Below are 72,089 nucleotides of genomic sequence, written 5' to 3' on the forward strand. Positions count from 1 at the left end.
ACTTTAAAAAGATGCCATTAGTATCAGGGTGGAGTGGGATATTGTTTATTTGACTGTGTGGGAGTGTGTAGGCATTTATTGATAGTTAAATGTCTCCATGTACAGTTGTTTTCAACCTTAATAACCCTAAGTTTGGTGGCTCACCAGGCTGGGAGAGAGGAGAGAAAATGGCTTTCAATTTCACGCACATTTTCTTTGCGACTAATGAGCACCTTAAATATGGCGCCTGACTTCAGGGTAGCTTGTGAAGGCTGACATTTTCACACACAGCAGCACCTTGTCACCACACATGATGTCCCCTCTACCTGGCTCCTGACGTCTTTGAGTATGTGCGTGCGCATGCTGAATGCTCTCTGACAGATCTGACGAGGAACATATTCGGTAGCTAAACAGAGTAAACCATTTTTGAGAAAGTGTCCCACCATTATGAGATATTTCTTATACATGCCCCTACTTCCACTGATCTGTTAAGAAAGGTTCTTTCACACACATACACAAACACCAAGCCAGGAATCAGCACATACAGTGTGTCATTTACATTTTCTTTCAGTGCAGAATTTTGTAGTCAAACTCTAAATGCGAATCTGTTGTCATCCTGGATGAGGCCCAAACAAAATTGTCCCTGCAAAATGGGAACCTGAGCTAATTACAACAGTGAAAATGGTGAAAAAGAGACAGTTAATGCCAAAGCAATTATCTGCTACATTCCTTTGTAGATAGGGAATGGCGCATCGCTCTTCACACTGCCTGATGCTTCCCTAGTTAAACCATATTAGGAGACGTTGTGAGCCGATGTGTCACCAGGCAGGGAATTAGATGAGAGGAGTGATGGGATAGATCTGCCAAAAATATATGACACCACTAAAGTCTGCCGCATCAGAGATAAACACTTAATGTTTGTGAGACCAACAGCAAAGGTCTATGCACGCACACACCCACACACCCGCACACACACACACACACACACACACACACACACACACCTGGCTGATTTTAATATGCTCATGCCTGTCAGAGGTCCGGTGGTCTACCCTTACCGCCACACAAACATATTTTCACACACTTGTCGACTGCTATTTAACTGACAGCAGTTCTCTTTAATCTGCTCATTTCTTATCCCCCGGCGCCCGACAGACTTGTGAGCCATGACACATCAAGTTATTGCAAAAAACCAAAACAATTTCAATTTAATGCTGCAGTAGAAAAAAGGTTATATGAAGTCATATAATGAGTGCTTCATTGTCAACAACAACAAAAAAAGAAACAGCACAGAATGCATAACAGTGCCTGTGCTGTTAACATGCCAATATTTTACACATAAGATTTCCATTCACTGGCAGCTGTCAGTTACTTCAGTAAATTAACTGCCAAAACGTAGCAGAACTGTCAATTGGAGGTAAGGTAACCATGGTTACCTTTCATATCCCCAAAAATGATGAAGCTGCAATGTGATTTTATGGAGGAATAATTAGACAGAACAACAAAATAAAAGATACAAATCAAAAAGGCATTCTACAATATGAAACAACAACCAAGAGTGTTTATAAATAAAAGGTTACATTGTGGAATTCCTCCTTACATTATAAAGTAGCATCTTTTTATACAACCATTTAAGTGAAATGATGGAACAAGTACTGTCTTGTACAAGAAGTTTAACCCTTTGAGCACGAGGTGGAAATAAAATGTGATTTTTTTCTTCTCATTTTCATATCTTCTGATTAAATAACATATTTATAAAACTATTGTGCAAAACAATTTCATTAATGTCTTCATATATTGTGCACCAGTAGATAGTCATACTCATCTTAAATTAAAAAATATAAAATGATGCATAATTTAGACAGAAATTAGTTTATGTATTTATGTACACATTTTTACACAGACCTGAATTCATAAAGGCCCCTGATTTGAGCAAACTAAAAAACTGCTATTTTGGATTCACATATTTATGCACTGCAACCTGTATAAGAGGTGATATATCAGATGACGTAACTTTTAATGGGTAGACAAAATACCCTCGAATTTTCCCACTCAAATACATATCAACTTGATTTCCAATCTCTAATTTATCTTTTCCCACTCAAATACATATCACCTTGATTTCCAATCTCTAATTTATCTCTTTATATATATATATATATATATATATATATATATATATATATATATATATATATATATATATATGTTTACTTTTGGAGGGGGATTGTAAATATAGAAGTATTTAGGCGTACTCAGAGGGTTAAATTTTTTCTGCTGACACCAGCATACTTAGGTCACGTAAAAAAAAAAAAAAAAAAAAAAAGCAGAAGAGAGAGAAAGAGAGAGAAAGAAAAGCCCAGATTTAGTTATCAAATATTGAACTAAACCATTTCATTAATGCATGCAACTTACTGCATCTCAAGGATGCCCAAAAAAAAAGAAAAAAAAAAAAAAAAAAAAAAGAAATAATCAATTTACACAACTTTCAAATACATACAACTTCATTTTAAGTCTTTTTTTATTTGCCTTCATATTTTACCAGTGACCTCTTCACTCAGCACTGCACAGTAAGAAAATTATCAATTGTCATAATTTTCTCTGTTTTCCATTGTGAACTAAAAATGCAGAAAATGTATGTCTCTAGGGCCAAATGAGTGTTCCCCAGAGGAAAACTCCAAATGATGTGCCAAAACTAAACAGCAGTTTTTTGGCATCTATGTGCAGTTAGTTCTTCGTTAATTACTTGTAGTTCTTTAATATTTTCCTTTTCCTTAAGAAATGTTAGTCAGAAGGCTTGAAAAAAAGGACAGGAGATAAAGAGATGAGAGACAGAGTTTTTGTCCTTGGCCATCGCTAAGGTTTCTCAAGTTCACTAACATACATAAGATGGTCCTCAGGGGATTTACCATGGGTCTTACTCAGATGGAGCTTGACAGCGTGCTTGCTGGCAAAAGTCCGGTTACACAGTTTACACTGATATGAGGTGCCATTTGCCTCCTCATCTGGGGAAGGGGAGGGGGAAAGCGAATGAGGACTGGGGTTGGGGATCGAATGGGCCAAAGAATGCACTTGGGCTGAAAGCAGTTTCTCAGAGAGCCCCTTGGTGTGGCGTGAGATCTGGCTAATAAGATGCTCTCCAGACAACTTAGCCAGGTCCCTGAGCCGGAAGCCCAGATGTGATTCAAGATGGCTGACATAGGTAGAGGGGGAACGGATTTGTGATGCACAGTCACTGCAGAAGAAGACAGGGTGGCCAGAGTCTAGATTTTTCAAGAACTTTGTGCCACCTGTCCGCCTCAGCTGGTATTTGACGTTGGCCAGCCAGTGACTGATGGTGGTCATCGAGAGGCCAGTAAAGCGAGAAATATGCATGCGCTCCTGTGGACTGAGGTCCGACATAATGTACTTGCCATCACCTGTTTGCCGCAAACTGGAGGCAAACTGTGCCTGAAGGATAAGTAGATGCTGAGGATTCCAGTTGGACTGCCGGCCCTTTCGTTTCTGAGCGGGAGAGATCTCCTCTGACTCCTCTGGAGTCGATCCATCTATATCCGAGCGCTCTGAAAGACTCGTTGGTGTTGAGGATTTAGACGCATGGCTCTCTGTTAGGTTGCGCAGCATATCAGAGATGTCGGAAAGGGCATTTTCTCGCAGAGGTGAGTTGGACATGAAGGAAACCACAGCAGATGAGGCTTTGGCCATGGTGATAGTTGATGATGGTGAAATTGAGGTGGGAGTGGAGGTGGAGGAGGACAGGGCAGCAGATCCCAAGGAGTTGCTCTTATCGTTCTTGCCTTTGGTCAGATCAATAGGCTGGTCATTGTTGATGTGGTAGAAATAGCGGTCTAGATGCTCATTGGTTTTTTTGGTCTGAGATGGAGTGGAGGCAGCTACAGCTGCCTTCTCTGCCAGGCTGTTGCTCATCTTAAAGAGCATGCTCATGGGATCAAGAGATGGCAGGGCAGGTTTGGCAGCTTTGCCTAGGTGAACATTCATGACAGACTGAAGCGCACTTAAAGGGTTGACAAATGGCTGCTCTGGAGGATGGTCGGTTATAATAGCAGTGCTGCTGCATAAGGTAGACACAGGGGTTTTGACAACATGGTCAGTGCCATTCTCCAAAGACTCTTTTGTGAGAGCATCACCATTTGAATCTTTGTGAGTATTTCCGCCCCCATTAGTCTCAGGGGTTTTGGCTCCTCTCCTTTCCTTGGGGGACTCCCCTCTGGCAGATTCCCCTGCATCGCTACTGCAAGGAGAAGGTGTGGTTCGTCTAAGTGGGGAGGACCTGGCTCCAGGATCCCTCATTTTCTCCTCTACTTTGGCCACTTTTTCTGTGACTTTTTTGACTAGCTCCTCCATGGCATGGAAGTTGTTTTTGGGCAAAGGGGATGTTTGGCAACTAGGTGGAGAAATAAGAGGTTGGCTTTTGGTAGGAGACAGAATCTCTTCTCCAGAAAACATATACTTCAGAGGCGAACTTTTCCCTGAGTTGCGCAGGGACAGTTTCATAATGTTTGGAAGCTGGTAGGCTGCGTGAATACTGGGGTAGCCTCCCCAGCTGGGTGTGCCATTCTGTGCTTTGTTGATGGCAGATGTTACTGTATTCTCAAGAGACTTCAATATGTCAAACCCCCCCTTAGGGCTTTCTTCAAGATCTTCCTCAGTCAAATATGGATATTTGGATGAAACTTCAAACTTCTCGTCGGTTTCGCTTTCTGTTGCCTTCTTATCTTTGCTATTATTTGTCTCCTTGGTACACTCCACTTCCTTCTCCTCTTTTTTAATCTCCATGGGTGTGATGGCAGGGGAGATACTAGGGGGAGGAGGTGCAGGTGGTGGTGGAGAAAATGCGGTGGCAGCCAGTGGCACTGACTGTACCTTTTCTTCATTGGTAGGTATGGTGTTAGGAGCCGTTATGGACATTGACTCCATGATAGGTTTGCCTTTCTTGATGGCAGAGTTAGTGACCTTGATGAAGTGTCCTGTGACCATCATATGGGCCGTCAGCTCCTGCAGTGTGTCATGCGAGCTTCCACACTCCATGCATTTCAGGATCTGGGATTTCCGTGACTCAAACTGCCACGCATAACTAGCACCGTTCTGGTGTCCATACCGATTGTTGGGTGTGATGTAGGGATTGGGGGTCTTTTGCAGAAGGTCATTGGTGTCAGATAAAGAAGGCTTGGGGGTGCCGCCATTGGAATCTGGTGAGCTGGGGAGTTCTAGCTCAATAGGGGCTCTTTTACGAGCTGAGGAGATAATCTTGGCTGCCACAGGAGTTACAGGTTCCTTAAGAGGCACTTTCTGGTAGTGTTTCGTCTTGATCATGTGAACACTAAGGTCCTGCAGTGACTCAAAGGAATGTCCACAGTACATGCACTTAAGAACTTTCTGGGCATCCTCTTTTCCTTCCATCTCCAGGAGGGAACGCTTGCGAGGCTTTGACCAGCGCTTGGTACCTTCACTGTCTGTCTCATGGTTGTCATCCCGGTAGTGGCCCGTCTCGTTCATGTGCACCGTGAGCTCGACCAGAGTATCATAGGCGGCACTGCAGTCTTTGCACCGGAACTTACTTGCACCAGTGAAGATGGAGCCATACAGTTTGGTGCTCTGCCGATAAAGCTGCACAGTACTGAAAAGGTTTGGCTCAGAGGCTGGGTGCATCAGTCTACTCTGGTTCTGTGAAACATTCTGCAAGGTCTTTGCAATGGCTGTCTGGTGCCAGTCGTAACCACCACTACCACAGCTACTGCTGCTGCTACTACTGCTGCTGCTACTACTGTGGCTACGTGGGGGCTTTTCTGCTGGTTGCTGAGACACATTCAAGTTCAGCGATGACCAGTAAGAGTTGGTCAGGAAACTAGTGTAGATAGCTTTCATCTGCTCCAGGCTGTCTGGCCCTAATTGTGCCACCTCCTCACTGATTGGTGTGGCCGTTGTCGTCATCATCATTGATGAAGTTGAAGAAAGAGAGGTGAGGGGCTCCTTGGCTGAGATATCTTCTTCGTTCTTCACTGAGGCACTCTCAAAGTCTGACATGCGGTCACTGGATTCACTCAGGTGTGACTCGCTGTCCATCTCATGGCTGGAGAAATCGGCTGGTGGAGAGTCATGAAAGCCTGGCCTGTCTTTAAGGAGTAAGTCTTTGTCCTGGCACACATACTTCATGGCAGGTTCCTCCTCCAAAGCCGAATCCTCTCCTTCAACATCCTCATCGAGTAAGGCACCCTCCTTTAGCTCCTCTGGCACATATGCTACAGGTAAAAAAAGAGATAAAAGAAACAAAAAGAAAAGATGTTATCACATTGTCCAAATGAAGATTTAACACACTGCATTCCTACAATGCCTTGTATGGTGGATAGACAGCTGATAAAATGGCAAGCATCAGTGTGTTTTCTCCAGTAGTGAAAAACAGTCGGTCAGAATTTTTTATATTATAAAGTGTTGCAGTAATTCTTTCTCTGCTTTCCAATTGCATTACATTGCCACATGAAATGAAGTTATGTTTCTCTTTTCCTTTCTGAAAAGAAAGTGCAGCAAAAATAAAGAGACGTTAAAAGAACGGAAAAAATTACTCTTCAAACCGAAGTTGCCACCTTATTCTTCTCAAGGGGCAACAGCTTGAAATTAAAACTAAATTTGAAATTAATGAAGCACATTCTGGAGGTGGCATTCGTTTCTAAAGTAATAAATTACTTGTATCAACCTCAGAGACAGCAGTTCCTGTCTGTCAATTAATATGTCTTACGCTTCTTCAGCAGCACATAATGCATTCCCAAACAGACACACTCACCATTTAAATTAAGAAAGCATTCTCACTCATTACACAGCAAAGGGTTGCCTGCTTGTAAATAAAAATGATTGTATGTACAATGTTTCCTACATAAAAATCCCTGCTTTTGAAGTTGAAAGTTATTATTTACAGTTTAGCCTGGAGAACGCAAATGCTCAAGAAAAACATGGTCATGTTTTGTGCAGTCTGAGAAATAAGAAACTAAAATATATTCATTTTAATTTCCAGTGCAAGTGATGCAGAATGAAAGGCAGAAAAAGAGAACGAGACACAGAGAGAAATGCAATGCATTGAAATAATTCCAAGAATTCCTAACTGTGTCAGTTTATCACGCTTTTGACCAGGTATGTAAACAATGGAGAGAGAGGACACTCCATTGGACACACTGGTTTTCTGTGAACACATTCAATCATGTCTAAATACCACAAAAGTCAAACTAGTCATGCTAAAACTTCAACACACAGCATTTAGATTTAATTCTAAATACAATATGTAAATTTGTATACAAGGAAAATTCAAGGGTTTCCTCAACAAAGACTGCATATAATTAGAATTTCATGAATCATCCCCTTAAAAACATAATCTTTTTAGGCTAGTAAAGAGATTTAATTTAAGCTTAACAAGAAAACACTGCTGCGATGCAGCTATGATGGTTGTGTAACAACAACAAAAAAGTAAAAAGAATGCCATAAACATGAGGACAGTCATTTTGTAGCCCTTGGCAGAATGATGTCAAGGGACTGGCAAAAAACCCTTTTTTAGTTTGTAGTTGTAATATGCGTACCTCATGGCTTCAGGCATTCTGTGCTGTTGCAATAACCCTTAACAGGACTAAATTGTTTTTTATAATGTAGTCATATTATTATTATTATTATTATTTTTTTTTTAGTATAATTATCATTTTTAATTAAAAGAAAACATCTAAACTGATAAATCCAAAAACTATGTAATAGGATTTAAACCATAGATTTCAAATGGTCAGCTATTTAATTTTCTGAATATTACTAATTTCTCTCTCTCTCTCTCTCTCTGTGTGTGTGTGTGTCTGTGTGTGTGTGTGAGAGAATGTTTGAATCTGACAATATTAAGAAACTAAACAAGTAGTTTCAACAAAACTTTATTCCAAGTAGGCAGAAGAACATTCAATAGTGATTTTTTACAGCATTATTATTAGGATCCATCTTCTCACACACATCACAGTCAGTCTGTGAAATCGAATCACCCCCTACACAAATCACAACCAACTGTGATCGTGCAGCACACACAAACTCACATGCACACGCTTACACACAGCCATCTGTTCTGAATCAGCCAAAACGACAGCTGTTTAAGAGAACAATGCCTTCGTTCAGGAAGCAGGAGAAGCTGAGCTTTACATCAAGGCCAAATAGCAAGGTAAAACCCCAATTCCTTCAAATACATACAATTTAAACCTCCTCTCAATGATTACAACACACATGCGCACACACACACACACACACACACACACACACGCACACACACACGCACACAAAGGTGGAGATTTTAGCATGAAAGCTATTTTAGCTCCCACTAAACCACTATATGTAAAATGTAAGGTCAACCTTGAACTTAATTACACAAAATGATTAGCTGGTAATTAAAGTTAAAAAGGAGGGTGAGTGTGCCAATGGGTAGAGAGAGAGAGAAAGAGAGAGAGAGAGAGAGAGAGAGAGAGAGAGAGAGTTTGCTCATCACTTCAAGTACAAGCAAACCTGTCTCACTGTAACCTTGACCTGAACTTGACTATATGTAGAGCACAGAGTGAGTATTGCCAGTGAGTAGGTGTACGCCCTACAGCAAATCTGAGAAGTGTGTCTGTTTGTAATGTGTTTTTTTTCAAAATTCATTATTCCGACACCAAACACAGAATTAGCACTGCTTGACATCACAACAATCAGCCGTAAGCCCCAAGGTAACATGAGCGGGATGGAGAAAGACGAGAAGAAAGCAGAGGCAGGGGCTAACGAGAGAGAGACCCAACAATCTGTGACACACATCCCGAGTGTTGGTGCATGTCCTGGCTGTATTCCAGGTTTCCAAGCCCCCAGTGTACCTACAAGTCTGTGTGATCTGGCTGGGAACAATATTGAGATTTCATCCCTGGACCTTCAGAAGCCAGTGCTCTGGTTCAGGCCTACTCACACCACACAGGTGCAGTTTTAATTAGAAAACAGGATGCTTGGATCCAAGAGTGGTAAGGTGGGGGTAAAATCAGAATGACCTCCCAATGATTTGGCATCAGATTGGAAAAAGAGCTTGATCTAATTTACACTCAGACATCCAGGGAGATGACCAGCAGAGAATGCTGTTTTCTAAGGCAGTGGAGAGCGTAACCTTGCACATTTAAAGGGCCGTCTGGGTCTGGACTATTAGAGCACATACTGTCTTTAAAAAAATCAGAGTAAGTGGAAAACCTTAATACATATAACAGTGATAAAGCTAATCCGCAAGCCCTTTTATCAAAGGAACAAGATTAAATGTTAACTATGCAAATATGACTCTTTTCCACAACCATGTGTGACTAAATTGTTTGATTACAAGAACTAAGGTGCACTTTTTTAATTAAAATAAAATGTCTACTGTCAACCAGAAGTAAAAGTCAAATGTATTGAATGTGACAAAAGCTCTTTACTCTGTCCACTAGGATCTAGGAACTAATGTGAGTTTTCCCATCTATATGGCCAGTATAATGTGAATATAAGACACCACTAATGTATGAGTTTTTAAATATTTTTTGAAATAAGTCAGTAAATCAGTAATCAGTAACAATGTAAAATATTTTACATTTTTTGTCCTATTTTAATATATTTTACATTAAATTTTGAGCAGCCATTACTCCAGTCTTCAGGGTCATATGATCCATCAGAAATCATTCTTATATGCTAAATTGCTGCTCAAGAAACATATTCTATTATTATCAATGTTGAAAACAGTTGTGCTGTTTAATATTTGTGGAAACTTTTTTACAAGTAAAAAAACAATGTAGCCTAAATGTAAATGGTTGATAGTCTTTACTGTCACTGCTGACTAATTTAATGCATCCTTGTTGAATGAAAGCATGAAAAAAAAAAAAAAAAAAAAACTTTTGCTTTTGGTGCGTTTCATCCTATATACATAATAATGTAGAACCATACATGCATGTGAACCAAGTTAACACCCCTCAAGCTGCTGCCATTTGTTCTTGTTTGGAATTGAACCTCATTTATACCAGACAGAAGTTGAAGTCGGCAGCCCGGTCCAATACTTCTGGGTGTGCGGATGAGCTGGAGAGAGTGAAAGAGTAAGTAGTTGGTAATTAAAGCTGCTATATATAGCCCCTAAAGCCCACATTTATAATGGGAGGTATCTCTCTCTAATATGCCACTATCTGCAATGTGATATCATTAGGAGGAAAATGGTTTGTAGCCTTAAGCAGACAGGCTGTCTGTGTGCGGCTGGAGAATATGAGATAGCACCAATCCACTTCTCTTCTCCTCTTTCCTCTCGTCCTCCACCCTCGCTCCTTTCCTCACCTCCCCTCCATCTCTCCTCGGCTATCCTGACCCGTGTTAATGAAGTTAATTGAATCTGAGATCAATAATGCTTAATTATTGCAATTTGACATGCACAGACAAATTGGTGGGGAGGCCAGACGTGTACGCATGCATGTGTACGCTAGAGGAGATGTAAGTGTGTGTGTCCAGCACCAGGGTGGGCGAGAGGGCACGGCTGGACAGCAGAGGAAGAGAGAGAAGGATGGACGAAGCAGACAGGCGTGCCATCGATTCCAGAGAGACGCCCCATCGACCAGTCCTACTGAGTGATGGAGGCCCTGCTCCAAGGCTAGCTGGAGAAAGAGAAAGCTCACTGAGACCACTTTCGCCAGCCTGGCCTGCCCTGCCCACAAACGGTACATTGAGATGGATTGGATGGACAGAGGAGCGTAACAGAGAGAAAACCAGAAAGAAAATGGCAGACACAGATAAGAGGGTTCTACCTATGGAATCACTGGTGTTTTGTTTATAGAACGCATGGCTGTTACTAAGTGATGGTTACCATGGCTATATCTGTAACAAGTTTTGTTTCCCTGCATTGTCTCTGCAACCAGATGAACCAGAGGTATTTTAATTTATGGAAACATTAAAGGAATATTCTGGATTATTTACAACTTAAATGTTTATGGACAACATCTGTGACTTTAATTGCAATGTTGATAGCTGCATATTTTAAATGTTTATTTGTGATGCTGCACACTTGCCTGCTAGGCTTATACTGCCAGTGCATTGCTGTAAACACATTTTGTGTTTATTGAAATTATTGACTGCAGTAACTGACAGCATGCCACAGATGCAGTAGCCTACATGGACATTAAACTATGAAGAATATTCCCAAAATATTCCTTAAAGCCAATTTTACAACCTCATTTCCAAGTGAAACAAAAAATAGAGTAGGATTTTAGCTATAAAAACTGATTGGATTGTAAAAAACATTCTATTACAAACTGTAATGCGGACAGACTGAATGATAGTTTGTTAAATATGAATGACAACAGAAAAAAGACGAGCTAAATTATTAAAGATTAACGTTAATTTTTTTTTTTTTTTAAATAACGTACCATGAATTATTCCCAATTAGATCAGGAACATGCATTAAGAAATTAAATTCAAGTTCATTTTGATTATTTCATGCTCAATTTAAGAACGAATCATAGCTACAGCGAAATCAAAAACCTTGAAAAAATGTTAACAATGAATCACAGGCACTTAAAACCTTTAAAAAAAAACCTTATCTTTTGTTATAATAATGTGGAAATATGAGGTGGTGGAAGAGTGTGAGAGAGAGCGAGAGAAAGAGGTGTGGATTAAAGAAAAGAAACAGGGCTGGAGGTGCATCGGCGCTGGCAGAACTGAGAGAGAGAGCTGGTAAACACAGACGCTAGCACGGCTAATCGCCCGCTCATGCCACTCAGCGGGAGAGCCCCTGACAGTGTGTGTATGTGTGTGTATGTTTACACACCCCCGCTCTCCCCCCCCTGCATGTGCACAGCAACCGGTAACCACGCTGGAGAACAGAACTTCCCCCTGCTGCCATAGCACCTCCACTGGAGTTAACACTCCTACACGGCATCAAGATTCGACAGCCTCGAACACACACGTGAGCGCTCAGTCATACAAATGATCCTGTGTGCAACACAATATCGTACAAACAAAAAGTTGATTTATATTCAGAAACGGGCTCGGTGCTGATGCAGGCATTTAGAAACCCCTGGCTAAGGAAACGTAGAGGGTATTAAAGAAATGTTAATAGTCTTTAACCTCTGATGAGTGTGTTTTAGCACTGATTATTACAATAACTGCTCAACTGAAATATGCTTTATTCATTGACTTCAGTGATGTATACGTTTGTGTTGACAAAATCGCTCTGGAGCTGCATCACCTCCAATAAAAACCTTTCATGTGCTTTTCTGGATATATCTCTTTAGAAATTTGAACTAAGAGGTTAAAACAGCACAGCATGGACATTCTCAGGAGTAAAAACACGCTCCACCTCTTCCAAAAAGATATTAGTTACTAATGAACACTAACGTCCGCCCTGAATGTCTCCTACGATTCTGGCTAATGCTTCTTCTGAAGGTTTGCCCACAGTTGCTCCTTTAAGAAAGCTCACATCATAAGACAATCATTTCCATGTCCTCTACTTAAAAGACAAATAACAAATTAGAAACAGGCAAATAATTTTCTAAGCAGTGACAGAATGATAAATAATAATTATATATATATATATATATATATATATATATATATATATATATATATATATATATATATATAGGGAAAGATGCTGAATTTATTGCTCACCTGTGCAGATAAGATTAGATAACAATGAGGATATAATCTCTTTTATTTTCATATGTGTGTATACACACATAAATATTCTTTACTGATTTTATTTATTTTTTTGGACTGGTTGAATATATTGTAAACATGGGCCCAGATATGAACTCTAGTTAGTTAATGTAACCTAATGTACAAATTTGTATTCAGTCATATTAAATAAATTAAAATATATATATTTTAGATGTTACTACATGAATCACATTTTTTAGGTTACCTGACATTTTTTATTTATTTTATTTTTTTATAGTTTTATAGTTTGGGTTCGATAATATTTTTTAATGTTTTTAAAAGTCTCTTATGCTCACCAAGACTCCATTTAAAAAAAATATTATTTTGAAATATTGGTAACACTTTACAATAAGGTTCATTAATTAACATTAGTTAACTACCTTAGTTAACATGAACTAAGAATGAACAATACTTTTATTAATTTTTATTAATTTAAACATTTATTAATCTTAGTTAATATGAATTTTTAACATTTACTAATACATAATTAAAATCAAAGGTTGTATTTGTTAACATTAGTTAATGCACTGAACTAACATGAACAATGAACAGCTGTATTTTTATTAACTAACATTAACAAAGATTAATAAATACTGTAACAAATGTATTGCTCATTGTTAATTCATGTAAGTTAATACATTAACTAATGAACATTATTGTAAAGTGTTACCGAAATATTATTTAAAATAACTTTTATTTTATTATATTTAAAATGTAATTTACTCCTGTGGTGCAAAGCTGATTTTTCAGCATCATTACTCCAGTCTTCAGTGTCACATGATCCTTTAGCATTCATCCTAATATGCTGATTTGGTGCTCAGGAAACATTTCCTATTATTATCAAAGTTGAAAACATTTGTGCTGCTTAATATTTTTGTGAATAACATGACGTGTAACACCGTGTTTACACCGGACGCGAGCGGCACGACACGACATAATCCATTATAATCAGTGATGTTGTCTACACTGGATGCGACATGACACGGCAAATCCCCTTTTATGTCACGTCCAGAGTAGACAACCTTTAGCTGTTGCGGAGCGACAACGGTTGCGTCCCGCGTAGACAATGTGTAACTAACTCCATCAGGTCTGTGATCTATATTTCAGGATGTCACACTGGAAATTAGTGGTTTCTAAGGCTGTTCTCTGAACGATGAGTAAACGTTCTTGAGGACAGACAGAAATCTGTGACTGCATCAGGTGTTTCCTGTACGGTAAAGATGCTGAATTTACTGCTCACCTGTGCAGATAAGATTAGATAACAATGAGGAAAAACGTGTACATTTGTCCATATCTCTTTTATTTTCATATGTGTGTATACACACATACATATTCTTTACTGATTTTTTTTTTTTTTTTTGGACTGGTTGAATATATTGTAAACATGGGCCCAGATATGAACTCTAGTTAGTTAATAATCAGTCAAATGTGTGTGTGGCTCTGTTGTCTGAAGCAGCCCTCAAACAGACACCACAAACAATTATAAAGCAGGAGGAAGATGATCTCCAGCAAATGATCCACCCGCCTGCCTTTGTTATTCAGATGAGCTCCACTTGGAGAAGTCACATTCCTAAAGCACGGGGCAACCGGAGGTCAGACACATCTACACAAACACTAGGAACTCCCAAGAGGCCGAAAGAGAGCCGGAGAGAGGGAGGGGCGATTGTCTTTGAATGAGTTTACATGTGTGTCTTACTGAGAATCTCTCGGTTTTTGTCGATGACTTGTGTTGTTCCTCTTCCTCTTTCAGTAATCCCTCCCATAATGTGTCTTTCCCTCCCTCTCTCTCTCTCGCTCTGTCCCACTCAGAATCACAGGAGTGTGTCAGTCTCCCATTAGAGAGGGTTGCTGGGTAATGGGAGAGAACAGATCTGCCTTGCTGTGATCCCCAGGGCCTCACTCGGCTTGACTACCACACACACACACTCACAAAACACATATTAACACCACAATATAAACATGGTTATGTGTCTGCAGGAAGAAAAAAAAAAAAAAAGAAGAAAAAAAAAAAAAAAAAAAAAAAAACATGCATAGAAAACAAAATGTGACAAAAAAGACGAATATGGAATTTTAAAAATCGACTAGGCTGTGGGTCTCTGAATGACTAGTTAGCTTATCGGTCTGAAAAGGATGGTTCATCCAAAAATGAAAATTCTTTACATTCAAAATTTACATTCTTTCTTCTGTGGAACACAACAGAAAATATTTAGATAAATGTCTCAATGTTTTTTTTTTTTTAGTCTATACAAAAGAAGTCAGTGGAAACCAAAACAGTTTGATATTCTTCAAAAGTCATGCAGGTTTGAGCGTGAGTAAATGATAACATCATTTTTGGATGAACTATCCCTTTAAGAAACATGTTGTTAGAGGGCATTTACATAATACAAGTTCTTGCATTTGTAATAGTTAGACTACTTTTAATTTAACATGCAATGACGGGACTCTCAACGCAAAACGGCCTAAAGACGTCCGTCTGAATGTGTAACTGTAGCGGTGCTGCTTTAATGTGTCATGTTCCTAGCATGCTAATTAAAGCACCGGTGGGTGCTAAAAACATCAAAATAAAAATATCCAAATACCTAAGAAAAAAAAACCTCGACCTCACTTACGGACAAGTCATCCAACAAGCGACAATCGTGACCCATCCCTCCCGCAAACACACAAAGACAGAAAATAGACAAGATCTCTGATTTGAAACGAAAAAAGTCACTGTGTCTCTCCAACGTACACAAGCCCTGAACTTGGCAGATGCGTTAGGCAGCAAAATAATAGGCATTTTCCAACCCATAATGCAGAGTGTTAGCCAGTGGCAGTCCACTGATTTAGGTACTACGTCGAGACGTCAATCTGAAGGCCTTGGAAGAGAGAGAGAGAGAGAGCGAGAAGGAGGGGGATGTAGATACACAGAGAGTGGGCCTGCAAAGCAAAGATGAGCGAGATAGAGAGAGCGAGATGCTCCTAATGGGAGACATGCAGTCATCTAGTCGCTGACTCTCTCCATTCAGCGTGTCACTGGGTATCCATTACCTGCCACTCTCCTCTGATCTCTTTGGACAGCTCTGATCAAAAGATGTCATTTGACCTACTCGCCCGCTCGTGCTGGCCCGCCGGGGTACGTGGCCCGCGAGTGCGGGGCTGCCTCGCCCGTAAATAAAACGACATCATCGCTTCAGCGTCCCGTCATGTTCTCGGGCCGATTATGATAATAGTGGATCTGTCAGCACGTAAACGGACAGGGCAGCCACGGCGCTAATGCGCAGGATATAGCCTCTCTGCCTCCGCCGCCTTAGTTCCTGCTTTGCTCTTTATTGGGTCGACTTTTCCCCCTCTCTCTCCTGCTCCTCTCATTGGATGGCACCCGAGAAGCAAGCCCTGCTCGTTGAGGATGTCAGGGTTAATCTGTTAGCATCAAGCTGGGGCCGCGGAGGCAAACAGAAAGAGATTTGCCTTATTCTGATTTGGAGGGAGACAGGGCAGAGGGTGTAGATGAGCTGGGGAGGGGACTGATTGTCTATGATATTGCTCGTGCCGCGTTTCGAGAGGTCCTGCTCGGGCTGCGGGCAAACATGGAAACAGACACATAATCTAAACAAAACCAGACGTAGAAACAACACGTCGGCGCACGAGCACATCATAGAAGATGAAGAAAATTACACACAATGCCGCAAGAGGAGACGCACACAAAACGCTTGGGCTCGGTGGAGGCAGGACGGTAAAAGGCAGGCGAACGTGCAGGGTTTTAGAGGCGAGAAAAACGGCGCACAATAAAGCGAGAAAACAACACTGCTCGGAGGCAATTTAGACTGCAAAACACAAACCATTAAGTTTGTGCATTATCTTTTAATTTAATCTGGAATGATTTATAATCCATCACGCAAGGCTTCAACCATATCCAATTATTCTCTGTGCCTTGATTGACAACAAAGGTGATTTATTAAGCTAATAAAAAGTGATGTGCACCCAGCCCCCCTCCTTCCCCCCTCGACACCCCCCACCCCCCTGTGAAAATAGCCAGTGAGAGAGACACACTCTGCTTACAGGGGTGTAGCGGTTCACTGCCGCCCTTGGCCAAGGGGCTGGGGTCACGTTTGTCGTTCTGGAGGTGTAGTTAGAAAGTAGATCTGAGATCAGAACATTGCAATAAACATGGTTTTTCTAATGACTTCATTTTATCTATATTCCAAGATATACACTAGTGTAGTACCCCTATCGATGCATGACAGGAAATTAACAGTAGCCTGATTCTTGTGAAGTGCTATTAACATACTATTTGTTTATCTCGAATGACCAGAAAATTACATAAATGCATATTCAGAGGGAGAGAAAGATGCTCTCTGGGTTTTGGCAGAGAAAAATGACATTATGTCTTGGATTCGTTCATTTTGGGTATGTATGTGTCATCTTGTCGCAGCTGCTAAGGGCTAATGTTCTGCTTTGGATATTATTTCTGATTATTAATGAAAAGCAGAGGACAAGAATGATGGTTTTCTTCAGGACGCTCGTAAATAATATTAAAACTGTGCCAACAACAGGGCCGGCCACCTAACGAGCCTTTAACCCTGTGAGTCGCATATGCCTTGTGTTAATTTTAGACCTATAGAGCTATGAGGTCACATTCACACAGCTGTGTGTGGAAGTAGAGCAAAGAACCCATACAACACACTTTACCTCTTTTTACTGAAAATAAAAGATGTGGCTTTAGGGTACGGAATAGTTTGTGTGCAGATTCCTTCAACTGTACAGTATATTGTCACGTGAACTGTCGATCGCACGTGCGTGTGTGTGTGTGTGCATGCACGTGTTCTGAATGGCTCATAAACCACAGGAGGACACATTAATGTCCACAATGTTCAGCCTGCCCTGGTAAACACACAACCCCCTCAACTAATGATGCAATAAGAAAACAAGCCATCACAGCCCCTCCGCAGAGAGACACACACACATACACACACCCGCTGTAGCCGACAACAGATTTAAGATCTTAATATCACATACTTAATAAGGGTGGGGAAATATGTTGGTGGTCTACCAAAGAAGTATTTACTTTCTTTTCCACAAAATTCTCAGAAATCTCTGGGAATAGCCAGAGGACGACAACAACAGAAACACAACGATAAGATACTGAAAGGTAAAGAGTCACTGAATGGACGACTTATAATGTTGTAAATGGCACATTTTCCTTAGCATGTGTGAAAGTGAGGCTTGAAACTGGCTTCTTTTGTCCAGATAAGCAGACACGGCTCTGGCAGTACATTCTCTCAGCTCATAAAACTGGGGCCCAGGGCAGAGGACCCTGTTCACTCTCTTTACAGGCTTCCACTGTTAACGAGAGAGCGGCTCTCGTTATAACTGTCCCGGCACAGCCGCGGACCTTTGCTTTGTGACGTTTAAAAATGTTGCCTGGCTACACTAGGTCACTGTGATGCTATAGAGCCATTATTTCACTATCTTTATCTCCTGCCCTTCTCTCTCTTATATTTGTGTCAATTATATATATATATATATATATATATATATATATATATATATATATATATATATATATATATATATGTATGTACTATACACGTACAGAACTAGAGAAAAATCTATATTATATACGTATAGAAGAAAGTTGGGTGGAAACTCGCTTGTGTGCTACGTGCCGAAATGAAACACAATAGGATGTAAACAGGATGTGCAATTAAGACACCACCAATCCAGACAGTTGGGCTGCTGCATAACACACACGCACACACACACACACACACACACACACACACACACACACACACACACACACACACACACACACACACACACACACACACACACACACACAGAGAGAGAGAGAGAACATGCAGAACAAAATACAGAACAAGTCATTTTAAATAGTGATATCTAAATCATCAAACTGAACAAGCAGGTTCTATCAGTCTCGTCCTGTTCTGTATAATTATGTATGTTTTTCCTTAAAGCAGAAAATGATTGCATGCTTTTAAAGGGTAATAAAAAATATTATGGAATTTCTCTCTCTGTATATCACTTTTAAATCAAAGAAAAAAAAAAAACTGTACAGCTGTATTCCATAATAAAAGCGGATTTCACTGAATAAAATATAAGGATAATTTGTAATATTAATTTATATGTATTTTATATAAAATATAGTAAAAAAAACAAAAAAAAAACAGCCACCACCACTAAACACAACATTAATAATAATAATTATTATTTTAAATATTTGTAGTTTTAAAAAAAAAAATACAATAAACTCTGGGATCTGTTTTAGTGATAAGAAACCAAAGTGCTGCATATCAATCAATTTGCAGAACTGTTCGATGAGTGTGTCAGATTGCATCCTGCATATTTTCCTGCTTAATTTGATATTTCAAAACCTGAGCTCTTATTTGGAATAAAACTTTGATTATTATGTTTGTCTTTCTATGATTTATTGCATGACTGAAATTAAAATGCAACTCTAGATCTTTTAAAATGGCATTCACTCTAAAAGGGCATTCATTTACTTTGATATTGCATTACAGACAAGTTATTCCTAAAATCACAGTGAATGATGGATAGCTAGTACTCTATAGCCATCAACACCTCTTAGTGGGGGCCGCACTCTGATTGGTCGAGTGCCGCAGGGCCCTCTCCTCCCCTCCCCATTGAGTCCTAGGGGCCGCAGGGCCACTGATCTGGGCTGGGAACTGATAGAGTATCCATTTCAAAGGCCTGGCCTGTTCCACGGCTCCAAAAGGGGGGGGGGGGGGATGAAATATAGCAGGAAGAGGGACGCCACATTTAATTATCTCATTATCACACAACGACAAACGAACACAAATGAAACAGGCCAAAGAGTGATCCCAGAAACGCAGAGCGTTAAAACCGCCCCTATGTCTACGTATGAGTGTGTGTGTGAGAAAGTGCGTCAAACCTCAAAGAACTAAAGGCTCGTATTTAGATGTTTAGATGTACGAGCTCCTTTAAACTGCCATTTAAACACACAGACACACACACACCACACACACACCCTCAGGGCTTATGCTTGGGAAGATCATTAACCTCTCCATACCCAATTAAAGTGAGAGTCTGTGTGAGCGAGTGTGTGTAAGAGTAAACGTTTGCTTCCATATGTGTATGTGAAATATTGCATCTTTACCTCAGTGTGATTAATTTACAAAACATTAACATCAAGAACACACAGTGAATAAAATGCGCGCACACACACACACACACACACAAGCTAATCAGTGTGTCTGTTGTGAATGCAGTAAGGATGAGGAAGAGTTACCACCTAGCATTGTGTTTGCAGGATGGAACTCCACAGGGGAGCACAGAAAACCGAGCCACGGCCATGAACCTCACAATAACACCACAATACAATCAATACGACACACACACTCTGCACACAACTCACGGCTACAAACAAAAAACACGTTTCTTGCAATAACCTGCAGCTCACATGCTGCTGCACACTACGAATGGCTACGAAGAATCACAGTGTCGCCTTATGAAATGCAATAATAAATTAAGTGAATACTGCAAATGTATGGTCGTGGTCTCCAGAAATAATCTGAGGCACTAGTAAGAGTTAAGACACACACACACAACACACTTCCCTTGCCTACTGAGAGGATAAGGAACTCTAAATGTCACAGATGTTCTGAAACACCTGCTTTGGAAACCCGAACTTACTCAAAAACAAAAAACAATGACAATGAGAATCGAGACTGCCCTGCTCAAGGCCAGTATTAAGGATTAAGAGGACTTCAGTCATTTTTATTCATTTTAGTTTAGCCATTTTATAATGTATATGACTGCAAAGGGACGACAGGAAGCGCAGGCTCAGGATATGACGCATGCTGGAATCGAACTGGAGTTGCTTGCATATGAATGTCTCAGCTTGATATGTCACAGCATGTGTGCTAACTGCTTGTCTTTTGATGTTTGGATTAATTGCATTTATTTATTATTATTTTAAATTTAGTTTTGCTGTAATAATCCAATGGTCGAGATCATATAATGTATCATTATCACAATAACTTTCCAAATATGTCACCGCTTTTCACTCCAGTGGAATAAATCACTCCCTTCTTCCTGAACAAATCTTTGTGTGAGTATGTGTGTGTATCAGGGAAGATAAAAAAAGACTCTAAAGTTTGCCAATTTTTGCTTGATACCATCTTCTCCCTAGTCTCATGGTTTTTTCCACTACCACTTCTACTCTCTCCTTTCTTGCAGCACCTCCAAACAATAAATAAAGCATGTGTGTGTGTGTGTGTGTGTGTGTGTGTGTGTGTGTGTGTGTGAGCGCGGGCTCTGTTGATAATCCTCCAGAGCTGCAGCTTATCTGCATTGTAGAGAGGTGCGAGGCAGACAGTCCCTATCGCAGGTATTAATGTAGCGCAGTTCCCTGTGTCACGATGGAGAGATAAGCAAACACACAGAAGTCCCAAACACTCCACACACACACACACACACAAAACATAGCCAGATTACAGATTGTTTCCCCCCTTAGCCTACAACAGAAACACAACTAAACTGAGAGCAGCTTTAATACTGAATCCAAAACATAAAACACACGTAATAATAATAGTGCATATATATATATATATATATATATATATATATATATAATTTTTGCAGGAATAATGTGTTAGGATGTTGAAAGAGTGGTTTGGGAGTGTGTGTGGACACAATGGGACAGCTGTATGTCCAGACCTCCTACCCAACTGTTACACTCATGTGCAGCATGTATGCAATTCAATTACACAGCCAAAAATTCATTTGATTCAATCAAAGCCTTCGTTTTGCATCCACACACACACACACACACACACACACAAAAACCTCTTGCTCAGATGTGCATATGTGTACTTAACACGTTACGGTAAAGATACGCAGTCAAGATGGCCAGCGTCATAACATTTGTGGTTTTACACGCACAGCTGGGAGCGCAGAGACGTACTCTCTGGCACACAAACTTTTCCCCCACTGAATTCCAGGGTTGGGTGACTGGATCGAGCCAGAGGAATTCATAAACAGTGAGGGCCTTATCAGCCGGGAGAGGGACATCCTCTCAAGCGCACAGCAGGAGTGATGTGGACCGTGTCATCAAAAAGCGCCACAGACAGCCGCAGGAGAGGGGAGGAGTAAATTGCACTCATTAATTTAGTTTTCTTTTCTTTTTTAAATAACATATTTTTATAAGAAATATGTTAAATAACACTACAGGATAAAATATGCTTGTAGAAATATGTCACACGCACAAGAATAAACATGTAGAAACTAAAAATAAAGTTATAAATAAATAATACATTATATATTCTAGTTTAATACTACTAATAATGCTAAAACTATTTTTCTTAATTTAAAAACAAAACAAAAATGTAGCATAATAACATAAGAAGAAGAAACATTGCATTCAGAATAATTAATATTAAATTTAAACCCACTTTTGGAGACAGAATTTTTTTAGCAATCCAGTTGTACATAGCTAACCACGCTGGGGCCATTTTAACATTTGGTTTCAGAGGCATTTGTTTTTAACGTTAACGGGCCCCTGTCAAATTAGGTCTATGTATTGGAGCGGACAAAATTTGCATCAGCAATCAGTCGTGAGAGTTGTAATGTTTGACTTCAGTGCGTAACTAGCAGCTATAGGGACTGACCCAGGACCAGGTCAATATATAACCTCACAGCGACTCAATAAATCACTTAAACCCATGTTTGACACAAGTGCAACTGCGAAGAGAGATTACGCTGATAAGCCATTTAGCTACACATTTACTGAAGCCAGTGACTGAACTTACGATTGATTATGTACCAAGAGCAGAGCAGGGATGCTAGGAAAGCATTTTAAACATTTAGAAGTGCCCTAACATAAACTAGCACACAAATTACATTCGTCCCAAAAAAAAGAGGTGTTATTAATAAAAAATATTTTATCATGGAACGAGTAACTTAGTAACTACTCTGAATAGTATATGCACCACAATATTGTTATTTTTACAGGAAATCCAATGGGGAAAATAATTTATTTTAATAGCCTTGGGTTTTTGGATAATTAAGTGTAATTCAATACTTTACGCGTTAAAGGTGCTTCATCTAATTTGACCATTTTCTCTTTTTATTTTCTCCTTTAAGATTGACCCAACCATAATATTTTTCACAACAAATAAATGATAAGTCTCGCATCAGTGTTAAACAAAACTCATCAATTACTCAAACTCAAAAATCAATTACATACTGTTGCAACATGGACAACTAGTCTAAACCCTGTTTTGTGTCACATGTTCACAGCTCTTCTTCGTTTACATTTTTAGGCATGTCCAGCTCTGCATTTTCTCATTATGTTTTGTGTCAGTCTCATGTAAATAACATAGAATGCCCACCAAATGTCTCCGCAGTATAAACGGTACAGCCAAATATATAGCGGTTGACATCTTTTTATAATATCAAAGAAAATGCTCATCATATTAGTCTGCAGAGTAATAGTTTCATGTCAAACATATCAAACACTAATCAGATATAGGCTATAGCCTGAACAACGCCTTTTTTAGCAACCATCCTGTGAAAAAACAACTCTAATGCTCTCACAGACACTGAGTTAAGAGCCTTGACATTTCCATCTCTATAATTTTATCAGAAAGGTATGTTGAGGATGCGTGAGAGTAGTCGTGTCTATCTGAGGCATATTTGTGGTACGGGCCGGCGCAGTAAAGCTATTTTTTCTCCATTTACACAAAGGACAAACCATGTCAGTGTGACGTCTATGAGTGCGTTTTGCAGTGTTTTGACTGGACTCTTAGTCTGCACCTGTGTGAGAAGATTAGAGTGACTCTTTTATCTGATAATGACTAACCAAACACTACTTAAAACATACAGCACGGCACTGTCTCGTGTTTAAACTAGCATGCGGGAAAAGCACCATTTCAAGTATCATTCGAGAACACTTTGGCTTGGGAGGTGATCACATTGTTCTGACTCTTATCTGTGTACGTAGAGTGAAATGATGGAGAAATAGAGAGAGAGACAGACAGAGACAAAAAGACAGGCCCATGGGAGAGCTGCTGCTAGAGGCAACATGACCTCACATTACCTCAGAGACATGTAGGTGCAGGAGACACTGCTGTCTAACCAAGTGAACAGAGACACGGGCACAAACACTCCACACACCATGTTACTGCAAATTATTACATCGCTCTCCAGAATACTTGATTCTGATCTGTTAATGCAGGCACTCTGTGGTCAGATATTTTTGGATAATGACAGCTAAACTGTATGATTGGCCGTCTGACTCTTTATTATCCTATTAAAAAAACAGCAAATATTTACACACAATGTTTTGCCTGCTATCAAAACCAAATAAATGGCGTGGAAATAAGGCAAAAAAGGTCAAAGGCATAAAAGAGTGATAAAGGAGGAGAATAAAATGGTTAGAAATCTAGTCTAAAACACATTTGCCAAAAAAAAAAGTTTCATTAAAAAATGTCACCAAGAAACCACCAGGGGAAAAAGAACAACATTTTACTTACACCTTAAATACATATGAGCATTTACATCATATTACGATATATATATATAATATGATGTAAAAATGTCAAAATGTACCGTTATTACCAGTCGATAAAAAAAATAAAAAATAAAAACACCTCAAAGCTTGTTTTTACAAGTGTTGAGCATTGTAGGCAATCACTATCATATCTATTGAGCACGTGAACGAAATGGCCTATCAGAGGCGCTAGTCAGAATCCGCTTAACATCGATGAAAATGCATGAGGCGCACGTTTGCGAATCCTTTCATTATAACCAACAAAGTGTAAACACGATGTAAATAAGAGATTCATTGTACAATAAAGAACTTTTTTTATTATAACATGAGTTTGAGAGTGTGCAGAATTATGTGCTATAGAGATTGACAGTGATCATAAAGGGAGAGCTCTTCTCTTGATTTCTGTATATAACCCATTCACAATCTGAATACAAGTTAAGCTTTTAATGCTGCTAAGTACACTGCAAGGTTTTTGGATTGACAACTGTATTTAAAATGTGCGACTGAATCCAAAACTGTGATAATTGACAGTGATGATAACCAACGGACAAAACAAAATGGGACAAAAATATTTAAAGTACTTAATTCAACAGTTTTTGCTCTGGTACCGAAATTTTAATGGTATTGGTACAGACTACAGAAATTTTGGTACCGTGACAGCGCAAATGTGAATGCTATAGGTTTTAGTTGTTCATATTTTTGTAACAGTAGGCCATAGAATTGATTACCTTTATTTAAAGAAAATAATACACACACACACACACACACACACACACACAGATACAATGTAGTCTAAAACCCATTTGCCAAAATTAAATCAAATCAAATCGAATGTTAATTTATGGTGTAACTATCAAGAAAAAAAAAAAAAAAAAATTCTCTTTACAACTTGAATACATGTCCACATTGTAGTCATTAATTTAAACATGATGATATCAGGACAGCTGTATATCAACCTGATATTTATTTTAATGTATTTTTGACTAAAAAATATTTTTGACTAAAAAAGATTTTTAAATAAAAAACGTATGTGCGGTCACTCATTATTCTGGACTGTAGGGCTGTCTGTCTCTCGCTGTATCCGAATAACATCAGTGACTATAAGTGTGTGTGCACACGCATTTCAACAGAGACATCTTAAGCTAGAGTTAAAGAAGGCACACCGTGTAGGCCTGAGGCTTTGTGGGAAAGTCGCAGCACGTACACACACACACACACACAGACACACACTCTGAGGCACACGGGAGAGCGAGCGACATGGATTTGAAGAGGAACACTTTTAAGTACGCGTTTGTAGCATTTGCTCGAATCAGAGCGAGGTACTCAACCCTTTCATGTGGTTCCTCTCTCTCTCTCTCTCTCTCTCTCTTTCCCCTCACTCACTCTCATCTCCTCCGCCAGCCCTTTTATTATTTCTCTCCCCTCTCTCTTTCTCCTCCGATCTCTTTTTAATTAATTACAACCTGGTCTAGTGACGGAGAGAGTAAGCTTTATCTTCCTCTGCTCCACTCTCTTACCGTGTCGAGAGAGTAAGACTGAGTTAAAAAGAGAGAGAGAGGACATGCCACACGCCAGTGCTTTCCTCCTGCTCCACTCTCTTCCTTACCCTCGTTCTTCCCTCTTCACTCTCTTCTCCGGCAACCCTGAGCAAGTGCTAGCAAGGGTCATATCTTTTTAATTATCTTTCTTGCCTTTGATTAATTATTCCGTCTGACAATAGCGTGTTTCTAATGCTTTTCACCTGCCCGTCTTGATTGACAGTGCCTCTGTCTGAGTCAAAGCAAACAGCTGCTGCCATGATTGCCTAGCAACCAGGAGGTGATGGATGAGACCCAGAGATGGATGGCCACAATAAATCATGTCTCCTGCTATAAAACTGGAAAAAAAGAGAGAGAGAGAGAGAGAGAGAGAGAGAGAGAGGAAGAGCGAGGGAGGGAGAGAGGGGTACTAGGAAGGGGAAGAAATAGAGCATACAAAAACAAAACAACCTATTCTCTCCATCCTGTTCTTGCTTTCCCTCACGCCTCTATGTTTTTCGCATGCGCTCTCTCTCTCTCTCTCTTTCTATCTCTCCCTGGAATGGGTCTGAAACTCTCTTAACAGTTTGACCCGAGCTTTCAACCTCCCTAAGAAGGGTGCAGCTCAAAAGCGTGGTTTGCAGGGGCAGATGAAGCCCATAGGACTTTATAGAAGCAGACTGCTGAAACCCAAACGCTCGAGGAGTTCGTCATAGGGTGGGGCCTGTCATGAGTTGGGACACGTTCTAGGTGCTGGAAAATTCAAGAACAATGAATCCAAGTACACCCACCACGTCCAACGAGACTGCAAAGCAAAATAATTCATCAAACCCATTTCAATGCGGCCGGGAGCATGATGCATCTCACGTCGACGGTCGCATAGTCCCCTACCGCAACAATGGACAAATATATCAAGCATTGTTGAGCGCTCAACTGCCACTGCCAGAGACGACAGGAATCTGACCAGCCCGTGAACTGCAGGCACACAGCGAGAGCGCACCGTTAACCGAATTATCAGATGCTTATAGATACTGTGAAAATATGATTCGGACAGATCTCCTCTTACAGTCACAAAAGGGACGGAGGAAAACATGACAGAAATGTTTTCATTAACGCGGGCCGGGCGCGGAGGATCACGTGCGATTGGAGCGCTCAGATATGCGTTTCTTTTTCTGCTTTCGTTAAAGGCCGGCTTCATTTCCTGCTAATGAAGACCAGCTGTTCCCGCTCTTTTCGCGTCCATGACGACAATGGTCACCTCGTTCCTGAGGGGCTGTCGACAAAACTTTACGACCTCGATGAAAAACGTGTCAGCGCTGGGGGAGGAAAACAAAAAAGGGGAAAAAAAAGTCAGGGTAACCTAGGTTACAGGGCCACAGTGTTGACAAATAAAACACTTTGAGCTTTGTTTTCAGGAGCAAAAAAAAACAGGGTAGTGAGTGGGTGAATGAGTGAGCAAAGGAGTGCGGCTCCTCTGGTATCTGGTAACGAACAGTGCAAGAGCTCGGCCCATCCATCAGAGGAAGCCCACGTCCTGCTCCGAGCTCTCTCTTGTTCCCTCTCTCTCTCTCTCTGAGCCCTGCTCAGGTTACAGCTTTACACGGCCAGTCTAAATAATATTCAAAATGATGAATGACATGGCCAGCCTCGTATCCATCATCAATTTCTTTTTTTAAGGAGCATCCATCTTCAGTAATGCTCCTTTGAATCATGGGAAAGCGAAAGAGCTCCGATTCACTCATGCAGGCCCCTGGAGAGGCAGAAGGAGGGACAGGAGGAGGGAAAGAGGGAGGGAGTTGGGTTCTGACTGATACCTGACAGCCAGACCTGCGCACGGACACAGCCTTACCGAGTCGGACACACGTAGGCTCACTTATAAAACCCAAGACTTCCTGTGACCTCAATAAATACAAACTTTTGTAAGTGTGTCATTAAAAAAAGAACCTTCACAAACATAAAAACTGAGGAAAAATTTGAGTGGCATTGTTAGTGGCCATGTCTCCCCCTCATCCGCCATCCCCTCCCCTGGCTGTGCAGACCCCTCGGTGGCGTGGAGGCAGTGGCAATTCTCAGAGGGGGGGACAGCCCCTAACACTGGGCTCCTTGGCAAGGGCCCGTTTGATAAATGACACATGTCATTCTGTCAGGAGAGAAGGGTGGGTCCATGATGTATGACCGTGCTGAGGAGCTGGGGAAATCGACTGTTTGGCATGGAGAGCCTCTCTCTCTCGCTCTCTTACACTCTTTCGGTCCCGCTATCTGGGTTCAGGACGGCATCAAAAAGGTCGAAGAGTTGTATCTGCGTGTGTGAGAGCCAGAGAACAGGCCGGCTGTTCTTTTTTTTCCCCTGTCTATTGCTCCATCTCACTCTCTTTCTCTCATACTGTCTTGTTTTTTTTTTAAGTAAAAGGAAGAGGAAACAGGCCAATGAAGGAAAGAAAGGGGGAAAAAATGTGTAGAAGAAAGAAACAGACCTAAAAAAAGAAAACCTGGCTCGGAGTAGTGCGAGAGGGCAAGCGTATCAATCAAAGTCAACTTCGGCAACAACGAGACTACTATTTCAAATAAAAACTACATAAGGCAGACAAACGACCTCGGCGCAGGACCGAAACCCGAAACGGCTCGCCGACCGACCAACCGAAACTCTCTACTCATCCCTTCTCGTGTCTCCTCAAAGGCAGGCTTCAACTCACCCCTCCTTTACTGTAAAAGTCGTCTTCTTTTTCCTTCCTCTATCTCATGCTCTTTTCTTTTTTAACACACTGGCAGTGGGGGCCTGACATCTGCAGAGTGCATTTAAAGAAAAAAATGTGTCAAGGAAGCGTGATCCCCCTCCACCCTCTTTCTCTCTCTCTCTCTCTCTCTCTCTTTCATTAGCTCACTGGCAGGGTGGCACTTCTCAAGCTCATTACAGCCAGAGGATTTATGGTGCCGAACCCAATGGCGGAGAAAAGGCATCTGTCAATAATTGCAGGGAGCAGCGCACACACATCTCGAGAAGCTTTGAAATCTCATTAGGTATGCAGTTATCAGGCATAAAGATCAAAAACATTACTCAACTCAGACAGAATCCTACCAAGAAACATTAATTAGCAACAGGCCCGCAGTATAAAATAAAACAGACTTCCTCTCTCGCTCTCTCTCTCTCAGTCTCCCTCCCTCGCTCTGCCCCTCACACCTGCCTGCCTCTGCCAAGAACCGACACGACATACCCAAGCAGGCGATGTGTACGAACACATTAAATAGCGGGATCACACAGGAAGGAAACGCCGGCATGACATTCCACTCAAGAAAAATGCACATCATCATACGCAAACATTCATATATGTGCACCGAGGTTGCGCAGACACAGACGTGGACAAACACAAGCGCACCGGGGACTCCGGCAGAGTTAACAACATCCCGAACCCCTGCGCGCTTCATTCCCCTCTTCTTCCTCTGCCCTCATTAAATAAAACACAACATGGAGGGAGGAGGGATAATTCCCAGCATCTGAGACTGATCAGGACATGAGAGAGAAGGAGTTTGGGAGCGTTTGAGGGCCTCCCCTCTCTCTTTCCTCCAGTCTGGGTAGTGAGGAGAGAAGGAGGAAGAGGCCTGTCAGGCCGGAGAAGGATGTCAGAGCTCAGGCTGGCCCTGATTACTAGGGCCCCTCTCTCGCTCTCATTCTCTGCTGCTCTGCCTTTCATCACCCGCACCGCCATCAAAAAGCCTGCATGTCACACGCACACACCGTGATAAAAAGCGAAGCAAGACTGATGGCTGTCAGTTTTCAGGCTCGGAGTGAAAGAGGAGGAGGGTGCCGAGACAAGCCGAGCGGTGGGGCAAGATCCCTGCCATTTCTGTGGAGGAATCGTACACACACTCGCACACACAGACTCAAGTGACACTCTGAAACAAACCAACAACCAGCCCCCTGCCAAAATCTTTACTGTAGTCCCTGCCCCCAACTTACTCTCTCTAAGTAATTTTCTCAGCCTCCCTCGGCACGTCCCTATCCCTCTTCGACGTGACAGGGATTACTTCCACGCGGCCATATTTCATTGGACTACACTGGGACTCTTGCAGTTGCGTGTAGCTGCCAGAGTGGACCGGCCTCACAGATACACACACAAAGAACTACAGTATCACTCAGAGTGAGAGAGCGAGAGTGGGAAGGCGGGACAACTCAAGCATATGGAAAGAGCGCAGGCCGGATGATTCATTAGTACTGTGATACTCAGTGCCACCTCTGTGCAAGGCTAAGCTAATATCCCTCACAGTACTGGGCAGGGTAAAAATAACTGTCTACCACAGCCAGACACATAGATCCCAGAAACCCTCTTCATTTCCTGTCTCCTCCCAGATTCCGCCCCACCGGAAGAGGTGTGGGTCACGGTAACAGCAAATCATGCAGCACAGCCGAGAATCTTGACCAATCGCCAGAGTCAAACAACAAGTAGATTTGGAGGCGTATTCTGGGTATCACAGCATAATCGGCAAGGTTCAGTGTTCATTGTTGATCGAAAAAATAAACAAGAATCAGGAAAATGAGCAAAAGGGATATGATCAACACTTGCTGTGGTGCGTTCTCTCCGTGGGAACTGCTTTATAAAACATGTTTAACTATCACAGTGCATGTAGTTCCAATTCTCTCAATAACAGAGGAAATCATCAACAAACTACAGCACACAACCCGCTGAACTAAAACTATTCAAACTTTTCATCAAATCAAAGCACACAGAAACCTTGAAGGGGAACATAAACAATTTGGAAATGTTTCTTTTTCTTGTACTTTTTGACGCGCAAATGGCAGGTAAGCTACTCAAAATGTTTTGTTTAAATGTCACCACCAACGCTTAATTTATTTTCAATTTGTGTGACTTTCTCAGCTGTAGGTAAAACGAGAATGATGCACTTTTTCAATGTTATTCTTCAAAAGATAAATAGATTCATTTAAGCATATTTAAGCAGAATAAAATCAGACAATGCATCATAAACCCATAAGACAGCAAGCAAAATCAGTGTCAAATTTAACAAACACCGAATGCCTAATAGATGCTAATCTATTTTTTTAATGTCCACTGAATTCCACGCAGGAAGATAGCCTAGACAAATATAATATATTTCTGACAATGTTTTGCATCCTTAAACAGCATGAACAAAAAATGAATTATGTGCTTTACTGTAGGGCTGAAATAGCACAGTAATAATTGATCAAATAATGATAATGAAAATAACTGAAAACAAATTTAATTATCAGTTAGTCGGGGCTTTGCGTTGTGCACGGAAAACCTCCATCAACGACATCACTTTAAATTTGTGCAAAACACATTTGAAAAAAAAAAAAAGATTATATAAAAATGTTTATGATAATCTTATAATGCAAGCGAGCAATTACTGCCGGTGTAAAAAGTAAAATCTGCATTCAGGTCAAGCACACTTAGCGAAAAAGAAAGGGAAATCATCTGGATCAAAACAATATTCACTTTTAAACTGTACAAATGTTTTCTCTTTTTTTTTTTTACTTTAATGGGATTTACTGATTTTTCCCCCCCCCCCTTATATTATTTTATTACAGGAAAAACAGCATTTTATGTTCAGATTATGGTCAATATGGTCAGAGTAATAGTGTGTTTCTGCAAAAAAAAATTCAACCTTTTTTTTTTTTACCAGTTAATACTTTGTGGATCTGTATTTTTGGTTATTTAAACTGTCGTAACCACTTTCAAACAGTGAAATCACTTTATATTGTAAACTTTATATTATAAACATATTTGGCACACAGTGTGTAGCATAACTACTTTACAAAAGCAATGCGCAAGAAGAATCATAAAAATAATCAGCAGATAAATTGATTCTTAAAATAGTTGTTAGCTGGAGACGCACACAAACAATGGAATCTCTGGAAAAGAAGTGGTGAAAAGAAGGGAGGAGTGAGAAAGAAACAGAGAAGAAGAGAGAGAGAGACAGTAAGGGGGTAGAAAGGGGGAAGAATGAGGGAAGGATGCAGCCTTGTGAGCCAATTTAAGAAATAAGTGCTGATGCATCAGCTATTGACTGTGTGAACGCTCCTGATAACGCTCAAGGCGAAACTGTGAGGGAAATGACAGCATCAACCGCCTGCAATAAACTGCAGCCCGCGAGACCAAGGGAGCCCTAATTGACAGCTGTCAAGCTAATGGGAGCCATGACGGAAGATTCAGGAAAAAAATTCTGTTTATCAACCATCAACCCTGGTGTGGATCCACAGGGAGGAGAACTTCCCCTCCCTCCGTTCTCTCTCTCTATCTTTCTCACTCTGTTTGGCTGTTAGGTTATTCAGCTTTTTTCCCTTAACCCCCATCCCTCTTTCCTTCGTTCTTTCTCTCCGTTCCTGTGCTTTTTCCCCGCCTCTTCTGCTCTTAACCCTTCTCATTGTTGCTCACTTCTTGCGGTGAAAAAGGCGGAGGACAGCCATAACTAATCATAGTGTCAGTTGGCTGCCTGGGAGCGCAGGGTTTGGGCCAGAGCAATGTGAGGAGGACGAGGACTCAGGCCCCATAATCCACGCGCACACACACACACACACTGCTGAGGAGACACCTACACAGGGCCAAATGCAGTTCTCTTTCCAGCTACTGTGTACATAAAAGCAAAGAAAAATCTGCGACTACAACAATAAACAAATTTCAGCGTAACAATATATCCAACAGGCATGCTGCTCACTCTCCTGCTAAAATGACCATCAAGCTAGGCTATAACAAAATGTGTTCATGCGCCTCATTCATAATGCTGTTAGATTAGGAAATTTGATACAGAAATACTCAAATGCCTATTAAAGAGCTGCAGGTGATGTTTAATTAGATCGCCTGTTAGATTTGAAGATTTTATTCTTACGCTCATTAAATGCAAAACATCTAGATTAAAATTCTATCCGTCTAGACGTGCATTAGTATGCAAACTTTTGATTAATCATTTTCTGAATTAAATATCTGTATATATTAAACAAAAAGAAAAAAAGATAAACCCAATCATTTGAGGAGAGGAATGTAATTCTGGACAGTGGTGTACATGACATAATTTTCCTTTTCTTAATAATGCATATGATTATCATGACTAGGTTTTAATAAGGGTAATTAACATAATCAAGTCACCATGACGTTTCATTATAATTTAAGTAATTAAATAGCAGCAGGGGAAGAAAAAAAGAAACTTGAACCAAAGTGGACGACTCTTAATTTGCGAAGAAGTCAAAAGAGATCACAGACACACACACTACGCCATCGGAACTACTACAATGTTCTTTCTGCCATTGTATCTATACTAATCATAACTAACCTATTAGTGTACGTGTTCCATATAAGCACGTGCTGGTGATCATTACGTGAATGTGACCGTATTTACGAGCCCACCGGTGCGGTGTTCCCCATATGATCTCACGCATTCAATCCTCCACACCCTTGCCGGAACAGGCTTTGAGTTTGATTAATCATTGCTCCCTGTCTGCAATCAATCAAACACACACAAAATCACAGAAATCAGCTCCTTTCCCCAACTGCAATCCATCTCAGCGCAGCCTCCGTAACATTCGTCACAACCCAAATATTTTTATAAATCATATTTAGCCGCTCTAAACACAATGCTGAGAGTTAACATTTATTCGAACGCAGATGAGATAAACTAACTTTAAACACGCTATGAACGCCATCATGATGACCGATATCAACGTCATCCGTCTTCATACATCAAATCCGCTTGGTTCAAACGCATGTATAGAGATTACATTTCACCAAACTATGAGCCGAGGCAGACATGTAAACATGGAGACTGTAGTTTGGACACTTCGCTATTAAGGGCACGTGGATGTTTCCAACAACGCTGTGCTTTAGCAGCTAGCTTTGATATTAAAAACCGAGACGGACAAAGAGATAGCTGGAGGAAAAAAGTTTGATGTTCTCTTCGACTCCCCAAAACAATTGATATGTTTGGTCTGGCAAAAGCTTTGAAGCCTGTGAACAAAAACATGGTGTGTACGCTGCACTGCCTGCGCCTGAATGGCTGAATTTATTTATTTTTTTTGGCGTGGGGGGGGGGTGAATCACCCTCACTAGACAGAGAGTGCTGTGTCTGTCTGTTAAAAAAGAGAGATATATAGAGTAGACTGAACAAATGGAGAGCAGGCACACAACAAAAAAAAAAATCACGTCAAAGGTGCGCATGCACGCGCACAGAGCCTGTGACGCACTTCCACCAGGTTACCTTCACAACACGATTTTTCTGCGCCTTTTGATTCTGTTTTGTCACCTCGCCACTATTATTGCTCTTAGTCTCTTGACCATTAAAAGCGCTCTATTTCAGCCAACATGATTACCCAGGTACCCCGGCCCATTTGTCACCTGCAGCAGCAAATTGAGTTAGTGCACCAACTAAAGGCATGGAGGACTGTGTAATATCAACTTGATTACATCAAACTAGCTGCAAACCTAATTGGGCTGGATGACAGTGTGCGGAGCTTGTCATCTCCAATCATTAGGCCTGTCAGGAATCCATCAGCTTTACAGCTAATTAGGTGAACACTAATGAAGCTGGCAAAACAACTTTTCTTTTTCTACGGCTGAGCGGGCCTTCCAGACTTGGTGGGAGGAGGGAGGAAGGGAGAGACAGAACGAGGGAGCGAGAGAAAGAGACAGAGAATGTGAGGGAGGGCGAAATTTTCTCATGCAAAGCTCAAGGTTGCAGGGGACTGGATTTCCCAAAGTTCCTAATCAAGGCCCATCATCTGCCATCTTTCCTTTGCTCTTTCCATCACGACGGCGCAATCAATTTGTCATCACTCTTTGTATGCCACAGTGCAGTCGTCAACCTTATAACTTGCAGCTGTGAGGGCTGCTGGGAGGGAGGGAGTGAGAAGATGAGGGAGAGACGGAGGGGAGGGGCATTGGTTTGAAGAAAGGAGAGAGGGAGTTAAAAAAGAAAAAAAAAATATCACAGGAAGTTGCCTCGTCTAAAGAGAGAAAAAAAGGCTCTCAGCCTGCTTTCGTATTTGTCTTCATCCGCTCATCAAAGGCATAAATGCCTGATTTTCTCTCTCTCTCTCTCACTCCTCTGAAATGAGAAGCTTCTCAGTCACCCTTGTTCCCCTCCTCCCTCCTTCCCTCTACCTCTGCGCGTCCATTAGGCAAAAGCATTTTGATAAAGTAAAGCACGAGCCTATCGCATTGGGAGAGAAGAGGAGGGGAGGGGGACAAAATGAGAGCACTCACTCTGCCAACTTCTGATTGACCATTAGAGCTATTGATGAATGTGGCTGTCAAAGGAGAGACAATTAAATCAAATATGAAACAAAGTTGCTTTGACGGGTCAGACTGATGGAGCAAACCATTCTTCCGTCTCCAGATTAGGTTATTAGTTTGTGTGTGTGTGTGTGTGTTTTTGTAGGACTGTAGGTGTGCCCTCTATTGGACCGTTCACGAGTGTTTCATGCTCCGGTGATATTCGTATGCATGCAAGAGTGTCAGTGTTGATCGTGCCCGTCGAATAGTACAGATCTGCACATGGTATAAACTTGTGAACTGTACTCAACTGTTGAATCTGACTGTCAATAGTCTACTTGTTTTTATTAAGATAAGATCCTCACCTGAAAGTTTCAGCAGTAAATATTGTGCCGTGTATCACACAGTAACAGCGTGCAATTCATCCATGAATAAACAAAGACTTCTTGTGTCCCCTAAAGTTAGACAAGTATTCAAAAATCACAAGACGTATTCTAGTTTTGAACACAACAAGAATATCAGTCACGGCTTTAAAATGCAGCTACACTGTAGGCCTACAAAAGACATTAGCAACAGTTAAGCTGACAGATTTCTATTTTTGTTTCTTTGACTATCATTTTTCCTTGTTGCAAATGTGTCGACTAACAATCAAAATGTCATAAGGTATCCGTCGACGTGTTATTTTTAGACAGTTCATTAAAAATAAAGCAGATTTAGATGTCGTCTATCATTATTTAAATGGTCTGGTTTTCCGTGTTCCTCATGTTAGTGGTCTTTGAGCAGTGGAAGTAAATGTGGCCTTGTGCCCTGGCCTATGTCGAAAAAAAAAAAAAAAAAAGTAGAAAAGCAGCAATTAAAGATGTTTTAATGGGCGGTTGTCAGAGCAGACGTGACGTCACGGGGTTGTGGCGTTGCCATGGCGAGTGATTTATTGATGTTTATCAGGAATGAATAGATCAAAGAGCAGCCGAATGACAGGCAATCAATCAGCCGTCAAATCAAAGATGGCAATTGTCCATTAAAGGCTCTTCTTAGACCCCTCGTGCGTCGGCTACAAAATAATCTTTTGAGGCTTTCCCAGAAACGGAGGGGAGTGATACAAAAATATAAATAATAATAACAATAAAGTTGGCTTTTTGTGATCAAATGTTTTCGCACAAAATCCCCCAAAACAACGAAGACGAGCATCAAAGAGAGTCATGACAGTCAGCTGACACCTAAGCTCTTTTTTCCCTGCGCTTCTTTATAGATCTCTAATTCATGGAGTCAATATCTACGCCCTACGAGGAAAGAGAGCGGTGTGAAACAGAGAACAATCAAAAGACTTGTAGTCGACTCAGCTTCAGCTGCATGGGGCCAGGCGAGTAAGATAGTCAGTATTCACGAGGATAAAGTTAAATATTGTTATTATTCGGTCAGTTGACTACTCTGATGAAAGGAAATGTCACCATGTGGCCTCAAAAAAAAAAAAAAAAAAAAAAAAAAAAAAAAAAAAAAACAACTGCTGGACTAACATGATAAACTTAATATAAAACGCCAGACTTTAAAAAAATAAAAAAATAAAAAACTTTTTTCAAATACACATCATACCGCTGGAACACTGGATAAGTCCAGATCGTACACACACATATTCAGCGTTACTATGAAGAAGATGGCTCAAAAAAAGAATAACAAATAAATAAACGGGGAGGTGAAGAGGAGCAAATGAGGAAGAAGAAGAGCCGTACCTGCCGAGCGCCGGGGCGCTTGCTGTTTCCTCCGCGGCATGTTTCTCTTTCAGGGTTTTTTTTATTCAGGAGCCCCTGAGATCCCGAGAGCTGCTCCGCTTCTGCTCTGATACACGGCACCTGGGGCGCTTTCACACGCCTGACATGTATCGGCAGTTTTCAAACCAAAAAATCAGACGGTAAGATCTGAAGAGGATGAAGACGAAGCGGGATTTTCCCCTTCTTTCCTCTCTCTCTTTCCCCCCGCGCGTCTTTTGGGTTTGACGGAGAGTCGAGCCGTTACAGCGGGGAGAAAAACCGCTCGTGCCTCAGTGCGATTCTCACTCACTCCGCGCTGGAAGCTGCAACAGGCAAGCTTAAAGGAAAACGAAATGATCGCGTCACTCAAAGTCTGCAAACAGAGGCAAACATCAAGCACTGTCATATTAACTCCTTCCATCTCGAATGGGTTAGCTAGCTCATGTCATGTGGGTAGGCATATGTCTCTCTCTCTCTTTCTCTCTCTCTCTCCCTACCGCAGCCAACCCCAATGCACTCTAATAGTAAAAGTAGCAAGTCACAAACACAACACTATAGATATGCAATGATTGACACTAACATAGGAGTGTATCAAATCGACAATCTGACTTCATGTTTTGTTTAAGCGTAGTAACGTTACGCTTGCAAGGCAGGCAGCAGTCGCCTTTATCAATGATTTAGGAACGTAATAGAGCAAAGCTTTACTTACTCGATAGCTTGAATAAACGTGTTATCCATGAGGAATCCGGTCCGAGTAATCGCAAAAGCAACACACATACACACACACACACCCAAAAATAAAATAAAAAAAAATACAAAATATTTTCTTTTTTAAATCTGCGCTGCTGTCGCCGATAGCTTTCTGTAAAAATCCAAAAGACTCCAAGTGCCCACCGCCTTTCAAACGTCCATCTCTTTTATAATAAACAAACCGAGGAATAGACAAAAAGCTTGGAGGAGATGGACGGACTTGTCGCCCGCGCGCTGCCTCGTTTGCTTATTTTGTCCGCGCGCGTTGGGAATCCGCTGAGAGAATCGATGCGATAGGTGTTTGATTGGGTATTCCTGCTTGTAATAACGCACATCAGAAGGAGGGGATTGACTCGGGCTGCGCCTCAGCTGCTGCTGCTGCGAGAGCATGGATCACTGAGCTATTGCCAAACACTTTCTTGGCCGCTAATAGCACTTCTTAGCCTTCTTTGTGGGGCTCGTAGCAGATATTTAAAAAACAGCAACGGGCGATGCAGACGCGTCTTCCTCGCGCTTGCGAGACGCCTTTTCTCTTCTCTAATGTCACTTTCGAAAATCCCTTATCAAACGCTTTCTTCACAGAATGGACTTTTTAAGACGGTAAGATCAACATTTTCCAAATATGTCCATCATCAATTAAAAACAGTGTTATTAAGAGCTGATTTTTCGTTTTTGTTAGCGTAAACTCTTTGTAGTGAAGAATCAAAGTTGTCCGTTTTGGATGAGAGAGGGAGATGGGAACTGTGTCCTCTGTTTACTAGGTGAGGGTGAGTTGTCAGACACTGCCTCTTCCCCTAAAGTCCTCGTACTGTCTTCTCCTCTCACTCATCTGACCGCAAAGGGAATCGCATCGAGCCCTCGAAAGGGGGCAGTTGGAGTCGTAGCGTTCACTAAAACTAGAATGTCCAGAATCTCTTGAATGTCCGCGCGCCGAGCTCACGGGGGGAGATTGAAAGGGAAGAGCAGTCTTTCACGGATCCGGGATGTTTTTGCCCAATCTCACTCACTCGTGTGTGCATGCCGTTAGATCCGCCCAAGCATCTGTCCGTCTAACCATTGGCGCATCCATCAGTGTCACACACACACACACACACACAGACACACACACGCCGCACGGAGTCGCTTTAACTACGGGAAGCTTCTCTTCTTCATCAAACGACGTATAAAGCAAGATTACACTGTTTTATGGGGGATGCATTCCGATTTTATTGTAAAAGAAATAATGATTTATTCAATTGCTATAGGCTACCTAGGCTAATGGTGCATCGGAACGCTGTACCAAGTAGCCTATATGAGGATGTAAGTTAGCCTATTTTCAAACTTTAGTGGACGAATGTTTTTCTCTATTAGCTACTTAGCCTACACCTATAGCAACAACTATTAATAATAGCATACCGACGAGTAATGGTAGCATACTTGTTTTAAAAAACTATTTAAAAATCTTAAAATCTTCAAGCAAGTCAAAAACAAGTTGATGCAAAGAATGTTTTGCTATTTTTTTCTTTCTTGTTTTCTTTTGATAGCCGGCTTTTCAGTCCCGATGGCAGTTGGCAGAGTGATGTGAATGTATTTTTCTTGATTTGCTATGGATTACCGCGCGAAGGATATGAAACATAGGCTATTCTGGACCGTACCGTTTATTTATAGAGCCATATTTCACCGATGGTCTCAGTGTACGAGCATGTGCAACACAACTGTAGCCTAATTATGAACCACAAATTTAATTTCGACTTTATTAAAAGTTTGAATGTCTGTAAAACTACAATAAGCACAAATAAACTGTGGCTGATTTAGTCTCAAAGACTGAAACAGCAATTAAACAGGTAAAAACTCCCTTTAAATGTTCTTTTCAAGCTATATATAGCCTAGATTAAATGACCTTAAGCTAAACTGAAACATTGATACAATTAACGAACGAGAAAATCACATCTTTTTATATAAAACTATATATATATATAACTATATAAAAACTAACATCTTTATATAAAAATGTACTGTGTGTGTGTGTGTGTAACAGAGAACAGCTGCATGAGTACATGAACATGAGCGCGCAGTTCATTGTAACCGCCCCCTTTTATGTGCTTATTCTAAAATCCCCCAAAATGTTTTATTTTAAATAGCATCGACGTAGGAAGTTTTACAATGCTATTTTGTCAAAAATCACAGCACTAACTGTCACTGTGCTCAGTTGTCCAAAGAGAAGAAAAGGTACGTGATTGTCTTGTGTTTCACTTGATTTTCTGTGTATTCCTCAATGGGTATATCCTTCAAGAGTCTGTTTTGTCCTGGTATTTTATGTGTCTTTATCTGTTATAACAAATAACCACTGTTTTTAATGTCAAAACGAGAGGCATCTGTTTAACGTGAAACATAGGCCTTTGCACCTTAAAAAGTCTTATTTTCTTTCAACTTATCCATTATTATTATTATTAATTCACAGTCTTTCAGAATATGCAGACTTGAGATTTATTGTTGTTGAGGGAGAAGGGAATGACATTACAGAGTTTCTAAGACTGTGGATGAACTTGAACATTATTCTTAAAACAAAGATAAACTTTATACTTTAATGAACCCTTTGCTATTAAATTAATATATCCTAATTTCTGGGAATGTTGGTCTCATTTTGTTTTTGCGTATATGCCACTATGAGAAAGAATATTTGTATCATACATAATGAGTTATTCAGTACCACTTGGAGGCTCATTTTAATTGCCACATGCGCTGAAGACAACAGGAACGCTACTATGTTTTATTTGCCGCAATATGCTCATGGTGGCTTTGTTAAAACATTCCTGCTTTATAAACTGTTGTTAGTTCAGTTTAAAGAAATAACTTTTCATTACATAAAATTTCTAGTTCAATATGAAGAAATTAATGCTTGTGTAATCTGAGCATGAACACACATGACGATGTGAAAATACTGTCTTATTCTCCAAAAAGTCACTAGAACTTTGACATTCAGAAAAATATAAATCACCACGTGCTAGAACGAAAAAAAAAAAAGTCTTAAATATGTGGGGGGTTTTGAGTGTGTTTTTTTTTTTTTTTTTTTTTTTTTCATATTAGTGGAGCTCTCACTAGTCGGAGAAATTTGAGAGTTCGTTTTTACCTTTAAACCGAGAGCAAAGTCTGAAATAGCCCCAGTGATCCAAGTCATTAAAGCTTGAGCATTACCCCAACATGACTTCAATCATGCACGTATATTTATCCTATACGTTTTATAGCCTAGTCTAAACTAATACTTTATTGGAAAGTTCCAGTCTATTTTAATTACACAGATGTCTAAATACCCTACCGGAGATTAATTTATTTAATTTGCCCAAACTAATCCAAATTTTAGCCTCAGCTCTTTCAGTTCATTCAGTCTGGTTTCCAAAAGTGTCCGATGCAAGCACGAAATTAAAGAAGAGAACGTAAACGTGAGGGAAAGTGGTATTTTTTGCGCACTATTTTACAGGCATGTGAACTTCTGTTCGTTTGTGTTTTTCCTCATTCGTCTACACATCTTTCTTTTGTTAGACATTTTGCGTCTAAAAATAAAATAAAATAAAAAATTTAATTTAATCTAAGCAGTCGTCATTAGTGCCATGCACATACGTTGAATAGTGAAGAAATACACAGTCCTTCATTCTTTTTGCGCAAAATCTTGCGAGGTGGCATAATACTTTGAGTGGGGGAAAACGTCAAGAGCTTATAACAACTTTAATCAATTCAGCCCCTTTGTAAAGCTAGAAAAAAAAAAAAATAATAATAAAAAAAAAAAAAATCACATTGGATGAACTGACATTGTCTCATTGTGCTAAATGCAAAAGTTCAACACAATTCCAGACGCTTCATAATCCCTCTCCAGTTTAACACCTGTTTTCCATTTTGTGATCGCAATTCATCCAGAATCTCAGTACGATCACATAAAGCAGTGCCAAGTAACAAACGCGACAAACGACATGAAAACCATGATTTTTACTCCTGCTCAAATGAATGACTGTTAAGTTTAGTTAGTCTGTTTATTATGTGGAATTCAGTCATTTTGGAGTTCTTTTGACTAGCTAAGCTAACTATTAATTTAACATTAGTTGTCCTATCAGTGATATCATTAGGTTGGAGGCATTTTATATTGAGGTAGCATATAAGCAGGATTGAGATGTTTCTACAGTGAGAACTATCAGGTGCATATAACCTCTGGTGCATGTTTAACCTCCCTTACAATCCTAAAGGAAATAACTGTGTGTGTGTGTGGCCTGGTAAACCCATATTATGGGGATAAAATGGGAAAAGGTGGCAAAATCCAAAATCCTTGTCCTTGTGGGGAAATGTTTTGGTCCCCATGAGGAAAACGGCTTATAAATCATACTAAGTGATGTTTTTTGAAAATGTAAAAATGCAGAAAGTTTTCTGTGATGGTAGGGTTAGTGTAAGGGGATAGAATGTACAGTTTGTACAGTATAAAAATCATTATGCCTATGAAGAATCACCACAAAGATAGCGAAACCATGTGTGTGTGTGTGTGTGGTCCTGGTAAACCCTACTTTGTGGGGACCCAGAATGGTAGTAATACCAGCAATTTTTGTCCTTGTAGGGACATCTTTTTGGTCCCCATGAGGATAACTGCTTTTAAAACATACAGCATGATTTTTTTTGAAAATGTAAAAATGCAAAAAGTTTTTTGTGATGGTAGGTTTAAGAGTAGAATATACAATAGAATATATAGTTTGTATAGTATAAAAATCATTAAGTCGTGTGTGCAAATCATAAAACATGGAAACGTGTGTGTGTGCGCGCGAGTGAGAGAGTGTGTGTGTTTTCAATTTAAGCCATGAAAAATTACTTAAGGGTAATTCATTTATAGCTTAATAGCATATATATATATATATATATATATATATATATATATATATATATATATATATACACACTCACATACACACATATATACATTTATTACTTTAATTAATAGTTATAGATCACATTACTACTTTTTAAAGTGTGATCAGCATTACTGAAACCATTGTTGAATATTTATACAGTTATCATACTGACTAGCATGTTTATATTATGTTTACTAGCAGTTTGATGTGATCAATATAGTATCAAAGTTAAAGTTGGGGTTTATTGGCCATGTAAGACTGCTCTAACCATGGATTTGAGTTGCTTCCAACATTAAACACCAAACAATTTAAAATGCAATACAAAATAAAATACAACATATAGCACAGCATAAGATACACAGGTTAGGCTCAGGGCAGCAGCAGGCGCTCATTGTTTCAAGGAACATCTCTTATGAATAAAGGTTAATATATGGTGACACCACCCATGAGACTAGGAGACCCAGCTGTGCTAGACCAGGGTCAGATCAGGCTAGACCCACACAGAACATGCTCAGCTTGCCCAACTCATTTTTGTGGTTTGAAGAGGGCAAATATCTTTACCGTCACCTTGTCCTCTGAAAATAATGGCTAGGACTAGATCCTGGCCAGCTATAAAAAGCATGTGTCGTAATTAGAGCTAGAGATTTCCCGCTTCTGGAGCTCACGCTCTCCTGCACCGCGCATCTTCACGGCACACTTGTTCCTAGTAGTGTGTGTAAAGAGGCATCAGAGAGATCTACTCAAGAGAGGCAAAACTTTTATTCAGTAGCAAGCAGCAAATGCCTATTCTAGATATAGCAGATCCCACATTTGACACACGGAATATTTTTCTATATCACTCATCTGTGGCAGTTTTACATTACGCTCACTCTCTTTTTCGCTCCACACTCTCATTGAAAATGAATTGTAATCTGATTGTAATATATATATCAAAGCCATTTAAAATGTGCAATATAGCCAGATAAAAAAAAAACAAAAAAACATGATACAATAGCATCATGCCAATTCAAACACTGGCCTAAAAGTGTCTAAAGTCTGATCTCTTCTAGGGCATCGTATGAGTCTTATATGTATACTGTGTACTCTAGGTAATTAGAACATATTTAGGACTGGTTCACCATGCGTCTAGTTTGGCTCACAATTGTTGTTCAGCCCTGAAATTTAAAGTGCCCTCAGAGGAAGAAAAGGACTGCTGGCCTCTTCAGAGAGGAACGATATTTCCTCTGCCTCTTACTGCTGATGTGTGTCTCACACTCTGGTATGTCCTTCTTCCTCAGAAGAGGAACCTTAAGTGTTGGGGGCTGCTCTTTCTCTCTCTCTCTCTCTCTCTCTCTCTCTCTCTCTCTCTCTGTCTCTCTCTCTCTCTCTCTCTCTCTCTCTCTCTCTGGGTGTGCTAGCTTGCAGGGTTGAGAGGGCAAGTGCTGACCAGCCCTCTTTCTCTGCCTGTTACTAGGTCATGGAGCGCCCCCCCCCTCCCCACTCTCATACCTCTTTCTCCGGCACCTTCCCATCCTCTGCCACCAGGGAGAGGGTAATTTAAGCCCTGCTTGATATATCCAATTCATCACTGTCCCACAGACCCGCTTCAAAATTAAAGTCTGATCTACAAAGTTAAAGCAGGTTGAGATAAAAATTGGCATAGGTCAGAGAAGGAGGGAGCAGTCAAAACACGTGATGCTTTTTCATCTCTTTTGATTTATGCTTTCAAGGAGAGCAGCAGAAAAAAATTAAAACATTGCCCAGTTCTATCAGTTGTAGCTTATGTTTTGGTCATTAAAGCCAAATCGGGTTTAGGTTAGAATGGAAGATGAGGAACATTTGGGAGAAATGTGTTACTTCAGAGGTTTGATGTGAGGGTCAACAATAAATATAAAGAAGTCTATATATGATAAAGACACACACACACACACACACACACACACACACACACACAAAAAAAAAAAAAAAATTTAAAAAATAAAAACAAGTTTAAATAAATAGTTGACTCAAAATAGTTCACCCAAAAATGTTGTCATCATTTTACCCTCATGTCATTCCAAACCTTTATGACTTTCTCTCTTCTGTGGAACATAAAAGAAGATATTTTGAGAAATGTCTCTCTTTTACAGTGGAAATCAGTGGTAACCAAAACTATTTGGTTACCAACAATCTTCAAATTATTATTTTCTGTATACAGGTTAAACAACATGAGGGCGAGTAAATGATGATGTTGGTTACATATAGGGTTTTTTTTTCTTCTTTTTTTTTTTCTTTTTTTTTTTTCTTAATACCAGTTTGAAGAAAAGTTACATATATATATATATATTTATATATTTATTTATTTATTTATTTATTATTATTATTTATTTATTTTTTAAAGAAAGTTGTTCATTAATTTAAGTGTAAAAAGTATTTTTAGTTTTCAAATAGCATTACATTTTTGGGGAGCATGAGCCACAAGCACAAATTATGTGATTTTTTTTTTTTTTTATCAAGACATTTGATATTTTTAAATTGACTACACCTAAAAATATAAAAATGAATTTTAATGCAGAAATTAAGACATGCTCAACACAGAGGTGTATTCAATTTTGTATGTAGGATTTTTCAAATAAACACATAAAATGATACGCAAGTAGGCCATTATGGTCTTTTTTTATCTTATTTTAATTCACAGCAATTAGGCTACATACCAAAGAAATCAGTTCAAATTACATGGTTTAGCTCAAGAGTTTCCTGGTTTGATGTCAGCACCATTATTGACTGTATGCAGTTTTTTTTTTTTTATCTTGAAAGCATTTTCTGCAGATTATCATTGCCGAAACAGACAGTGATTGAAGCTCCTGAGTGAGATAAAGATTTGCGGTGTGTGTTTGTGCAGGAGATATATGATGGGTGACTGTGATTATACAATAAATGAGCAGATGTGGGTGAAGAGCTTGATTATGAGTGAATGTTTGACTTTGATGTAGTGGTGAAAGAATGACCAAGTAAAAGAAAACAACTTTCACTTTAATGGGCCCATGGAACTCTGTCTGATTGGACGGAATGACGTAAAGCAGGCATGAGTCAGTCGTGATTGAAGGAACATGTGAGCATGTGTGTGAGGGACATGGAGTGGTTGGGGCGGAGGTACTAGTATCAGCTCACAATAAAGACTGATTGTTAGTGCGTGAGAGTGCACATGATGTGCGTGGGAGAGGAAGCGAGTGTGTGTGCGTATTTGAGCATGACCGTGGATATAAGAACTTGTGTGTGTGTGTGCAAAATGGCACATTTTCATTCATTTTGTGTGTGGGAATAAGCCTGCATGTGATTGCCTTGCATCTCTGTGTGCGGGACCTGATCCACGGCGCTGTATGGTAAACAGGAACGTTTTCCCTGGAAGGAGGAATTTCCCCCAGCAGCCCCCTATAGCAGTAATGGTGGTGGTAATGAGCTGCAGCTGTCAGAGCTCTTTTCGCCTCTCGTCCCTGATTCATGTTCCTGCCGCACAACATCTACAACTGGAACAAATGTTTACCCCAATGAAAACCAGACAAACACGGCCAGCCCGGCTCACAGCTCCTAACGGAATAACTAATAGCCCCGGCTCGGTTTTAGCACTAATAATGATGCAAGTGAGCTCTGAAATGCAGACCTTCAAAGTCAACAGAACTGACCATCAAACAAGGCTATCATTATTTTAAGACACAGGCATTGCTGAGATTTAATTGACCAAAATATTATATTTTATTTATATTATTTACCACTTGTTTTTGTGTAAAAGATGTTTTGAGTGCAGGGGGTCTTTAAAGAAAAGCAGAATTCAATGCAAACATATATTGTTTCGTAAAATCTAGTGTTCCAATCAAGGCATATGTGTGTTTTTATAGAGCAGATGGAGCTTGACTCATTCTGGCTTCCTGACTGGGTTTCCTCCCAGTATTCTGCTCCCATGAGGTTGATATTACTAGAGAGCACAATCTATATCCATTGGAATGAGTGTCATGATTCAGGGATTGAGATGAGTCACTGATTGTGACTGAGCTGGAATCGGATAATCCAAAATGAGTTTTCATAACTTTTTATAACTTGCTGTCATTATACTGCTGTAAATATAGCTGCTGTCTTTTTACATTCCACTTGGCCGTTTTTCCCTTCTGAAAATGGCATTCTCTTTTTTATTGTGGCTGTTTTACCTTCTTCTATTCATAATGAAGAATCGAATGCATTAAGTGATGTAGAGAGATAAAGCGCCTCAGAGTGTGTTGTGTGTTTACCCCATGCGGCCATTAATGCTACGGCTGTGTGCCAGCGATGACATTAATCCATTAATCACACTTTTTTTGTGTATTTGCGCAGGCCTGCTTTATTAATTAAATGTGATGTAACGCTGATACAACCTCTCTCTGTCGGACTTCCTTCCCCATTAAACACAAAAACTCCCATCAGCCACCTGTCAAAAGACCCCACCCTGGAAATCAGACTCTGGAAACTAACAAAAGACATGGTAACTGTGACACAAGAATGAGGGGGAGATTAGAAGTTATGGAACAACATTATAAGGGTTTAAAAACAAGTAAGGAGTGCTGGAGAAAAAAAAAAAAATCAAAGATTAGCTACATCTGGCCTAAAAGATCAACCTTTCTTCCTCTTTCCCTCTCTCTTTTTGCTCTCTTGTCAACCGTGTGAGAGCCACTTCACTATGCTGGTGTTTATCTTACGCTGACATTCTCTGCTCCATCTATTTTTCAGCCCTCCTAAGCAGAAGCCTCACCTCGAAACACTCTAGGAGAGTCTAATGACAGAGAGATAAAGTGAGAGAGAAGGGATAAGAATGAATCAACACAATCACATGGCAATTTGTTACTATTTTACGTTTTGGCGAATTGGTGGCTTATTTGTATGAATGTGTAAGTTTTCATACGTTCTGCTTACGCCCCAGTGACGGGTATGTTTAGGGGTGGGGTTAGGGATGGACCTTCATGCTTATACTTTCACATTCGCATTGGACAAATTAATTTGGAATCACCACCTCGTAAAATAGTTACGTTTTTCTGTGAGATCGGGTTGGATATAAATATACTTACAGTAGGGACAAGTCACTAATTTTATCATAAACAAATCTGATCGGGTCAGTGTAGATAGGGTACAGTGGGGCTAAAGGCACACCCGGGTAAAAGGCGCCTTTAATTTTATTTTCTTCTGAACCACTAGACGGCACAAAAACTTGCTGCAGCACTTTCCAAAACATCTGCTTTTTAAAGGAGTAGTTCACTTTAAAATGAAAATTCTGTCATCATATACTCACCCTCATGTTGTTTCAAACCTGTATGAATTCCCTTCTTCTGCTGAACACAAAGGAAGATATTTAGAAGAATATCAGTAACCAGACAGTTTTTGGGTCCCATTGACTTCCATAGTAGGAAAAATATATACTATGGAAGTCAAGTGGACCCAAAAACTGTCTGGTTACTGATATTCTTCTAAATATCTTCCTTTGTGTTCAGCAGAAGAAAGAAATTCATACAGGTTTGAAACAACATGAGGGTGAGTATATGATGACAGAATTTTCATTTTAAAGTGAACTACTCCTTTAAGATGCACGTGGAAATTTGGCTGATCCTTGACGTGATCGCGGGCAGAAAGTTGATTCTGTGCTAATTTTATCTAATAATTGATGTTTTTAAAATGTACAAACAAAGGTCTTGTTAATGATTTTCTGTTTTGTTCAAGGTAATTAAAGAATCAGTTTTTCAATTATGGAAGAAAATGTAAAAGTTTGGTATTTGGGGTAAAAGGCGCCCCTGCTGTTGGGGTGAAAGGCACAATAATTAACATGATAGGAAATAGCTGGCTGACTTTTCCATTTGTTGACATGGGATGGTTAGATTCAGATGTCTACCTTAGAGATAATCACCATAATGCAACCATCATATTAAAAAATATGATATTAATCATACCATATAGAAAAATCATGTATTGTTACTACTGTAAATGTATATTAAATTATTATGGGATTTCCTTAAATGCTTTTAGAATCTTTACTTTTTAAAAGAATTGTGTTTCTGTATTTCTTTAAATATATATTTTATCTTAACATTTTAATTACAGTATTAAGTATTATTATCTATTGAACAAAAATATATTATTTTATTTATCAGAATAAACATAAAATAGTACATACTTTGCTAAAGTATTAACTTAGACATTATTGAAAACATTAATTTTGCTGAAGTATGTGTATCAATACTTTGTGTCTTTGGCCCCATGCTGATTTTACCCCATGTGTGGGCTAAATGGCCCACCTTGCCACCTCATACATTTATACGTTTTTTTAAACAAAATAAACTACTTTTATGAATTATTTTCATACATACACACATACATAATTTCATACAATTATTTTCATCCCCCTCATTATCATATACTGGGAGTAGTGAAAAGCACAATTTTCTTAAGGTGTGCCTTTAGCCCCGTTGTACACTATATGTATAACCCTGTGTGTGTGCGTGCGTGTGTGTGTGTGTGTGTGTGTGTGTGTGTGTGTGTGTGTGTGTTGCTATAGCAATTTGAAACTAATTATATCATATTTGTTTATAGATGGATAGATAGATAGATAGGCAGACTATTATATTATTTGACTCAGTGATGAGAGAGAAAAAAATAAAACAAGATCCCACTCAGTAGAACCAATAATCACATTACAGCTGAACAATGTGACACATTGCTTTTGAATAGAAATCTGATCAGAAGACAAATTCAAATACCCATATCAGTGTACACACACACACACACACACACACACTATCAGATGTCATCATGTTGACTCCTGGCTGACTTGGTTTACAATGAGAGACACAAAGTGCACCCAGAGGCTCGCCTTTACAGCCCAATGATTAGCATTCCTGTGGCTAAAGCCAGACGCTAGAAGAAGTGACACTTGTGAGCTGGCTACTGTATGTTTCCTGCCAGTGTAAATCAGCACTTCCACATATTCTCCTTACGTCCATCTGAGAGTTATCAAGGGCATGTTTAAAATACACTGGCATAGAATGTATCAGAAAGGAGTTTGATTTAAAGGGGTCATATAATGGTGCATGCACTTTTACAAGTTGATTGTACTGAAATGTGTGTTGGCAGTGCCATCATAAAATGATAAAAATCCATCCAGTGTTTTTTTTTTTTAAATCTTCTTATATGTTTTCCCCTCTCTCAAATCAAGCCGTTCGACCGTGTGACGTCACACGGTCGGACGCCCCTCCCACGATTGTTGATTGACAGCAGCGTTTCAACATAGTCCCGCCCTCGCTCGTGAGCGAGCTGTCAATCATAGTCTGCATGTCATTGTTGATACGCTGGAGCACTGTCTATGAGCAGAATGGCTTCTAAGCGATTGTGGTGTTCTGTTCTTGGGTGTAATAACAAACACAGCAGTCATTTTGATGTTCCTAAATCCGAACCGCTGAAGACACAGTGGCTGAGTTTTGTTTTCGAAGGGAATATTCCCCACGATCAACGTCAATGCTTTCATGTTTGCGTGAATCATTTCACACACCAGACTGCTTTACAAACGAGGATCAGTATAAAGCTGGTTTTGCTAAGAAGCTGCTCCTGAAAAAAGGATCGGTACCAACTATTCGTGTTCCTGCTGCACCTCCAGAAGAAGAAGTGAGTGTAACGTTTTATTAACTTTTATATTAATCTTCATATTAATCTTTGCAAATCGCTAGCACGCTTCACGATGAATGCAGCTAAGGTTTACACTCAGGGTACATTACGGCATGTTTTCTATGTACGACGTTCTCAATATAATTCATAATCCCACGTTTATAATAAACAACGCGTTATGGTTATTGTGTTACAAACAGTGTATGCACAGAACAGAGGGGCGGGGTGTGCAAAGCTCATTATCATTTAAAGACACATGCACTGAAACGGCGTGCTGAAAACAGAGCTGTTTTTGACCAGGTAAAATGAGTGTTTTCTTACAATACTAATGAGAATTTTTAATTAAAGTACATTACAAACTTTTAATTTAGACCCTAAAGAATCAAATTAGCTTGTACAAAAATGGCATTATATGACTCCTTTAACATGCAAATGTGATAAAAGCATGATGTGATTTCAGCACTTTCTATTTAATTAAAATCAAATTTGAAAATTCTCAAAATGAAACATATCATTCATAGTAGCTATTTTGGCTGGTATTGCCAGTGATATGAGTTCTATTTTTACCTTGAAAGCATTTCACTGAGTCCAAATTCTAATGTGTATGAGTTCTCGGAGAAGGTTTTCCCTTCTAAAATGGGATCTGATATGGAGAAACTGTCCTCTTTATAAGCAGGAAGTGATGCGTCTCACACCTGATAATAGTTAATCATTCATCTAACCATCATAGATTCAAACAGGGCTCAGTTTGTACGAGTCTATAACAGGTGCAGGAGGAAGGGCACACAGGAATTCTAAAAAAGAAGTGCACGTCAAAGGTCAAATGTATGAGTTCACAATCACCAGGGCTAAATAAATAATAATAATAAAATGGTAAATTAAAGAAATACTTCCTCAGATCTACTATAGGAGATGGTTTGTGTCTGTGTTTGTGTGTATGTGCGCACAGGAAGGTGACTAATTAAATGAGTACATTAATTACACGTTAGATACAAGACACGGTGCATGATCTCCATGTGTGCGCACACGCTTCCAACAATTCAAAACCGTGAATACAATGGCAATAATACAGAATAGGCTCACACTGTGTGTGTAATGACTAAATGAAATGAAGCCTGCTGGTTTTCCTGGGCTCATTGTGGCCAGTGTTCAGCTGTATTTTAGTACTGTGTTCCCCAGCCAAATGTCATGCAAAGTGTCTGCAAAATGGTTTGATCTGAGCAAATTAATGTTGGACATAAAAGTCTAGCTTTCTCTTGGGCAGAGGCCAGGCTTTTCAGAGAGAAAGGGGAAAAGCACTTAGTTGTAAAAGCGAGTTGTGCTTTACATTTTGATTACGGTCGTTTTTCATGACTGAAAAGAAAGAAAATAGAAAAGCTTTTGATTTCAGGGGTTAATGTGAGGTATTTATTCCCTGTAGTGCTGATATAAGCTCCACAATATATATTTTTTTCTCTATAGAAAAAAAGTAAATAATCTGATATGGTACATCAATATCTACTTTGAATAACAGAAATTGTTTTCAACTCAATAATGTGAATAACTACATGCTTTTAACTACATGCAGAAAAAAAAAAACAGCCCACGAATGGTTCGTAATACTTCTATCCATAATTACAATGCTTCAGTCTGTGAGTAAAAATAAAGGCCTCCATCATAATGTCAGTCTCAGATGCTCAGACTTGGATCATGATCTATGAGCGGTTGGCTCCATGGTAACCAGTATTAAGTGGACACTATAATCATATCATTAATTCAGCTTTGTGACCTCTTTGTCTCTATTTTTAAAAGCAGGTGAGAAGGTAACAGAGCTCCAAACTCGTCTGCAAAACAGCTCTCCACTCTTACACAGCAATTTTACACTACTGCACATCATTGGAGAACCAGTGGTAGGTCTCTTAATGCCTTTACTGAAAGAAAAAAAAATAATTAAAAATATAACATTCTTATATTATTAGTAGGTATGCAGCCTGCTTTGACTTGACATTATATATTGTAACAGAGACATTTAGTGTCTCTATTGCTTTGTTTCTTTAATTTCGTTTTTTAATCAATCAAATCTCTCTATATTTGAACTACCGTTCAAAATTTTGGGGCGGTATAATTTTATGTTTTTTGAATTATTATTTATTATGTCTCTTATGCTTGCTAAGGCTGCATTTATTTGATAAAAATACAGTTAAAACAGTATTATTGTGAAATATTGCAATTTAAAATATCTTTTCTGAATATATTTTAAAATGTAATTTGTAATGGCAAAGCTACATTTTCAGTAGCCAGCACTCCGGTCTTCAGTGTCACATGATCCTTCAGATATCATTCTAATATGCTGATTTGCTGCTTAAGAAACATTTATTATTATTATTATTATTATTATTATTATTATTAATGTTACAAAAAACTGTTCCGAGTGTGGTGTCGATGACTGACACTAGGGGGTCGTAGTTGGGAGCCCCAAACACCTCTGATACTCCAATGAGAATTGGTGAGTGGAATTTGCATGCCACTCCCCAGGACATATGGGTATAAAAGGGAGACGGAGAACTTACTTTTAAAGATGCCTTTCTGTGTTTCTGGATGCGGTCGATGTCTTTCAGCTTCGGACGGTCACGATCGCTGCCTCAAGTGTTTGGGTCTCACCCACGCTGAGACAGCGTTTGTAGATGGCACATGTCCTCATTGTGAGAACATGACCATGGCAAAGTTGCAATCACAACTCTCTTTTCTGGTAAGTCAGCTCAGTTGCTCATCCCGGTCCTTATGTGATGCTGCTGCTAGGGCTAAGAGTAATATGAGGGAAATGGGAGTGTTTCCACCAGGTCAATCCCGTTACTCTTCTTGCACGTTGCGCACGGTGGAGTTCCCAGATGACTTTGGCGGTGCATCTGACTTCTCATTCGGGGCTCTGGATGAGGAAAAAAAAATATCGATAGCAGCATCAGAGGATGGGTTTATGCCTTCCGATGCTGAGGAATCAGCTGGACTCCCACCCTCAGGTGCGGTAGCTCAGTCTGAGTCTGATGCAAAGTTGGCAGCCATGCTTGCCCAAGTCGCCGCGAACAGCGGAATCCTCCTCCCTGTCCCGAGCGTTTCATGGGTGGATGATTGGTATCTGGGCTCGGAATGCGACTCACAGCCATGCCCGGCCCCAGTCCAGAAGTGCATGAAGAGCTGACCAGGTTGTGGAGGGCACCTTTCACTGCCGATCTTGCTTTACAAGTTCTTCCACCCTCACTACTCTTGATGGTGGGACGACCAGAAGGTATACGGACATTCCACAGATGGAGCATGCGGTTGTGGTGCATTTATGCCTGCAAAATGCCGCCACCTGGCAGAATCGTCCCAAACTCCCATCCAGGGCCTGTAAGTTAACTTCGGCTCTAATAGGGAAAGCTTACAGTACTACTGGACAGGCCACCTCCGCCCTGCATGCCATGGCCATCCTGAGGTCTATCAGGCCAAAGCACAAGGGTAGTTCTGAGCCGGGATTGATACAGGAACTGCACTAGGCGACCGACTTCGCTCTCTGAGTGGTCCAGGAGCGCCATCTCTGGCTTAACCTTGCTAAGATGAGGGAGGTAGACAGGTCCGTTTTCTTGACGCCCCAATCCCAGAAAGTGGTCTCTTCAGGGACACTGTCAAGGACTTTGCCCACCAGTCCAGAAACAGACAGAGGCGATTAATCACATCTTCCCTTGGCGTGACTCCACCGCCACCTACAGGCCGCCAATGTCATCATCTCCTCATTCATTCCCTCACATCAGCTCTGCTGCAGCCTGAGCCCACAGCCCGTCCGCAGAGCAGAATCTTTGGTTTCATTTTCTTTTTGTTCCACCACTCGTCAAAGTGGCACTGGGATCCAAATTTTTAAAGAAAGAGCAACCTCCACATAATCTGGGTCACATAATTCTCAGCCCCGCCATGATGACTGGCGTACCGTACCGCCTCATGTTCGAATGTGACTCACACAACACCTCGCACAGGTCAGTGTGGCAAGTTCAGAGGATGTGCAGCTTCCTCAGCCGTCACAGGCCGGTTCCAGTTGGGGCTTACGGAGCAAGGTAGGTGTTCCAGTACACCCACAGCCACAGGATGGGGACACGTGGCTTCCCAACATGGTGGCCGTCTCTCTTCAGGGGGAGTGGAGACTCCTAGGAATCCTCCGATGTGGTATTCCCTGACCAAGGCCCCCCTCAGCATGGACGCGCTGGCACACAGCTGGCCCCTGGGCCTTTGCAAGTATGCGTTTCCCCCAGTGAGCCTGATTGCACAGACGTTCTGCAAAGTCAGGGAGGATGAATAACAAGTATTGATGGTTGCGCCATACTGGCCCACCTGGACTTGGTTCTTGGAGCTCATGCTCCCTTGCGACAGCCCCCTCTACGAGGCGGGCCTGTGCCTTAAAGTGATTCCACTTTAAGGAGTCACTTTAATTTCGCTAACTGGTGTGCTTCCTGAGGGGAAGACCCACAGAGATGCACAGTCAGGTCAGTGCTTTCCTTGTTGGAGGGCCGGCTGTCCCCTTCCACCTTGAAAGTGTATCTGGCTGCCATAGCAGCACATTACGATGCAGTGGATGGTAAGTGTTTAGGGAAGCATGACCTGATAATCAGATTCCTCAGGGGCACCAGGAGGTTAAATCCTCCTGGGCCATACCTTGTTCCCTCATGGGATCTATCTGTAGTCTTGCTATAGAGAGCTCCCTTTGAGCCCTTGGAATCAGTAGAGCTAAGTAACCTCTCTGTGAAGATGGCCCTTCTGACCTGATCCATTTCCGGGGAATTCGCCGGATTCAACTAGCTGATCTAGTTGTTTTCGGTAACATGCTCGTTTTGCATGGGTTGCAATCAGATTGACAATATGCGTTACTTATCTGTTGTCATTGGCAACATGCCTGTCGTTGCCAACATGCTATGTTTAAACCTATCAAGTATAATAATGAAAATAATGATTCAGTGATGCAAACAGAAGGGACATGCTGCTCTTCTCAGCTGTTTGTAACAGAAGAGCACCCCTTCGCTGCTACTCCCATCATGTAAGGGGAACGCTGCCCCCAGTCTGCTATTTCAGAGGGACATGCTGCTCCTTTCCAAAATGTACTCTTTTTATCTGTCATAGTTTTCCAGTGTCAGAGTCTTACTTTTTTCAGTACCAGAATGAGAGAAGGGAGAAAAAAGGGCATTAAGATTTTGCAGTCAGTTAGTGGTTGGGGGGTGTTAGAATATGATTTTGTTTTGGGGGGTTATCGCTGCTCTCCCTGCTCTTATCCATACTAGACTACATGGATGGACAGGGAGGTCTTTTCCCAGAACAGAATCATACCGCCAATCCAAACTGTATGCTTTTTTTTTTAAATCATTTTTGACGATAGCGGTCCTGACAGAAATCAAGCGTAGTGTTAGTTCTGGGAGGTCACGCTAGTCAAGCTTGTATCAGCTGTCTCTCAGCTGATCCATGTCTACCTATAGGAATATGACACCTATCACTGCATCCCTATATATAAGGTCCATTCAGTATTATCAGCAGCTTTATCATGTGGCTCAGGAGCTAATTACACTCCTCCATCCCCAGCTCCTCCTCTCGTCCTGTCAGGACTTGGCCTTCTGATATTCCTATTCGAATCAGACTAATTCTTCTTGAATTATATTGTTACATTAAATTATTGTCATTAAGAACATTAATGATATCACAATACCTTTATGTTGGTTCTGTTATGTTATGTTACCCTAAGGGGGGTTATCGCTGCTCTCCCTGCATTTATCCATACTAGACTTCATGGATGGGGCAGGGAGTTCTTGCCCAGAACAGAATCATACCACCAATCCAAACTGTATGCTTATTCTTAATCCTCTTTGACGATAGCGGTCCTGACAGAACTCATGATGCATGCCCTTTTCAGGCCAGTCCGAATACTCCGTATGTAGTTATTCCCTGATAGTAATTCCATATAATGTTCATGTAGAAGGACTACATGGCTTAAGTGGGTCGTTGGGTAGGTTGCGAGTGCGCTTGTTACCCGGCACGCTGGGCTTGCCAACATGTACCCAAAAAACCTTACAACATGGTTCAGCTGTTGTGGCATCTTTGTATATGATTTAATTCAGGTCAGTGCCAAATCACATCATCTTAAGTCATACTCACATTAATGCATTCACTCTCTCATACAGATGAATCTCTAATCCACCTGTGCCAAAGACAAGAATCAGTCTAGTCACACCCAGTAACGTTTGCATAAATAACAAGCTCATCAAAGACATTAAGTAAAATTACACATGAGAAGGACCATATGCACGAAAATTCAGACACACAGACCAAAGCGAAAGGTGTACACACACACACACACACACACACACACACACTGCTGATATGCATAGAAAGGTGTCTGTCACTTTTAATATAATTCTGTCTGCTAAGTGAACGTCTCAGTCACCTCTCATTTCCTTCTCATCACACACTCTCTTTTTACTCTTTCACATACAAGTAGACACATCATCATCATCATCATCTCACACACATCAGCAGACACTCACTGGACACACACTCTCACGCATATCCAGAAACCGAGAGATGGTCTTTCTGAGTGAAAGAGGGAGAGATGACAAGTAAGAGGGGAGAACACAGGAAGCACATTAGTTATCGGTCTCTCCCTTTCACATCCCATTACAGTTACACTCTTCCATCTGCCCCCTCACTCTTCTTCACCTCTAACATTCTGCCCTGCTGCACTTTACCTGACTAAATGACACTTCACACCACACACATACAGATGGCCAGCTGAAATATTTACAGAGCTGTAGGACTGAAAAAAGAAGCAAGGATTGATGGAATAAAAAGAAAAATACCATGGTTTCCAAAAAAAATAATAAGCAGCAAAACTGTTTTCAACATGGGTAATAATAGGAAATGTTTCTTGAGCAGCAAATCAGCATATTAGAATGATCTCTGAAGGGTCATGCGACACTGAAGTAATGATGCTGAAAATTCAGCTTTGCCATCACAGGAATAAATTACATTTTTTTAAAATATATTCAAATATAAAACAGCATAACATATATAATATAAAGTATCAGATGTAAAATATAACATTTTATATAACACTATTACTGTTTTTACTGTATTTTGATCATATAAATGCAGCCTTGTTGAGCAAAAAAAAAAAAAAAAATATTTTTTTTAAACACTCACACACTATATATTTCACTCACTGAAACCTACAGTATCACTATAAAAATAGAAATTGTAAATAAAACAAAATTTGTTGAAGTAAGTTTTACAAGAAAATACTATTTCAGAGTTTCTACTTCAAAATGTCATGTTTAAAGGTGCTCTAAGCAATGTCACACGTTTTTTAGGCCAAAACATTTTTTGTCACATACAGCAAACATCTCCTCACCATCCGCTAGCTGCCTGTCCCCTGAACATACTGTAAAAAAACGCGGTCTCTGTAGACAGCCCATGCTCCACAAACGGCAAGAAAAACAAACTGGGCTAACCCGCACCACGAAACATAACAAACTGTTCCAGCCAATAACCGACAAGAAGGATTTGGGGTGGGGTTTGGGGGGTTAGTGCGTGGATGAGGAGGAGGGAGGGTCTAGCTAGCCTCCGTTTTGTTTGACAATACTTTAAACATCAACAAGAAGTGACATCACTTAGAGCACCTTTAATTATATGTGTTACTTGGCTCCCCCCCCCCCCCTATAATCTTAAATACCCTTTTTTCCCTCCCCTTTAAGCAAATGCAAAGCTATAAAATACAATTATCATGAGGTCGTCATATATTTACCTAATTTACAAAGCTCTTTTTTCCATTATTGCTAAAAGTAAACATTGCAGCACTGGGAGAAAGAGCATTGTTGAAAAGCCACAGTTGTGTTTGTCCCTCTAGACTCTCCATACACACAGACCTTGAGGGGGGCTCGCACAGAAGCTCTTCGGGGGGTTGTTAGCTGTGAGCTTAGCCACCACAAGGGCTCCAGCTCACACACTAATTATTTTCATAGTCAGCCGGGTGTGCAGAGCTGGCCTGCGAGTTGTGCAAATGCTTATTTAAGCTGTGTAACTGACATCCATATGGTTTTTATCACCATGAAGAAACGTTTGAACTGGTTATGTTTTCATGCGGCCAAGGCTCTGACCTGTCTGTCAGAAACACTCATATGTGTTGCGTCTTTGGGAAATTCTATACCATAATGTTCTGGATCAGCATGTTTTTCCTTCACTGAGTCACTGTTGTACTGTAAAAGTGTTAATAAAAACTAAACCACATTTGGCATTTTTAGTGCTGTCTTTTTTCAGTTTGGAAATGATTGAACGTTTTAATGAATCAATGTTTTCCATAACACAATACTGTGGTACTCGTTACAGTAATTGTGTAAGTAAGTTGTTGTCATTGTGATGCTGAATTTTTCATCAAATATATGTTAGTAAAAACTCAAAAGTCATGACTATTAAATTATTTCACAGATATTTGGAGGTCTGTTACAAGGGACACTTTTCAATGATTGTCTACCACAACAAACTGCAAACACATAATAGCAACAACGCCAGTGGAAAGTCACACACTGAGGTACTGGATGAAATGTGTAATTCTGAGCTAACTGATGAATCAGAGTACTTCTTTGGGAGTCTCTGATACACTTGCTGCAGAATGCTGAAACTCCAGCCCAATTACAATTCTGTTCATGCAAAACATTAATAAAGCCACAACACCACAATGCAGAATAACCACAGGCGTTGTCAGAGACAATTGTTTAGGAAATGTAATTCTGTGTAAAAAACGTCCAAATGTCTCTCTGTACAGTAGTTGTACGGGCAGTATTACTTTAAATAAACATCGCAATTCCAGCATGGGTTTGTGAATAAATAGAACAAAAGGCAAAGAAGCGGATTTCCTCTGCTGATTGCAGCCAGATGTTAGCAAGGGTCTGCTGCTGCTTAACTGGCTATTAAGAGGGAAATTTGGAGTAATTCAATAAATAAATCCGCCATAGGAACTATAGTCTAATGTGTTATAATGCAGGCCGAGAGCTTCCACACTCTCCCTTTAAGTACAAACACAAGTACAAAATAAATAGATAAAAGTATACACACATAGACTAACTTTTTTAAGTGGATTTTAAAGAAAAAGAAATCACATTTAAATTACAGGAAATAGGCTAAGGAAGATTCATAACAAATAAAAAAGTGTTCCTGTTTTAAAATGCATAAACCAAATTACAATAAATGTTAATAACATTAGAATGTTAATGTATTATTAGATGAGCAATTTTTCTATTTTCAAGCAGTGTATGTCAAATTATATAATTAGACTGAGTAAAAAGTAATTAAACAAATTAGTATGAGTTTTCTTTTTGCTTTAATGACAGCAGCACTCGAGCTGCATATACTCCACAAGTGTTTGTAAAACCTGATGAGCATGTTCTCCAGTATGATTTGACCTAGAAATAGTAGTCAAATAGCTATTTTATGTCATTATGTGTATTTTTATATTATAATCATTTTTCCAAAATAGTTTAAAATTAGATTTTAGATTAGAATTCCATTACAACTTGCTTCAAACACTGGATACAAAGAAGATGTTAGTGTCCCCATTGGATTTATTATGGATCTGTTTGCTTTGGTGAGTATGTCAAGTGCTTTCAGTATCTATCTCTCTCTCTCTCTCTCTCTCTCTCTCTCTCTCTCTCTCTCTCTCTCTCTCTCTCTCTCTCTCTCTCTCTCTCTCTCTCTCTCTCTCTCTCTCTCTCTCATTCAGACCCAAGTGTAATTAAGTAAACAATGCTAGTGTTAGGATTGCAAAAATGTAATCAATACAAATAACTGATAGGATACAGTATCAGAGAGAGAGAGAGAGAGAGAGAGAGATCTAAATAATCAAACATATCCCACAGACAGTAAAACACATGTCATTTCCTCCTCTCCCAACCAATATTCTCTCGCTCCTCCTCATTCTCTCTAACCCATATTCGTGTGTGGCACAGATGATCATATCGTCATACAGATATCTCCAGTACGAAAAGAGAGAGAGGCAGAAAGGTCAGACTCACTGAGTGAAACGGATAAAGGCTAATGATTATCTCAACCTTTATCTAATCAATAATCATTTATCCAGCAATATTACCGCCAGCTACTGGCCATTCTCTATTATCCCAGCACAGACGCCAGTGGCTGTATTGTCTCAGTCTGTCAGCTTTATGGGCTGGGTGAATGGTAGGTGAACATCAGGGCTGTGATACTCTGTGTGGCGGCCGGCTTTAGTGGTATATATCTGTGTGTGTGTAGTCTCTGTGCCAAACTATTGCTATTACAGCTAATGTACAGTGTGTATATATGTAATAAATCTGGGATTCAAGAGCTAATCTAAACCTAGAAACCTCTAGCATTGCTATTATCAGGATATGAGTTAATTTTTGTAATTCAGCTTTTCACTGGAATTATCCGATATAATATAACAAATCATAATGAAAATATCTATCTATCTATCTATCTATCTATCTATCTATCTATCTATCTATCTATCTATCTATCTATCTATCTATCTATCTATCTATCTATCTATCTATCTATCTATCATCTATCTATCTATCATCTATCTATCTATCTGTATATCTTGTGTTTCAATTAGTATTCAATCATATTCTATGATTTTTATATTTGTTATACATCATCAGAAAGATAATTTGAAATGATGACATTAACAAATAATAAAACATTTTAATCAAATTAAATTAAAATACAAATGTGAATAAAATACATTTTAATATAGCAGTTTGTTCTCATTTTTATTCAAATGAGCTAAAAAACAAACAAACAGAGATGATACCCCATCCCCTTTCCCCATCTTTCTGTCTGCTACTGATGCCATCATAACCTCCCTCTTTATTGCTTTTAATGACTCTCTCTTTCCTTTCATTAATTCTTTATCGATTTCTCTGGACGGCCGTTGAATTAATTTCCAATTACTAAGGATTAGAAGAATAGACAAATGCACATGTTTGCATCTGGTTCCTAGAGCGCATTCCGGCGTGTACGCACATATGTTTGGGAAGAGCGAGAAACATTTTGACAAACATGTTTTTTTTGTTGTTTTTTTCTTCAGATCAAATGCATTTCCCCCCTCACAGTGTTTTAATGTGGTTGAGGATTTTCTTTTTCATAGACTGAAGAATTCAAATAAAATAAAATTCTCACATGCAATCACGGAAAACACGAGCACACACGCACACACACACACACACGCACACTTACGGACTACACAGGAGAGTGTTGTGAATCTGACAGAAGGAAATTGCAGGAAAGGTCAGTGTGAGCTAATGGCTAGGGTACCTTACATGAAATAAGTCCAAAGCCTTTTGACAGCTCCCTCAGTGTCACAGTACAGCCTTTAACTACCGCTACTGACGTGATCGGAAAACCAGCTTCTGCTTTCAGGGCGTGCGTGTGTGTGTGTGTGTGTTTGAGTGTACGAGAGAAACAGAGTGTTGTCAAGCACTGACCTGGATAGCCTTCTCATTTACACACACTTCAACATCGAAAACATTTTGCTGCAAGCCCACAAAACAAGTACCATCCAGACAATTCACAGCACTCAAGACTAGACTATCAATATGAAATTGCCAATGGGCATTAATTAGGGCAATTATTCACTTTGAAATCTGTGACAGATATCGATTGTCATTTTCAAAAGAACTTTGAGAAAGTTATCTTAAAGAATATGGACAAATCTATGAAATTAAACAGGCTAAACCATTTCAAGATGAAGGCAATTGACCAGACACGGAGATCCAGAGCCCAGTTCAGTATCGATGTGTCCTGCTCAGATATATAACCTTTAGCGTAACTGCATAACTTTGAAAAGAGAGCAAGCTTTTGTTGTTGCTGTTTGTGTGTAACATACCTTCCTTCATCCTGTAGATCCCTGGGTAATCATTATACTTCAGTGTGTCTGTGTGTATTTCTGTATGTACTCTTAGTTATTGTATATATGTATGTGTGTGTTTGTGTTGACCCAGGTCTCACTCAGCTCATCCCCATGTGTGTGTCTGTGTGTGAAATACTGCACACTAATAGGCAGAGCCGACCTCGTACATTCTGTGCCTCGCGGAGGGCCACTGCGCGCTGTCACTTTAACAACCGGGAATTATCACCAACATCCAGATTTGGGGTTAAGAGTGTCTCAAACAGTATATAGATACATTTTCCATCAATAAATTCACCCTGAATCCAGCCTCCTCAGCCCAAAGCATCCTGTCGCCTGATTGACGTTTTTACCACAAAATTATACCATGTCTGTCGGTGGAGGAGAAGAAACATGCCGCCATTCCAAAATTAGCTAGCCATCAACATAAAACAGGATAAGTCCACTGTGGTGTCATCTCACAAGAGTATTGATTCGGGCAGACGTTCGGGATAGAGAGCGGATTTCCCATAAAGCCAGTAGCCAGCGTGTCTTCTTGGGGAGACAGCGAAGGAGAACGCATAAATGATACAATATACAGGTCTGGAGATTTAAAATCCTTGACACAGCTTGTTCATACTAATTTAACGTTTCATTTCATTTTTGGAAACGCACACTGGTTTTATATTTCATAGCATCACATGCTAAAATGTAAAACTATTGAAGCTATACAAATCTACACAAGTCCAGGGCAAGATGTCACATTATTTTCTCCAGTGAATATATCTCAGGACAGGTTATTTTTGAAGGTCATTTTCTGTATAGGCACATATACTTTAAAGTCTTGAGTCTCAACAAATATTGTATAAAATTATGATGATTAAAACAACTTGCAAGAAAGAATGAGACATCCTGGTCTGACATTCATAAAAAAACAGTTCTGCCTTCAGTATTGTTGACTCTTGTCTGGATGTATGCCAGTGTGGTTTTATTGTGTTCAGATATTACAAAAACACGCTGCTATTGCAATTTTAATTAGGACAAACACATTCAGAATAAATTATTCCAGTTTAAGACAGTTGTTGATCTATTTGCTGAAAACCAACATACCCACAGCTAGAGAAAATACACGTGTCTAACTGGACTTTTGTCTCAAAAGCTCAGTTAATCAAGGTATAGTCTTTATGTAAACTTCCCATGTGTGACAACTTGCCCCTGTCTCCTTTATATGCAAATCATATAAACTCTGGGAACCACCGAGGTTTTTAGCTGATCACAACAATATGTTTTATTAAAAGTGACAGCCGGACCATCCAACTGGAATCATGCCAAAATATTTCCGCAAGCCAATCAGATTACATGTAAGTGCTCTGACAGTGGTGAATAAAAACATTGTTTAAACAGCCAATCAGATGCCACGTAACAGCTCCGGTGTGCCTGCGAAGCAAAACCCTGCTTAACCAGGCACAGTCACAGTGCTGTAATGAAATCCAGACCGAGACAGCGTTTGGATTGATTTCCAACATCTTGATTTAATATCCTGAATTAATTATTTTAACTTGAATAATATATAAAGGAAAATAAATGTAGAACACTCAAGGGAACAAGAGAGGGCTTCTTTCTTGCAGAGTTATCTCATGGTCAATCTCACCCTGAGACTACTTTCAGCTGTGTGCGTGCCTGCCTGCAAGCATGTGTGTGTGTGAGCGAGCCAACGTGTGTGAGAGTGTATGTGTGCATATGTCTGCACTGAACGATTTCCTGTAAATTACTTTGTTGGTATGGGCTCTTTGTGTGTGTGTGTGTGTGTGTGTGTGTGTGTGCACAATATAGAGAATGCATGTTTGATTGATGTTTACTTATGCATCCTTACAAAAAGGCTTGAGCCGATACACTCAGCTCACCCTACATGAAGAGCAGATGGTCTTACTGCAGGTAGGAGTAAGAACTCAAGCATGACTCCAAATCTTTACAAGGATATACACATCTAGATCGAGAACTACTTGTGTGATGCATTTCATTTTGAATTCCAACTGGCTGAACTGGTGTGTGTACCATGAGCGCCTTAGAAAATAGAGTAGGATGTAAAATGCCCCCAAAAATCAAAAAAAGGCCAATATATGTTTTTTTAAGTTTATCTTGTAATTGAATATTGATGGAGCAACACAATTTTTGTAAAATGAAAAGTTTTAAAGATGTTTGTTTTGATTAAAAAAACATGCACATATGAAGGCAGCTAGAGCCTGAGGCAAAATGCCCTCAGGGGAGCTAAAGTGATATAGTGTAAAATAGGAGCAATAATGATAGGGCTAAATTTGTCAACATATACAAATACTTTTGATATAGCAACACATACATGTAAGCAATATATCTGAGTGAAATTTTAGATTTTTTTTTTTTCACAATTTTTTTTTTATTATTATTGTATAAATACAATGTAAAACCATGTACGTACACAATAATTGTATCAAATGTTAGTACATAGTTAAAGACACCTAATGTAAAGACGGACAAATGTGGTAATCTAATAGATAATCTAAAGGTTGAAATGTCACATTGGTTAAACAAAATTTTAAGTGTGCAGACATTTACTCTCCATGTACCCTGTGTTTTTTGCATTGTGTCACCTGCACCCTACTGTGTAGGATGTGCAGCCTTCTCTATAGAAGAAAAGAGTACCCGAGAAACGTCTAATATTAAACACCTCTGTGATGTCTCGGCAGCCGCCATTGGCACACCACCATCCCATTCGATTACGGTTATTGATAAGTTAGTCTGCTTTTTCCTCTCTGAATATCTGAAACAATCATCGGCTCATAAGCCTTTTTTCTCGTCTCATTCTAAAGTGAAATGAGAAGGCACATAAAAAAACTCATATTGAGGCTGGTGTCAGAGTGCCTCAGCTCGATTGGTAGCTAGCTGAGGTGCTTCTCTCCTCGTCATCGTCTCTATAACCTGCGCACTTCTGACACGCGGATTATAATAAAAGAAGACTACTGTCAGAGCAGGGTTGATTTAAAGACGAGCCGAGTCAATCAATCACAAAGTTCAGATTAAAAGTACAAGTATCGTTTTCCCTCTCTCTGTCTCTCTTACTCTCTTTCTCTTTAGCCTTCTAGCAGCTTTTTTTCCAGTTTAATCTGAGTGAAAATAAAGGAAGGCCTTTAAATTTCATAGCTTCCATGAAACTCTGGCAAGTATTCATTGTGTTCTACTTTTCCCTTTCAACCTCTCCACAGGAGGCTGCATTCATTACAACTTTATATATGATGTTCTCCTTTCAAAATGCCACCGATGGCTCAGATGAGCTGTGCACTGTGATCCTGCAACACAAAAACACCGGCGTCAGATTCTTCTTATTGACACGCGCTCGCAGAAGTAGCCCGCCTGAACGAGCCAAAGGGCGTAGTTCCTCGCTTTTAAAACACTGCTTTACATTTTCCCCCGCAGAAAACCAGCTAATTATAATGAGAGTGTTTTTAGATGATAAAACGATATCGAATCAGATTGCATTCCCTTCTTTTTTCCTCGGCAACCTATTTTATGGTGAAGTTCAACAGTGTCACCGGGACAGAGATAGCACTTAATCACCCAGACAAACACGCCATTACCCCGCGAATCCTGTGAATGCAGAGTTGAATTAAATATGGTAAACTATCTCATTACACAAACACATGCATACAATCTCCGCCTCGGAGCGATCAAAGGTCAAAGAAGTGAATATCTAAAAATCCTTCTTTGAATTCATTTGGCGTTAAAAGCAAGCGCTCTCCAGAGACTGCAGTCACCTGCTGCTAGCTGGACTCAGGTAATGACTATCATCTTAAAGGCCTGTCTGCCATGACAACGTGTGTTGGAATATATGGGAGCGGCCGTTCTGAACGCTTCCAGGAGGAGATCACAAAGTCATTAACTATTTTCTGTCTTTCTCAGCAGTTAGTGTTGATGCAGCCTGCTTGCAATAATGTATTGTGTTGCAAACAAGAAGGATGGCCACTTCCCTGCCTCCTGGTGCAGAGGGGGCCCGCAGTGACACGGAGGCTCAGGTATATGGATGGCCTGAGGAGGTCTCCATCATTCATAAAACATGCTGCTGCCGCACGCCACTGAATTGATCTTGCAAAAGAAGCAGGGTGGCATGCCGACCACTTCATTAGTCTTCCACAGCCACAAATCACAGTCGTCGTAGCCTCACAGGGACCCGCTGTTACCGCCGACATCACCGTAACGCACTTGCGCCATCAGAGATCTCAAGCGCTCCAACAGCGTTCCCAAAATGTTCCGGCGATGTTGCTGCTACGTTGCTACATTGTTTATGGCGGAGTGGTCACGGTCTGGCTAAAATATGTGTGAAGAGAATGACAACAGCAGCCAGCCTCTCAAAATAAGAAATGCACACAATTTTTGAGCTCTGTAATTGATTGCCCGTGGTCATTTCGGGCGTCATGGGATGAAATCAAGTGGCTTCTCCATAAAACAATGTCAAATATTGATGATATTTCTCTTCCCTGGCCTCTGAATGAATTGCCCTACTCACTGAGGCTTTTTGATGAATGCTTTTTATTGCCTTTTCTGTTGTTGCTAGAGCAGCTGGAAAGAACTCGGCCTGGTCCTCTCAGAGTCGGCTAACCAAATTGCCGCGAGAGGACTGCCACATCGCAGTCCACAAATCAGAGCTGTGCATTTTATTATGCTTCTGTTCCATTCTTTTTGATGGTTTAGTGACATTACTCACTCTGAAGGATTCAATGATTATTTCTCTTGTGAAACAATCCCATGATAAAGTTATTATTAGGCTGCCTTTTCACTTCTTGCGACAGATGTTAGATCAGAAGTCATTCATTTCTACTGGAACCACATTGAAGTTGCACATTTGAACTGGGTAACAATTATTTTATCAATCTTTATCCTAAACACCTATACTTCTAAGAATGAACAGGTAAGAACAACAAAAAAGAGTCATCATTATTTATATTGTTTAACGCTGTAAGCCTGGACAACCCATAATATGGTTGCACCAAATGTATTGCTGGTCATTTGTCCTATATGGGTTTTGATTAAATCATGTCATTCAACCTGCCATATTTAATAAGCTGAGGGAAAATGCTCTTACTGTGGTGCTCCTTTACTGGCACAGTGGCTTCACAAACAAATTGAAAGTTCATTATGACTTCCACTAGGGGGCAAATCCAGAGGCTGCAGACAGTGAAAAGGCGGCTTTCCCAGCTAACAATTTTTGGATTTTTTGGAACGTTAGTTTAAGGTTCTAAAAAAAAACAACCTTAAAATAACATTCCTAGAATGTTAGAAATTGGTTTCCATAAAATAACCAAATGAGAACCATACAAATTAATAAGACTTTTTGTGTTTGCTGGATTTATGCTTTATATCCACTTGTTTGATTGAACTCGAGATTTAACTAGACTTAATTCATTTCACTGAAATTGATCTTCTCAAATTAGCATAATATGTTATTGCAGTTTCTCGAAATGTAAAGGGTGGGAACAAAAGATTGTAATGGTAAGATACAGATCGCAGATCACGTCAAAGTGGCCTCATAGCTTAGCTTGTAAATGTGAAAAGAAAATAGAATGTCTTTCTCTCTCTCTTCTCTTTTGTCTGTCTGTTTTTGTGTCTCTCAGAAAACAAACTGTTCTTACATTGTGATGTCTCTTTAAAGTTGCATGGTTACCCCTCAACCCCCCTCATTCCTGCACAGTCTATTCCCTCAACTGTCATGCTGCCAGGCCTAAAAGCCTGTCTTGTGAAATGTTCAACATCAGAAATGGTTTGTGTGCATGTCAGTTTGGCCTACCAAAAATCCTAACAGTTAAGCCAAAGGCACCATACGCACGTTCTCTTGTGAAGCTTTGTTTTTTGTTTTAAAGGCCTTTGGTTACAGCTAAGCCACTATCCCTGTCCGAGGCTTATTTATGATCACACTGATATATTAAGATCTTATCAGGTTAGAGGTGCACTTTTACCACAGACATTGTGATCTAGCATATGCGGATGCCTTAGAAGCACATCATCAACATCACTTCCTGTTAGAACACTCAATCAAATAAACATTTGCCTGAAAAAAAAAAATCTGTTTAGTCTCTTTACATTTCCACAAACATGCATCCCTCTCTCTCTCAGCCTGCCTCTCTCACAAAACTCCCCATTTGACTTGTGAAACATGATGAACACATTTGAAGATCAACATGAATAATTCAGTCCACTTGGGCTGAAGCGGGTGAGCATGTAAGGATGGGGGGGTCTGGAGAGCAAGACAGCAAACAAGTCCCTCCTGGTTAGGCTTTTTTGAAGGACGGCCCAAAGTGCGTAGCAGCAACGTTACAAGTGCTAAAGGTCCGAGGGGAATTAGGAGCATCTCCATTACCAGTGTGGAGCGATTTGTTTGGAATTATGCCATGCTGCAAATATCTGGACACTGATACATCTGATCCCAAGGCAAAGCAATCTCTACAAGTTTGCTTTTTTTCCTCTCCTCATGCCACAGACCCATCAACCCTCGGGGGTCTTTAAACCAAATCCATTTTTTGACTTTCTCAGGCATATTTTTTGTGTTAATTTTGTCAACAACACAAAAATGTTTGTTAAAGAAGTGTTTTTATATTATTTTGTCTACAATAACAAAAATGAGACATTAATAATACTAATAACAATAATAATATGATCGGATCATTATTGCAGTGAATATTATGTTTCTAACATGTTATATGTTTGGCAACAGTTCTTCTAACCCTAATTGATGGAGTGTGTAGCTTTTCATTTCTTACTCTTAAACTCGGGTCTTTAATGACCCAGGACGTCATTTACTACCCTCTTCCTCATTACATTTACTTTACATTACAAGTTAGACTTAATTCCTCAATAAATGTTTTGTAAACAACATAATTTTTTTTTTTTTATAAAAGAATGCTGGTTTTCCCATCATTTTTTTGTAAAAACTGTATAGGGTCCCTAACGACCTGAGGTGTGTAACAGTGTAAGTAGGCCTATATTTTTTTCTGCACAACATTAATTTGATCTTTGATGACTGAATAAGTGAAATTTACCTTTATTCTACAATGTGGCAATGTCTGATGACAATGATGAAGTGATGTTTCACTCATAGTTACCGCAGGCAGAAAACAAAAGAATAGGAAGTATCATCAGCAAAACTTGAAATGGCTCAGTGATTTACTGCAGAGCAAGTACTGAACGCAGTCAAATATTAGTGTCACTGTCACTTGATTGTGGATCTGGTGAAGAAGCTGTCAGTGATCAAAATATTGATTTTCTGGCTTAATCTTCCAAACTCCAAAAGGTAACAAAATATGCTTTATTTTATTCTTCTGTAATTGTTTCTCTAATATCTGGAGAGTTTTATATTATCATGACAGGTAGACATCCATCCGTCTTAAATCTAGATACAGGTCTCTAAAGACACGAATATGTAATAATGATTGGCAAAACATTCATGTATTTAAGGGTTAAACAACAATGTAGGAAGAAACATCAATGCAATATATAAGGATGGCAATGTCAAGATTCATCAGGCTCAAATTGTGAAATAATGTTTGGGAGGGAGCATGAAGAATCAGTTTCACACATGAATTGGCACCTCCGGCTCCAGACCTTATATTCATTGAAAGTCTTTGGGATGTGCTGGAGTAGACTTTACAGAGTGCTCGACTCTTGCATTGTCAATACAAGATCTTGACCAAATTTGATGCTCCTCTTGATGGAAATAACCTCACAACATTTATTTTTAATACAAATTCATTGTTTTCATTGTCTTAAAGTGAAACTGGACACGGGAATGAAAACTGAAAATGCCTCTTTTCTCTCTGCCTTCTTTGATGTGACTGATCGTTTGAATGAATTTGTTTTTACAATCATTGGACTGAAAACTTTCCCAGAGTTTAGCGGCTTAAAATGACCTGATCGACTAACCGTAGAACTGTGTGACGAAACGTAAATTACTTTAATGACTCAATTTCACAAAATTATTTTAACGTGTTATGTTATGTTTATTTTTCCTTGTGTCTTTATAATATCTGTGCATGCTTTTTGATGTTTTCTTTGAGTTTCAGATCACTGCTGATTTGCCAACAGCGCTGTCGCCTGCCAGCAGTAATTGGATGATCAGCTGGCGCTCCTTTTAAAAACTCCTCTTCCGCTTGTCAGAGTTGACTTTGGGTCGGTCGCAATGGCTCAGACTTCCTGCCAGCCGCCAGATCAAAATGTTCTTTTGGTTGTTTGTTTTATTTAAAATGTGGTGATGTAGGAGAGACCTGCCCTTTTGTTTGAAACTTATTTATTCTATGTTTTTGATGAGTGTAGTTAGGTAAGGTTTATTGTAGTTCATTTTCTTTTCTTTGTGTTAGGTTATTTACGTTGCTGTTTAATTTCGTTAGATTGGGTTTTGTTTGTTATTTTTTATATTGTTATATCATTTTGTTTGGGCCGTGGGTCCTTATAACGTATATTCTAACTGAGATATTGTTACTTACTTTTGTGATTCACAATAAATTTATATTATAATTACAGTGTTCGCCTTGGTCCTTTTTGCCTGACGGCCTGCTGGAAGCCTTTCATACTTTTTTTTCTTTAATTTATTGCGTCTTACCCTTAGCGGATGTAATACGCGTTAAGGATTTTTAAGTAATCACATACGTTAATGCGTTGACGTTGACAGACCTAGTTTAAACTGAAAGTCATAGCTGAACTATTAAGAAATTCAATTACACTGCTACAAGTTTTACATAGATAAAAATATGCGGTGTAAACACCATTCATCTTCAATTCATTCCCGTGCAGAGTAGGACAGAGTAGGATGTGTTGCTAGGGCACAAAGAAAGAGCATCAGCGATCTATTTACACATAACTCTCTTTCTAAATGATAAGTGCTGTGACAGCAGAAATGTTTGTGTGACAAGCATTTGGGGTCTTTAGTCCATTAACAGCCCCTTTTGAGTCTCCTTGGCGGGTTATTGGGCCAGTGAGTCAAAACCTTGCAGAACTCCCCTTCCATTTATATCATGTAAGACGGGAAGGGGAAGTGAGGACACAAAGAAAGAGGGACACAGAGAGAGAAGCTGGCGTGTTTTCACCGGTGTTTAAACAAATGTGATATGACAAATTGAAAAAGGGTGCATGGAAGTGCACGCGTATTTGTGTGTATGCATGCATGTCTGACGAAGACAGGATGCGCCGATCAGCTTTGGGCATACGTCCATAATTAATGTCCAGTGACTGGACACACTTCACATGAGGCACGTCAATCAAGCTGACTCTAGCTGTCAATCAAAATGACACATGGCCATAAAACACACAGCTATTAAACACAGGGAAACACAGGTGTGATTGTGAAGTAAAATTAACATACTGTATCTCACATAACAAAACACAAAAGTATATAAGCTTAATATAAAATATCACATTTACCAAAATTAGAGTAGTTCAGATTGTATTAACTTAAAATCTCAGGGGGCTTCAAGCAAATATATGAGTTCAAAGAGTTTCAGCTGACAAACAAGTTGGGGAACCCCCTAAATTCCATGTAAATATCAAATGGCATGAATTTGTACATTTGAATGTGTTTGAAAGAAAAAAAGCCTTCCAAAGACAGTAATACATGGTAAAATGACTCACTGAGTGATAATTCAAATAATATTTGTGTTCGCCAGAAGCTGATTAAATATGCAGTGTTGCAATGTTGAGAAAAGACTTCATAAAAGTGAAATGATTTCTGTAAATTAGTGATCAAATGCTGTGTGTGTCTCAGTTTTCAGACAGTGATAGGCACATCACTATTATCTTGTCTGTGTGTGCAATTCCACCAACCTAGAAAACCTTTTTAGAAAGGAAAGTTTAAAAGATAAAAAAAGTTGTAATATGGAGAGTTAATGAATTATAAGTACTTAACTGCCATTGTGAGGATAACATGTAATCATGTAATCAATAAAAAGTAATTGAAGTCTGATTGCGAGTATTTTAAAATGAAATATAATCTAATTACAAGTGTGCTTAATTTTTTGGAATCTGATTATGTAATCTAGATTACATGTAATCAATTACTACCCAGCACTGGTCTTACCCCATCTGAATGTAAATATAAAAAAGATGTAGTTCACAAACTCATCACATCTGAACTCAGTTTTAAGCAGTTAAAGAGATGAAGATGGCTTTGCCACACAATATGGATGTACGTTCAGAATGATTGTTACCTTATGTCATG

General features: G+C 39.8%; 1 protein-coding gene across 3 annotated transcripts; it reads right to left on the minus strand.

Moving 5' to 3' along the window:
- Nucleotides 1-1,158: 1,158 nt before the first annotated feature.
- tshz3b (teashirt zinc finger homeobox 3b) lies at nt 1,159-37,713 on the minus strand. 3 transcript variants are annotated; one of them, XM_084110263.1, is made up of 3 exons: nt 37,422-37,713; nt 36,695-37,049; nt 1,159-6,239 (listed from the first exon to the last, which is right to left on the minus strand). In XM_084110263.1, the coding sequence occupies exons 2-3, from the start codon at nt 36,732-36,734 to the stop codon at nt 2,836-2,838; spliced, it is 3,444 nt and encodes a 1,147-aa protein (XP_083966389.1). In that variant the 5' UTR covers nt 36,735-37,049; nt 37,422-37,713; the 3' UTR covers nt 1,159-2,835. The 3 variants fall into 3 exon arrangements, with proteins under 3 accessions (XP_083966389.1, XP_083966388.1, XP_083966390.1); XM_084110262.1 differs by lacking the exon at nt 37,422-37,713 and having other exon boundaries at nt 36,695-37,245; XM_084110264.1 differs by lacking the exon at nt 37,422-37,713 and having other exon boundaries at nt 35,333-37,245.
- Between the last annotated feature and the right edge of the window lie 34,376 nt (nt 37,714-72,089).

This window comes from Abramis brama (genome assembly GCF_963993115.1).
Source record: "Abramis brama genome assembly, chromosome: 3".
NCBI classification, from domain to species: domain Eukaryota; kingdom Metazoa; phylum Chordata; class Actinopteri; order Cypriniformes; family Leuciscidae; genus Abramis; species Abramis brama.

Coding starts and splice junctions, on each gene's coding strand:
- tshz3b (XM_084110263.1), bottom strand. CDS start 36,734: ATGCCGCGGAGGAAACAGCAAGCGCCCCGGCGCTCGGCAG. Junction 6,240..36,694: donor AGCGCCCCGGCGCTCGGCAG/GTACGGCTCTTC, acceptor TTTTACCTGTAG/CATATGTGCCAGAGGAGCTA.